The sequence below is a fragment of the Staurois parvus genome, unplaced genomic scaffold (assembly GCF_062004578.1).
Source record: "Staurois parvus isolate SC_StPar_1 unplaced genomic scaffold, SC_StPar_1.0 ptg001017l, whole genome shotgun sequence".
Lineage (NCBI taxonomy): Eukaryota > Metazoa > Chordata > Amphibia > Anura > Ranidae > Staurois > Staurois parvus.
In genome coordinates, this window is record NW_028318813.1 from 79,894 (window position 1) to 151,982 (window position 72,089).

Sequence of the window (72,089 nt, forward strand, 5' to 3'; positions counted from 1 at the left end):
ATTCTAGGGACTGGTAAACTGCAATGTTTTAATTTTTTTAATTTTGGGTTTAGTCATGCTTCAACTGTAAGACATACAAACACATTAAGTGCCTTTGTAAAATGTGCTCTGAATTAACCAGTGGTCTCCAAACTGCAGCCCAGTGGCTAGATATGGCCCTTTGCTTGCTTTTATCCAGCCCTTGGGTCATTATTCCCCCACTGTCAGCAACAGTGAGGCATAGTTTCTGACACCAACGATGGGGCACTATACATCCCACTGACACCAATGATGGGGCACTATTCCTCCCACTGACACCAATGATGGGGCATTATTATTCCCACTAACACCAACAATGGGACATTATTTCTCCCACTGATACCAATGGTGGGGAACCATTCCTCCTATTGATATCAACGATGGGGACTATTACTCCCCCTAATACCAATGATGGGGCATTGTTTACTCCCACTGATTGCAGGACATTTTCTACTCCCACTGGCCATGTTTAAAGGACAGCTAACTGCCCTTTGTTTAGAAAGTTTGGAGACCCCTGGCGTAAACTGAGATCAAGCTTACCTTAAAGTAGCTGCATCTTCCAGAGAGATACAATAGTGCACTAAAGGTCCAGACTCACCTATAGCAAGTGAAGCTGCCATTGTGCATCTGCACTATAAACTAAATGGAAGGGCCATCTTCCATGGACATCAATGGTGAATCCTAGGCAAAAAAAAAAAAAAATCAATGATGTTAATTTAAAATGGTACATCATTTTAAGTCACCAAAAATCTGGTACTCAACATTTGGACATGAGTGGGGTTTTTATTGCTCAGGGAAAACCTAAATTTCGCTCTCCGCAGCAATGGCCTCAACCAGTCTATAACATTTATCTTTCACCTCCCCTAACCTTAACAATTACAGGGATTATACAAAATTATGGAAACACTACATGATTTGCAGGTGTGAAAGTGACGAAATGTTTCGCATTGAAAGCTGGAATGATGTAACATTCTTTTACTTCCACTGTGTGATGAGACACCTAGGTGGGAAGCCTTACTTTCATCAATCACTGGGTGCTCTGCCAGTAATATGGAGTCATGTCAGAGCTTACTAAGCTTCAAAGAGGGCAAATTGTTGGTGCCGCTTAGCTGGTGCCTCTGTGACTGAAGTTGCCAACTTATTTGCCGTGTCGTAAGGTGCAGTATCAAAGGTTATGGCGGCATATACAGTTTCTGGGGAAACGTCATCTAATGAGCATAAGCACGGCTGACATGGTCAACTGACCGAAAGAGACAAAAGGACATTGCGCAGGATTGTGACCCGGAATAAGAAAACAACTGCTGCAAAAGTGACTGCAGAGCTCAATCTCAGTCTTCACGTGCCCTGGTCCACAAACACTGTGTGGAGAGGGAACTCCATAAGCAAAACATATACAGTCGAGCTGCAATTGCCAAACCACTAGAAACCAATATTAATGCTTAGAAGAGGAGAGGGGCAACACCCATACTTCGTAGACTATCGATCAATGAAAGACTGTAATATGGTCCGGTGAAACGAGCTGCACACTGTTCCCAACCACCAGACATGTTTGTGTGGCGAACACCAACCCAAGCTACAACCAGGACTTGGCTTATGCCAACGGTAAAGCATTGTGGTGGCACAATCATGGTTTTGGAGGCCATATCTTAGCAAGTACCATCATCACCTTGAAAGGTAGAGTCACCGCTAGCGACTATGTCAAAGTTTGGCTGACCATGTGCACCTCATGGTGCAGACATTGTAAGACCCTGAGCCATGAGCGTCTCCATGAATATCACTGGAATAAACTATAGTATACTCGTTTCTACATTGGCTGTTATAATGTATAGGAGGTTCAGCAATCACAGACCTGAGCCCAAATTCCTGGTGCACATGGTCAGCCAAAATTTGACATAGTCGCTAGCGGTGACTCTACCTTTCAAGGTGATGCTGGCGCTTGCAGAATACTAAGATATGGCCTCCCAAACTATGATTGTGCCACCACAATGCTTTACCATTGGCATAAGACAAGTCCTGGTTGTAAGCTTGGGTTACAACTGCTGGGACCACCTCATTCCTTTAAACCGGAACACATATGAATGACCCGGGTTCTGAGGATAATTTAATGTAGATAAGGCACTAAGGGAGTTTAATTACCACCTTAACCAACCACAGAACCCGTGTCATTAATATGTGTTCGGTTTTAAAGGGATGAGGTGGCGACCCTATCTGGGAGTGCAGTCGTTGCTGAAGCTGGTGGCACCCCAGTCCTCCTAAATTTTAATTATCAGAACCTTGTTATAAAAATACATATGTATATTTGTGCCTTCCTTCTTGGTCCCTTCTGCCCTGCTGAGTGTTGAAACCCCCTCAATAAGTACCCACACATTGGGTCCTGTGCGCCTAATCCCCCTCAATAAGCACCCTACACGTTGGTTCCTGTGAACTTAATACCCCTCAATAAGCACCCCACGCATTGGGTCCTGTGTGCTTAATACCCCTCAATAGGCACCCCACACGTTGGGTCCTGTGCCCTTAATACCCTTCAGTAAGCACCCCACATGTTGGGTCCTGTGTGCTGAATCCTCCTTAATAAGCACCCCACACGTTGGGTTCTGTGAGCTGAATCCCCCTCAATAAGCTCCCCACACGTTGGGTCCTGTGCGCCTAATCTCCCTCAATAAGCACCCCACATGTTGGTTCCTGTACGTTTAATAACCCTCAATAAACACCCCACACGTTGGGTCGTTTGCGCTTATTACCCCACAATAAGCACCCTACATGTTGGGTCCTGTGTGCTTAATACCCCTCAGTAAGCACCCCACATGTTGGGTCCTGTGCGCTTAATACCCCTCAATAAACACCCCACATGTTGGGTCCTGTGTGCTGAATACCCCTCAATAAGCATCCTACATGCTGGGTCATATATGCTTAATACCCCTGAGTAAGCACCCCACACATTGGGTCCTGTATGGTTAATACCCCTCAGTAAGCAACCCACATGTTGGGTACTGTGCGCCTAATACCCTTCAGTAAGCACCCCACGCATTGGGTCCTGTGCGCTGAATCCCCCTCAATAAACACCGCACACATTGGGTCCTGTCTGCTTAATACCTCTCAGTAACCACTCCACACATTGGGTCCTGTGAGCGTAATACCACTCAGTAAGCACCCCACATGTGCACTTAATAATCCTCAATAAGCACCCCACACGTTGGGTCCTGTGTGCTTAATACCCCTCAATGAGCACCCCACACATTGGGTCCTGTGTGCTTAATACCCCTCAGTAAGCACCCCACATGTTGGGTCCTGTGTGCTTAATACCCCTCAATAAGTACTCCACACGTTGGGTCCTGTGCGCTTAATATCCCTCAGTACGCACCCCACATGTTGGATCCTGTGTGCTTAATACCCCTCAATAAGCACCCCACACATTGGGTCCTGTGTTCTCTTAGTTCATCACAATAAACTTGGCCTTAGATATATTTTGTGGATTTTTGTACATTTGGGGGTCATGGAGGAATAGAGGGATTCATAGAATAGAATTGTATTTTGAGGAACAACAGGACTTGTTTGCTCTCGTGTTTTGCTCTCTTACCTCTCTGAGATTTGACTGTCAGGATCTACAGAGTTTCCCAATGCTGTATATGAAGAGATGTTTTATGTGATTTATCCAGAAAAATAATTACCATCAGTCCCAGGTGCCGCAATTATTATAAATCGCAATGAAGCCAATTAGTGAGTGGTTTCCTTTCATCGGTGGAACACTAGCTAAATTAAATGAAAATGAATAAAAATATGCATTTGGAACCACTCTAGAGGCATCCAATAAGAATTGGTCCATTATTTAACACTGGGGTCTCCAAACTTTTTAAACAAGGGGCCAGTTTACTGTCCTTCAGACTTTAGGGGGCCGGACTGTGGCCAGTGTGAGGAGAAAATGTCCCAGCATCAGTGGGAGTAAACATTGCCCCACCATTGGTTTTAACAGGAGGAATAGTGGACCATTGTTGGTTTTAACAGGAGGAATAGTGGACCATTGTTGGTTTTAGCAGGAGGAATAGTGCCCCATCGATGGTGTCAGTGGGAAGAAGAGTGCCCCGTTAATGGTGCCAGTTGGAGGATGGTTCCTCATCATTGGTGTCAGTTGGAAAAATAGTGTCCCAAGGGCTGGATAGAGGCAAGTAAAGGGCCGCATCTGGCCCCAGGGCCACAGTTTGGAGACCACTGATTTAAACCATCAATTAGAAAAATTTAGATAAAATGAACACAAGTAATTCCCACTAAAGATGATTTTATATTATACAGACCATCAAATAAGCCTCCTATACAAGAATGTTTTCACCAAATGTTTTTAGACAGGAAACAAATTAGATCCGAATCAAAATTACTGTAAGTCCTTTTGGTATCAGGTTTATATTGTCCACTTATTTTTATTCCTTCAAATTTCCTTTGTCATAGTGGATCCTCCCCAATGTCCTGGGACCTCATCAAGGCCACACTTCATTTGGCCCAGATGCCTAGCAGTGCACTATTGAACCCTGTGGAGGACCCTAGGCAGTTGAAACCTTGGGGCCCACCTAGATGTTTCTGGACATTTCTTGTGTGTGAAATATAGTGGGATAATAATAAACTAAGTAGTGTGCACGTCGGCTGCTTCTCAGGATCTGGATCTGAACCTACAACCTCTGCTATATCCAACAGTGGTCCCTTCTGCTGAGCCACCTGAGATGCTATACAGCACACTGTTTGATCCTTTGGACCTTCTTGCTTTGGCCTTTGTTTTGGGTGAACCTTGAGCTTTTTGCTCCTGCCATCAACTTCCCATGAACTTGATTTAAGCCATGCCTTTGCACTTCCTGTTTGCCAGATTATTGTGCTCTTTTGTGTACCTGCAGCTGTCCTTATCTCCACTGTTATTTGTTACCAACTTTGACTTGACTTCAAGATCAAATCAATATTATTTTAATCAATTGTCATGGGGCTCTTAAACAGTGTGGGGCCTATTTGCCAATACCTACTCTGCTTATTTGGTAATCTGGCACTGATCCCTTGCTCGGAATACTCAAAAGAATCTGGATAAACTATGGTTCCTAAATCCCTTGTTTATGCTACTGATATGTTCTTCTAATCTTATATGAAGTTTTATACTTGTGCATCCCACATACTGGGGTCCGCATGGGTATTCTAACAGGTATGTTGCGTATTCTCTGCCTTTTGGCTAAGATCAAGTGCAAAATCTGTTCTTATCAGTGTCCAGTATGGGTGCTCCACCATCGTTCTGGCCTTTTGGCTGGTCTGTATAGTATCCCTGTGGGTATGATAGGGGTCCTGAGGGCCCTTCTCATGGGAAAGAAACAAAATTAAGCACCCAGTTGGTATGACTGGCTCTGAGGAAGAGGTACAACATCGAAAAGCATCAGTCACCAGCTATCTAGAGGTCTACAGTCCCCCAACAGACCACTTCCAGGGGTTTTGGACCACATTGCATCCTTTGTGACATGCTTTCCATTTGATTTGATTTTTCTTGTGAGTATTTTACTATTTATAATAAATGTAATTTTTAAAGGTAATGCACTAGGCCCGTGTGCCCTCTCTTTGTTTCTTATATACAGTTCTCTTTGTATTTCCCTGGTCCGTTGAGGGCAGCAAGGCTTGCATTCCTTTCATACTCGTGGGGATTTTGACATTGTGGAGTCCACTGTCCAGTGCAGGAGTACATGCATTCGGTTGCTTTATTCTTCTTTCCACACCCACTTGGTATGGTAGGGTCGGGAGTATTCCCCTGGTGTAGAGGGCTCTGAGTGGCCCAGCGCCTCCTGATTTGAGCACTGCTACCTTGCCTTACCCTGAGGTCAAAGGGAGGATGTGTGCCCCTTAAGTTTTCAGCCTTTTTTTACTAAGATCAAGTGTAATATCTGTGCTTGTCAGCTTTCAAGAAAGCTTTCTCCATTAAAACTAGGGTGTGGCATTCCAGGGGTGCCCATTGGGGTGCATCACGCCATTGGTGTTTCTTATGAACAAGGACACGTTGCTTCATGCTATACTTGCCCTTCACCTTTAGATGTGGCCTTCTGACCCACTAGGTAGTGCACATGGAAGCTTTATTTGTTGTCATGTGTTTGTCATTAGCACTTGCAATGCCTTTGTGTCTTTTTGTGTGTTTTTGCACAGAGATGGAGGGTGCAGGTCACTAGGGGGGGGGGACTGCGGCTGCCCTGATGTTGGGAGAAGGTTCTTTGGCCTTCAGGTGCCTCATCTTACCCCATCCGGAGGCATCTCTCTTCGGTAGGCTCGTCATCAAGTATTTGGTGGAGTAGGGTCCACCTGGCTTCGGCTTAGGTAGACCATGGTGTACCTTGCCTATGTCAGGAGTCTTGCACCTCGGGAGGTTCAGGATTAGAGGTCCTTTCTCTTCAGAGGATTGGTCATACTGTATCCTCTGTGCACTTTTTTTGTGTGCTGCAATTTCACGGTTCACTTTTTGTTCACAGGGGTTTTGACTAAGCACTGCACCGTGTGGCCGTAAGATTCCTTCCCTGGCTTAGAGGTCTCTTTTCAGGAGAGTCCCTAACCTAGTGCTCAGTGATCAGCTTTGGGCCTTTTAGCTGGTCGGACCTGTGTGTGCCTTGCCCCCCGTCAGGAGCACCGCAGGCTCAAAAAATATTTTGTTTATTTTATATTTTCTACCCATTATGTTTGGTTTAAAATTTGTAATTTTCCTATATGTGCTGGTGCCTTTCTATAAACAATTTGAGGTTTATAAACAGTAAGGGACCCAAAAATCCTCTCTTTGTAGGTAATATACTGCTGGAATAGCTTTCCTGATTTTTTTGTCCATGACCAAAGGACCATTAACAAAGATGGAGCTGGCTTCAGGAGCAAATCGGAAAGAAGATGTCTTGACGTCATACCATTTTTACATTTTAATATCACATCTCTTCTATCTGTAGTATCACCCGGCTTCTGTTTTTGTTACACTTTCAGGAGAATTTAAAGGTTGGGAGGGAATTTTTCACATATGAGCTGTCTAGACTGTTATGATATACACTATATTGCCAAAAGTATTGGGCCGCCTGCCCTTACACGCACATGAACTTTAATTGCATCCCAGTCTTAATCTGTAAGGTTCAGTATTGAGTTGGCCCCGCCCTTTGCAGCTATAACAACTTCATCTCTTCAGGGAAGGCCGTCCACAAGGTTTAGGAGGGTGTCTATGGGAAGGTCTGACCATTCTTCCAGAAGCACATTTGTGAGGTCAGACACTGATGTCGGATAAGAACGCTTGGATGCAGCTGCTCGGCCATGTAAACCCATTCCATGAAGCTCTCTACGCACTGTTGTTGGGCTCATCTGAAGGCCACACCAAGTTTGGAGGTCTTTAGCTATTGACTCTGCAGACAGTTGGCGACTTCTGCGCACTGTGCGCTTCAGCATGCGCTGACCCCGCTCTGTCATTTTACGTGGCCTACCACTTGGTGACTGAGTTGCTGTTGTTCCCAGTTGCTTCCACTTTGTTATAATCCCACTAACAGTTGAGCGTGGAATATTTAGTAGCCAAGAAATGTCACGGATGGACCTATTACACAGGTGGCCACCTATCACGGGCCCACGCTTGGAGTCACTGAGCTCCTGAGAGCGACCCATTCTTTCACCAATGTTTGTAGAAGCAGTCTGCATGCCTAGGGGCTTGACTGTATTCACCTATGGCCATGGAGGTGATGGGAACATCTGAATCAAATGATTTGGAGGGGTATCCCAATACATTTGCCAATATAGTGTATGTCAGGGCTTGACTCCTGCTACTTAAGGAGCAGCTCTTTTCTTTCAGTGCTCAGAAGCTGCTCTGCTGTCAGTTAATTACCAGCCACTCGTTGTCTCTACAGTGACTCACCTGGATACCATTACCTGCCTCAATAGTCCAGCCAGCACTTTTTGCTATTTTAGCAGCTTAGCTCATTTCCTCCTTGTCCTTCTGTGGTCTGAGATCTCCAGTGTGTTTCTGCCCGTGTTCCTGTATACAAGTCGGACTGGCTAACTTCTCTTCTGACTCCTGTTCCTGGTTTTTGCTCCTGGCTATGTTGACTTCTGTTTTCCTGACCCCGGCTCATCTGATTACCCGCTCTGGCATCCAAATCCTGACTATGTTTTTTACTACGTTCCTGAACTGTGTTATTTTAGCTATTTCATTAAAGGTGTGACTTTAACTGTACTTTCTGTTTCTGCCTGGTTTATGGTTCCTGACAACATATTACAAAGGCTTCTGTGATTGGGCAGGAGGAGGGGAGGGGCGGGCATTGCAGCTGTATCAACTCTACATTTGAAGGAGCTGAGACCGCAGTGGCTAGCATCAGAGCTCCAGAAGTTATCTTCCTGTAGCACAATAAACCTGTCAGAAGTAAATTTAAGAGAGAGAAGCCCATGAAGTGGCAGAAACTTTTTGGACTTAACTCATAGTATGACTGCACTTTTCACAAAGTTGCTAAATTCCTGTAGTTAAGCTTTAAAGTATATCTAAACCCAAGCAAAAAAAGTTATAATTGCAAGTTGCAACTTTGCGGTCGCTTGATGCGGTGGCTGCATTAGTTTTCTTCTTTTCATTATTTTTACCTAGTGATCATGCCAGGAACACACTTCTTGTCCGAAGGTGACAATGTTCATGCACTGCTTTGTGCTTGTATGAAACCAGCGTTGTCACTCTAGGAGGCTATCTTGATTTTTACATCGCCCCCTCTTTCAATTACCATTATATACAGTCATGGCCGAAATTGTTGGCACCCTTGATATTTTTCCTGAAAATCAAGTATTTCACACAAAAAAGGTATTGCATTAACACATGTTTTGCTATACACATGTTTATTCCCTTTGTATGTATTGGAACAAATATAAAACAGAGGCAGAAAAGCAAATATGACATAATGTCACACAAAACCCCAAAAATGGGCTGGACAAAAGTATTGGCACCCTTAACTTAATATTTGGTTGCACACCCTTTGGAAAACATAACTGAAATCAGTCGCTTCCTATAACCATCAATAAGCTTCTGACACCTCTCACCCGGAATTTTGGACCACTCTTCCTTTGCAAACAGCTCCAGGTCTCTCTTATTGGAAGGACACCTTTTCCCAACAGCAATTTTAAGATCTCTCCACAGGTGTTCAATGGGATTTAGATCTGGGCTCATTGCTGGCCACTTCAGAACTCTCCAGCGCTTCTTTGCCATCCATTTCTGAGTGCTTTTTGACGTATGTTTGGGGTCATTGTCCTGCTGGAAGACCCAGGATCTTGGACGCAAACCCAGCTTTCTGACACTGGGCCCTACAGTGCGACCCAAAATCCTTTGGTAATCCTCAGATTTCATGATGCCTTGCACACAGTCAAGGCACCCAGTGCCAGAGGCAGCAAAACAACCCCAAAACATCATTGAACCTCCACCATATTTTACCGTAGGTACTGTGTTTTGTTCTTTGTAGGCCTCATTCCGTTTTCGGTAAACAGTAGAATGATGTGCTTTACCGAAAAGCTCTATCTTGGTCTCATCTGTCCACAAGACGTTTTCCCAGAAGGCTTTTGGCTTACTCAAGTACATTTTGGCAAACTGTAGTCTTGCTTTTTTATGTCTCTGTGTCAGCAGTGGGGTCCTCCTGGGTCTCCTGCCATAGCGTTTCATTTCATTTAAATGTCGACGGATAGTTCGCGCTGACACTGATGCTCCCTGAGCCTGCAGGACAGCTTGAATGTCTTTGGAACATGTTTGGGGCTGCTTATCCACCATCCGGACTATTCTGCGTTGCAATCTTTCATCAATTTTCCTCATCCGTCCACGACCAGGGAGATTAGCTACAGTGCCATGGGTTGCAAACTTCTTGATAATGTTGCGCACTGTGGACAAAGGCAAATCTAGTTCTCTGGAGATGGACTTGTAACCTTGAGATTGTTGATATTTTGCCACAATTTTGGTTCTCAGGTCCTCAGACAGTTCTCGTCTCCTCTTTCTGTTGTCCATGCTTAGTGTGGCACAGACAGACACACAATGCAAAGGTTAAGTGAACGTCTCTCCTTTTTATCTGCTTTCAGGTGTGATTTCTATATTGCCCACACCTGTTACTTGCCCCAGGTGAGTTTACAGGAGCATCACATGCTTGTAACATTCTTATTTATCCGCAGTTGTGAAAGGGTGCCAATACTTTTGTCCAGCCCATTTTTGGAGGTTTGTGTGACATTATGTCGAATTTGCTTTCTTTCCTCCCTTTTTTTGTTTTGTCCCAATACACACAAAGGGAATAAACATGTGTATAGCAAAACATGTGTTAATGCAATACGTTTCGTGAGAAATACATGATTTCCTGGAGAAATATCAAGGGTGCCAACAATTTCGGCCATGACTGTAAGAGGGTGTTGTTTTGTGGATCACAGAAAAAAGCTGAAAAAGCTAACAAATTTTTCTGAGATTTTGGATAAACTCACAGGAAGTTATTATTATTATACAGTATTTATAAAGCGCCAACAGTTCGCTAAGCACTGTACATTACAATGGGAGACAGAACATGTGACAGTACAGTAACAATACAATGCGATACACGAGGGGTTTAAGGGTCCTGGTCCTTGGAGCTTACAATCTAGGAGGGAGGCGATAGTGGTACAGGAGGAGATAGCTGTGGGGCATGGAGTGGTAGGAAGAGTGGAGGAGGTCGGGAATTAGCAGGCGGTGGGGTAGGCTTCCCTGAAGAGGTGGGTTTTCAGGATGCGCCTAAAGGAGAGGAGAGTAGGTGATAGTCTGATGGATTGGGGTAGGGAGTTCCAGAGTATGGGTGACGCCCTGGAGAAGTCCTGGAGGCGGGCATGGGAGGAGGCGACTAGGGAACTAGAGAGAAGGAGGTCTTGTGAGGATCGGAGTGTGCGTGTTGGGTGGTACTTGGATATTAGGTCGGTGATGTAGTTTGGGGTAGTATGATGGACAGCTTTGTACGTCAGTGTTAGGATTTTGAATTTGATCCGTTGGGCAATCGGGAGCCAGTGGAGGGATTGGCAGAGGGGGGTGGCGGAAACGGAGCGGTTGGTAAGGTGGATGAGTCTGGCTGCCGTATTCAGGATGGACTGAAGCGGGGATAGCCAGCGGCGAGGCAGGCCAGTGAGGAGGGAGTTGCAGTAGTCGAGTCGTGATATGATGAGGGAGTGGATGAGCTGTTTAGTGGTTTCTGGGGTTAAGAACGTGCAGATTTTGGCGATGTTGTGGAGGTGGAGTCTGCATGAGTTTGTTAGTGATTGGACTTGGGGATGTTACAAGTGTGTTGGAATTCTGGCAGCGCACTCTGGGGGAACGAACACATGGCAAGCCCAGATGCAAATGTTAGTTGTTTTCTTACTCAGGCCTTTTGGCTAAGTTCAAATGTAGTATCAGTTCTTAACGGTTTTCATGAGGAAGAAGGCTGGCTCCCTTCGAAACATTAGTATTCCTCCTGATGTAATAAGGTGGGAATGGTGGGAGGGCCTGTTTCCTCCCGAGTTGATTCTGCCCTGGTGCACCAGGCTTGTCCCTGGTTGAAGGCAAGGCTGTCCCTAAGCACTTGGTATATGTGCCCCTGGAGTGGCAGTCCAGGGGTGCCAGAAATTCTCACAATGGGGGAGCTCACTTTGAGTTTATTATGGCACCAAGGCCACTGCACTAATGCATGCTTTCTTTACACCTGCCCTGGGCAGGGCCTTTTTGCTAGGATAGAGGAATATTTATACTGGCTGAAGAGCTCACCATTCTATTATACAGTGGCATGAAGCACTGACCCCTTTCCCTTTTTTTGTGTCCTTGTTTTTTTTTTTACTTTTGCACAACACTTTTGCTCTTTACTCACCTCAACTACAGTAGTAGGGTGTATGTCCTCGGACTTGTCCCGAAAATCTTGGTGGGGAATGGCCTTTTGGTCAGGTTCTCCCCCTCCTATGGAGTCTCCTTTTGGGGACGGGCCCACCTACTACTTGGTTAGGCTTGCTTTGGCAGGCCGCCCAATGAAAGGAGTACCCCAGTCCCTGTCAGGAGCCTTGCGCCCCAGGGAATCAGAGCCAGGGACAAATTGTGGCCATGTCTTTCCTTCAGAGGCATTAGAGTAAACCGTTTATTACAGTTACTGAAGTCACCTTTGATATACAGTATTTGTACATTGTAATCATATCCTTTTTAGGCACCTTTTCTCCAGAGTGAATAATTATAATCTATGAAATGGATCCTCATAGCTGAGGTCGTCTATCCCCCTTATTAATATTGTTGCCCTTCGCTGAACTCTTTTAAATTCAACACAGTAGATTTATCTCTGGAATGCATGAAAGTCATTTGCTAGCTTGGTTAGCTTGGCATTTCATGCCATTGCTAAGTCTGTGATCTATAAGCACCCCTAGATCCTTTTCCATCACTGACTCTCCCACGGGAGCCCCTCCTAATGTGAATTTTTGGCATCCAAGTGTATAAGTGCATCTCTGGAATGCATGAGAGTCATTTGCTAGCTTGGTTAGCTTGGCATTTCATGCCATTGCTAAGTCTGTGATCTATAAGCACCCCTAGATCCTTTTCCCTCACTGACTCTCCCAGGGGAGCCCCTCCTAATGTGTATTTTTGGCACCCAAGTGCATAACTGTACATTTCTCAATGTTGGACCTCATCTGCCAGGTAGCAGCCCAACCCTCTATTTTATCAAGGTCTTCCTGTAAACATGCTACATCCTGTGATGAAATTGTTTCCTGGCATAATTTGGTATCATCAGCAAACACCGAAATTGAGCTTCCTAATTCCAACCTCTGTATCATTCATAAACAAATTGAACAGCAATGGCCCCAACATAGAACCCTGGGGAACACCACTCACAACTTTAGATCATTCAGAGAATGAGTAATTTCTCACTTCTCTCTGGACCTGTTCATGTAATCTGATTCCTATTCATGTACATATGATTTCATCACCTCCAATAGATTTTTTTTTATAGATTAAATGTTCATGAGGTACAGTATCAACTGCCTTAGAAAAATCATGATGAACTACTTCCACTGGACTTCCACCATCCAATTTCTCACTTACTTCCTCATAGAATGGTAACAGGTGTGACAAGAACAATTTTTCATAAATCCATGCTGGTTGTCACTTTTGATCCCTTTATTTCTGATTCTATTACCAGTCTCTCAAATATCTTTCACACTATTGGTGTTAGGCTGACTGGTCTGTACATTCCTGATATACATCTCAAAACAGCTGTAGAATTAGAAATGACCGTCTCCAAGTTTTTCTCTGAAGAATCTTCTAACTTAGATGCTAAAAGCTGACTAAATCAGGGTTTTATATGTATTGCTTTCTTGATGACCTGTTTCACATCTTGGTTCCTCAGACTGTATATAAGAGGGTTGAGCATAGGTATCAGTACTGTATACAATATGGAAACCACTCTGTCTTGTTCCTCAAAGCTGTGATCTGTAGGACGCAAATAGATAAAGAAAACTGTCCCGTAGAAGATAGAGAGGCACATAATATGTGAGGAGCATGTATTAAAGGCTTTCTGTTGGCCTTTCCTGGACTTCATACAAAGAATAGACAAAACAATGAGTGTATAGGAGACCAAGATAGTCATCAATGACCCTGCACCACAAATACTTACAAAGAAGAAGGCTATCAAATCACACCAAAAAGTATCGGAGCAGGACAATTTGAACAGGGGTGGGCCATCACAGTAAAAGTGGTTTATAAAGTTTGGTCCACAATATTCTAAAGTGAAGATGCAGCTGGTTTGTACTACAGACTGCAAGCAACCAACTTTGAAGACGAGTAGAATCAGGTTCAAGCATCTCTTCTTGGTCATTATTGAGACATAACATAGAGGTTGGCAGATAGCTACATATCGGTCATACGACATAGTTGAAAGTAGGAGAGATTCCGTGACTGCCATTATAGCAAAGAAGAAAAATTGTATTGCACAGCCATTAAATGATATGGTCTTGCTCTGGGATAGAAGGTCCGCCAGCATTTTAGGTGTTATAACAGAGGAGTATAGGAGGTCCACCAAAGAGAGGAAGCTCAGGAAGTAGTACATCGGAGTCTGGAGACAAGAAGATTTAAGGATCAAGACCATCATGCCAGCATTCGCCAAAATTGAGATTAAGTAAACAATTAAGAAGATGGAGAAGAGGAATGGGGCAAGCTGTCTGTCATTGGTTAGTCCTGCCAACTCAAAGATCTTCACAGCTGTCTTGTTTTTGAGGTTCATAAGTCTCTGTGGTAGCAGAATAGATTATTAACCTACAGACTAAAGACTAGGTATGGCCAATGCCACATCCATAAGACAACCGGTTATTGTTTTTTGTATAAGTGATTACATGGTAGTTTGTTGATCCAGATAAGATATAATTGCCTTATGGGGTCAAGAAGGAATTTTTTCTTCCTTTATGTTCTTTCCTAGCCAATGCAACATTCACAAAACATCCTGTAACTGAAATGATAGAAATATTTGCATTAATATTTCACTGGTATAAATTCAAAATGGTCCATATACTGTATCATTATCATTTTATTATTATTCTAGTAAAGGATTTATACTGTATAGCGCCAACAGTTTGCACAGAGCTTGATAAAATAAATGGCGATGGTACACTTACAAAACCATACAAGACAAGGAAGTTAGGAGGGCCCTGTTCATGAGAGCACACAACCTAAAAGGGAGGAGCAAGTGATACAAAAGATAATAATTGTGAGGGAGGAGCCTTTATCCTACCTGACTAACTATGTAACTGACATTGTACATTGCGTTTTTTATATTCCCAGACCTATGGTTGCCTCATTGATAAAGGGACAATACAGTGATTTTGTATATCATTTCTTTATTGTCCAGAAGTATAATATAATTTTAAAAAATATTAGGTTATAATTCCATTTCTATCCAGCAGATGGCGTCCTGGGCTCTTTTTAAGGTTTACCAGATCAGTCTTACTTTCTTTGCTGAGAAAAAACTTTTTGTTTACTGCGTTCAATAGCACCCACCTACTGAATGCAGTGATCCCTCCCCCCCCCCCTCTTTTTTCTGCCTGTTTGGAAAAGATTTTCCATCTAAGGTGCCATTATACAGTAGCTTGAGATGGGGTTCTTTTTTTGTCCAAAGCCATAATGTCTGCACACAACTGACTGACGTTTCAGAACAGACCAGGATTGGTGTTAGAAACAAGGCTCAACCAAACAAAATTGCGTTCCTAGTTTTGGAGGTTGTCTTTGATAAAAGATGGTTTGATTTGTTTATGTTGCAAAGATAAAGATTCACCAAAATGTTCTGTCAATACCTGAGCAATGCATGGGACAGTATGTAAGCTTTGATACTAGGGTAAACTAGTCCTGACCCTGACACCTAACCCTCTTACACCTAGCCTAACCTTTAAGTTGCACCTGAGCCCAGAGTATCTATTCTTAACAATCAGTAAGATATCTTCACAGCAAACCATCACCTCTGTAGCTACAGGTACTGTGGAGCTAATTATTATTATTATTATACAGTATTTATATAGCGCCAAAGGGTTTGCTCAGCGCTGTACAGTAGCAAGGGGGACATAACATGAGACAAGACAGTAATACAATACACGAGGGGTTCGAGGGCCCTGCTCTTTCGAGCTTACAATCTAGGAGGGAGGGGAGGGTGGTACAGGAGGAGATGGCTGTGGGGGATGGAGTGGTGGGAGGAGTGGAGGAGGTTAGTTGTTAGGTGAGGTCGGGTGTCAGGTGAGGTTGGGGTAGGCTTCCCTGAAGAGGAGGGTTTTCAGGATGCGCCTGAAGGTGAGGAGGGTAGGTGACAGTCTGATGGATTGGGGTAGGGAGTTCCAGAGGATGGGGGAAGTCCTGGAGAAGTCCTGCAATTGGGCGTGGGAGGAGGAGTACGGGAGCTAGAGAGCAGGAGGTCCTGTGAGGAGCGGAGGGCACGGGTAGGGTAGTATCTGGGTATCAGGTCAGTTATGTAGGCGACATTGTGAATGGCCTTGTATCATCCTGAAAGATTACAACAAAGGCTCTAAAGTTCGGTTTTTAGCAGCTTAGAAGCACCTGAATTGTAAATACATGAGAGGACTGCCCACCTGCCAAGATTCTGCTCTTCATAGAAGATCAGGGTGAGAGAGCTGAGATTTTAAGGCCTCTGTTGTGAACTTTAAAGATTAATTTCTCCACAATGCCTAATGTTAGAGAGGTGAATAAGGACTTGCATTGGGCACGTGAGCATCAGAACTGGACTACAGATCAATGGAAAAAGGAGGCCTGGTCTGATGAATTCAAGAATGGTTTGAGGAAAACAACAATGAGGTGTTGACTTGGCCTCCAAATTCTCCAGATCTCCAGGGCTGTGTAGCCGCAGACTGGTCAGAATGCCCATGCTAACCCATATCCACAGCCAGAAGTGCCTACGATGGACACATGAGCATCAGAACTAGACCTCGGAGCTATGAAAGAAGGTGGCCTGGTCACATTTTCTTTTCATGTGGATGGTCAAGTGCGTGTGTTTTGCTTACCTTGGGAAGAGATGGCACCAGGATGCACTATGGGAAGAAGGCAAGCTGGCATAGTCATAAAAGAGAGAGAAGCAGCACCATCTAAGTGCAGCAATACAGGCAAATAATTTATTCCACAAAATTGGCAACTCACAATAGTAGTAGTCAAATGAGCGCTTGTCAACTGGTGTCAATCACTGTGCCAGAAGAGTCTAAGAGTGCTTAGTCTAATTAGTTTAAGACATGGAGGCTTGATATGTGTTTTGTACTAACCTATGATGACACTTGCGTCTCTCCATGAGTTGGCTGGGCCCTATAGTCTACCACTATCATTTGCCAATATATGCCCCCTCTATGGTCTGATGAAAGAGCATGCATGTTCCGAACGTGTGCCATACCTAGAGCTGACATCACTCCCGCCTGCCCTGAGGATCCACACCGACCAGGAAGTACTGGGAACCACCAGCACAGACAAGGAAAGTGCTTTTTCTTCTTAGTGCGCCAAATATTTTTCTTGTTCTTAAGCTGGCAGTGTCAGATACCACTGAATACCTTCAGAGGTCTAATGACATCCATGCCTTGATGGGTCTGGGCTATTTCTGGGGCAAAAGGAGGACCTATTCAATATTAGACGGTTGGTCATAATTTTACGATTCGTCGTTGTATATAGCACCAACAGTTACCCACTGCTTTACATATATTGTAAAATTACATTTGTCCCTGTCACCAGGGAGCTTGCAATCCAAGGTCCCTTTCATACATACGTACTAGGGGCCAATTTAGAGAGGAGCCAATTAATTTACCAGATATGTTTTGGAGAGTGGGAGGAAACCAGAGTATTGATGGATGAAACCCATGCAAGCACAGGTAGAACATTCAATCTCTACACAGGTAGTGTTGTGTTTGGGATTTGAACTGTTGACCCTGTAAGGCAGGGGCAGGGGTGGACTGACCATTTGGAAACTCGGGCACTGCCCAAGGGCCCCAGGGTCAGTAGAGGGCCCCATGAGATGCGCCTGGTACCTTTTTCATAGGCTTTTTTGAGTTTGGACAAGGACACAGGGGCCCCAAGATCCCCTATTGCCCGGGGGCCCCATGAGTTGTCAGTCCGCCCCTGGGCAGAGGTGTCAAACTGGCTGCCCTCCAGCTGTTGTGAAACTACAAACCTTCATGCCTCTGCCTTTGGGAGTCATGCTTGTAACTGTCAATCTTGCAATGCCTCATGGGACTTGTAGTTTGGCAACAGCTGGAGGGCCACCAGTTTGACACCTGACTAACCACTAATCCACTGTGCTGCCCAACTTGTGGTGTGGAGCTTCACTTTCCATTTACTTACAAATTGGGGCGGACTGACAACTCATGGGGCTCCCCGGCAATAGGGGATCATGGGGCCCCTGTGTCCTTGCCCAAACTCAAAAAAGCCTATGAAAAAGGTACCAGGGGCATCTCATGGGGCCCCCTACTGACCCCAGGCCCTCGGGCAGTGCCTGAATTTCCAAATGGTCAGTCCGCCCCTGCTTACAAACCAATAAAACTGAACCTCCTTGGTGCGGAGAAGCTCCCAGACCAGAATCCAGAAACCCTGTCTTGACACCATTACAACACTATTACATAGTAACACCAGTATGATCATCTCAGGCATCTGAAACATTGGCAGTTTCACAAATGTGGAAAATGTTCCAAAGACCTGCATTTCCGCTCCAAGTATGGGACATCTCTACATGGGTGAAGAAGAACGAATGTGGCTCTATAGATTGAATAATTATAAATAGTGCAGCGCTCAAAACAATACTATGTGCAATACAAAAAATTGTGCTCACATGCAATTGTGTCAATAATTATTCAAAAATAAATAATATATTAAATCATTAAATGAAATATCTTAATTATAAAGTGCCACTCAAAATTAATCTCTTCAAATTAGTGCCCACATAATAAAAAAATAATAACTGCCGTCTTCACAGGGGATCATTTTCACAGTGCTCTAAGTGTAATACAGTGACCACACTTCACATGCCACTCAAATCATCAAAATGAAATGTCCATAAAAAACAAGTGATATCAAATTCATGCAATGTGCAAAAAAACGGTGTTTGTATTCCGTGAACGTGTCACTCTTCACCTCCTAAGGCTAAATTGCCTCCTCACCTCCTCCAAGCGACCCCTAAGGGCCAGACAGCTTTCAGGATCACTCTGGATCCCTATCTCCTGATGATAAGTACCTCTCCTCACGTTGTGGATCTCTTAGGGGACTTCCATTACCCCCGGTCAGAAGCCTTTGGAGAATAATCGCTCACCAGCCCAGTGAGCCAAAAAAAGAATCCTCTAAGTGTAGTATTATAGCCAAAATACTTTAATGGTAACAGGCAGAAAAGAAGAAGCCACTCACATGTTCCCGCAGTCCTCCTTTTTCCCCAATATGTGGGTGTACTGCGTGTAAAGGAACTTCCTGGGTATACCAAGATGGCGGCTGTGTCACCGCGTACAGGAAAATGCGTGCTAACGTGCCTACGCGTTACGTCACTATCACTCGTGACTTCCTCTGGGCACTGTGAAAATTATCCCCTGTGAAGACGGCAGTTATTATTTTTTGATTATGTGGGCACTAATTTGAAGAGATTAATTTTGATTGGCACTTTATAATTAAGATATTTCATTTAATGATTTAATATATTATTTATTTTTGAAAAATTATTGACACAATTGCATGTGAGCACAATTTTTTGTATTGCACATAGTATTGTTTTGAGCGCTGCACTATTTATAATTATTGTACACACTGTTTAGGTATCAGTTTTAAGTGCTGGCAGCTTTCATTAGGTGAACTTCCTTTTAGCGCAGGAGGATTTCTTTCTGTATTTCTATAGATTGAATGCTGTGTGTGAATGTGCCTAAGAAATGCATCGGAGAACAAGAGATGAGTGCTTAGCAAGCCACCTTAGATATGAGCAAGCCACCTTAGATAAGAGCAAGCCACCTTAGATAGGAGCAAGCCACCTTAGATATGAGCAAGCCACCTTAGATATGAGCAAGCCACCTTAGATATGAGCAAGCCACCTTAGATATGAGCAAGCCACCTTAGATATGCTCTGTGGATTTTCTCTATTCTGGAGTGTATTGAGGAACAGAGGGATGTAGGTTTTGGAATTGCATGTTGAGGAATAATAGGGCTTGTTTGGCTCTCTTGTATCAATTTCTACTTGTGAGCCACCACAATTGTGAATTATTGAATATTGTGGTTCGCTGACATTAATCGCATTATTATTATTATTATTATTATTACATCGAGTTTATATAGCGCCAAAGGGTTTGCTCAGTGCTGTACAATAGGGGGACAATACATGGCACAGTACAACAAAGACAGACAGCGTACGAGGGGTAAGAGGGGCTACTCTTTCAAGCTTACAATCTAGGAGGGAGGGGGTGATGGTACAGGAGGAAGTGGCTGAGGGGGATGAAGTGGCTGAGGGGGATGAAGTGGTGGGAGGAATGAGGGAGAAAGGCCGTTAGGTGAGGGTGGGCTTCCCTGAAAAGATGGGTTTTGAGGGAGCGCCTGAATGTGGGGAGGGAAGGCGACAGTCGGATGGATTGGGGCAGTGAGTTCCAGAGGATAGGGGAGGACCTGGAGAAGTCCTGCAGTCGTGCATGGGAGGAGGAGACCAGGGAGCAGGATAGAAGGAGGTCCTGTGAGGAGCGAAGGGTACGGGTAGGGCGGTACTTGGGGATCAGGTTGGTGAGGTAGTCAGGGGCAGTGTTATGAACGGCTTTGTAGGTCAGGATTAGAAGTTTAAATTTGATGCGTTGGACAATCGGGAGCCAGTGGAGGGAGAGGTGGTGAGGTGGATGAGTCTGGCCGCTGAGTTCAGGATGGTCTGGAGCGGGGAGAGCCTGCACTGGGGTAGGCCAGTGAGAAGAGAGTTGCAGTAGTCAAGGCGTGAGATGATGAGGGAGTGTACAAGAAGTTTGGTCACATCCTCATAATCATGTGTAATTGTACCATATCATTAAAAAAAAACAAAAATGTTTCGCTCCAAAATTAAAAATAAATTACTATATCACAAAATATATTCCCAGTGATTTAAATCCTCTACTAAATATATATAATCAACTGTTGTTCCATACTTACCATAAATTCATTAAGCTAATTAATGTGATAAATTATTCAATTAATTTGAAAAAATGTAATAATAATAATAAACTGTGACATATAATAAATTATTTAAACTCAAATGTGACAAAACTCAAATGAATAAATAAGTCTATAATTAAATAAATATATTGTGACAGTCCCACAAATCCTTTATGTGATCCAAAACGATATTTTCAAAATCTTGTGTGCTCCTATTTGTGACTTTAATATGCGCTCACCTCCATGGAAGCCTAATTTTAAATTCAGGCAAACATCACTTTATGTCCATAATTGGAACCTGATGTATTCACTTGTTGTGCCCTTGGGATTTCTTTGGTAATGGATATCCCCTGGGAGCTCCTTAGTATTCCTCTCCTTGTCTGTAGATATAGGTGCTGGAATCTCTCCCTCCTTGTGCTCTCTTACCTCTCTGAAATTTATTTTCTTTTTCTAATATCCTAATAATTCTGTATATGGAGAGAAGTTTTTATAAGATTTCCCCAGAACACCAATTCCCATTAGTCTCAGAGACTGCCATTATCAGAAATCACGCAGAAGCCAATTAGCGAGTGATTTCGATTTGTCTATGGAACAATTTGACCGTATACAAAAAAAAAAGATTAAATATTCGTCTTTTTCTGGACTTATGACACAATAATGTTATAAAAACGTTTTGGGTGATCGTGGAATGGCTACGCACGCTTATTCTGATACGTATCTCCATAACACCCAGTGGTGCTCAATTACCACCAAAAGAAAGCTCTATTTGAGTGAAAAAAATGATATCAATTTCATTTAGGTAAAGTGTTGCATGACCGCACAATTACCATTTAAAGTAGCGCAGTGCCGAACAGCAATAAATGCCTTAGTCATGAAGGGGGTAAAACCTTCCAGGGGGAAAGTGGTTAAAGTGATATTAAACCTTCATTGTTTTTTTTTTTAAAATAACAAATGGCTTGAACAGAGCAGCCTCGATCCTCCTCTACTGGGGTCCCGCGCTGGCGTTCCAGGCCACTCCTTTTTGGCGGGTACCCCCATGAAAAGCCGATTTCCATGGGGGCACCCATGCGGGCTAGCTCTCGCGCCGCCCTGTCTGTGTCCATTTTCACAGCGTGGGCAGCTCAGCCCCGCCCCCGCTCCCGTGTCACAGCATTTGATTGACAGCAATGGGAGCCAAATATAGTGCAATGCATGAGCGTTGTCACCCTAAGACAGGAAGTGTGTTACTGACAAGAAGAAAATAAAGGAAGGAAACGAATGCTGCCCAACATTTATGGAATGGAAAGCTGCAATTAAAACATTTTTGTTTTTTGGGTTGGGCTGGTTTTGATACATTTAAATTTCATGAAGACGACCAACTCTCTCCCTGTCTTAGGGTGACAACGTTCATGCATTGCACTATGTGTATGAAGGACCAGTGTAAGAGGAGCTTTGTGGTTGGCTGGTTTTGGCACCAAAACAAAAGTCTCTACCCAACTCCAGGCCTGCTAGAACACTGCCCCTTCTGCTGAGGCTGAAACCTCCGCCATCTTGTGCCCTGCTCCTTGCCATAGGCCTCCACATGACATTCCCGGCTCAGCAGAGAGCACAGGATTCGTCATATTCTATAGCAGGATATAGCCTGACACCCCGGCACCAGGAATTTGGGCTCAGGTCTGTGATTGCTGAACCTCCTATACAATATAACAGACAGCATAGAAAAGAGTATACTATAGTTTATTGCAGTGATGTTCATGGAGAAGCTCATGGCTCAGGGTCTTACAACAAGGAGGTTACAACTGCTGGGACCACCTCATTCCTTTAAACCCGAACATATATGAATGACCTGGTTCTGAGGATAATTTAATGCAGATATGGCACTAAGTGGGTTTAATTACCACCTTAATCAGCCACAGAACCCGTGTCATTAATATGTGTTCAGGTTTAATGGGATGAGGGGGCAACCCTAGCTGGGAGTGCAGTTGTTGCTGAAGCTGGTGGCACCCCAGTCCTCCTAATTTGTAATTATTGGAACTTTGTTATAAAAATATGAATGTAACATTTGTTATATTTGTGCCTTCCTTCTTGGTCCCTTCTGCCCTGCTGTGTACTGAAACCCCCTCAATAAGCACCCCAAACATTGGGTCTCGTGCGCTGAATCCCCCTCAATAAGCACCCTACACATTTGGTCCTGTGCACCTAATCCCCCTCAATAAGCACCCCACACATTGGATCCTGTGCGCCTAATCCCCCTCAATAAGCACCCCACACATTGGGTCCTTTGTGCCTAATCCCCCTCAATAACCACCCTACACATTGGGTCCTGTGCGCTTAATACTCCTCAAAAAGCACCGCACATGTTGGGCCCTGTGCGTCTAATCCCCCTCAATAAGCACCCTACACATTAGGTCCAGTGTGCCTAATCCTCCTCAATAAGCACCCCACACATTGGGTCCTGTGCACTTAATACCCCTCAGTAAGCACCCCATACGTTGGGTCCTGTGCGCTTAATACCCCTCAGTAAGCACCCCACACATTGTGTCCTGTGCACTGAATCCCCCTCAATAAGCTCCCCACACATTGGGTCCTGTGCGCTTAATACCCCTCTGTAAGCACCCCACACATTGGGTCCTGTGCGCTTAATACCCCTCAGTAAGCACCCCACACGTTGGGTCCTGTGCGCTTAATACCACTCAGTAAGCACCCCACATGTTGAGTCTTATGTGCTTAATACCCCTCAATAAGCACCCCACACATTGTGTCCTGTGCCCTTAATACCCCTCAGTAAGTACCCCACACATTGGGTCCTGTGCGCTTAATACCCCTCAATAAGCACCCCACACACCAGGTCCTGTGCTCTCTTAGTTCACCACAATAAACTTGGCCTTAGATATATTTTGTGGATTTTTGTACATTTGGGGGTCATGGAGGAATAGAGGGATTTATAGAACAGAATTGTATTTTGAGGAACAACAGGACTTGTTTGCTTTCGTGTTTTGTTCTCTTACCTCTCTGAGATATGACTGTCAGGATCTACAGAGTTTCCCAATGCTGTATATGAAGAGATGTTTCATGTGATTTATCCAGAAAAATAATTACCATCAGTCCCAGGTGCTGCAATTATTATAAATCACAATGAAGCCAATTAGTGAGTGGTTTCCCTTCATCGGTGGAACACTAGCTAAATTAAGTGAAAATGAATAAAAATATGCATTTGGAACTACCCTAGAGGCATCCAATAAGAATTGGTCCAATTTTTGAACCTGGGGTCTCCAAACTTTTTAAACAAGGGGCCAGTTTACTGTCCTTCAGACTTTAGGGGGGCCGGACTGTGGCCAGTGTGAGGAGGAAATGTCCCAGCATCAGTGGGAGTAAACATTGCCCCACCATTGGTTTTAACAGGAGGAAGTTTCCCATTTTTGGTTTCAGCAGGAGGAATAGTGAACCATGGTTGTTCTCCAAGGGAAACATAGTGCCTCATCGATGGTGTCAGTGGGAGAAAAAGTGCCCCATCATTTGTCTTAGCAAGAGGAATAGTGCCCCATTGATGGTGTCAGTGGGAAGAAGAGTTCCCCGTTAATGGTGCCAGTTGGAGGAATGGTTCCTCATCATTGGTGTCAGTTGGAAAAATAGTGTCCCAAGGGCCGGATAGAGGCAAGTAAAGGGCCGCATCTGGCCCCTGGGCCACAGTTTTGAGACCACTGGTTTAAACCATCAAAATTATATCAAATAAATACAAGTAATTCCCACTAAAAATGATTTTATATTATACAGACCATCAAATAAGCCTCCTTTACAAGAATGTTTTCATCAAATGTTTTTAGACAGGAAACAAATTAGATCCAAATCAAAATTAAGTCCTTTTGGAATCAGGTTTATATTGTCCACTTACTTTCATTCCTTCAAATTTCCCTTGTCATAATGGATCCTCTCCAGCGTCCTGGGACCTCATCAATGCCACATTTCATTTGGCCCAGATGCCTAGCAGTGCCCTATTGAACCCTGTGGAGGACCCTAGGCAGTTGAAAGCTTGGGGCCCACCTGGAAGTTTCTGGACGTTTCTTGTGTGTGAAATCTAGTGGGATAATAATAAACTAAGTAGTGTGCATGTCGGCTGCTTGTCAGGATCTGGATCTGAACCCACAACCTCTGCTGTATCCAGCAGTGGCTCCTTCTGCTGAGCTACCTGAGATGTTGGACAGCACATTGTCTGATTCTTTGGACCTTCTTGCTTTGTCCTTTTTTTGGGTGAACCTTGAGCTTTTCGCTCCTCCCATGAATTTCCCATGAGCTTGATTTAAGCCATGCCTTTGCACTTCCTGTTTGCCAGATTATTGTGCTCTTTTGTGTACCTGCAGCTGTCCTTATCTCCACTACTATTTCTTACTGACTTGACTTCAAGATGATATCAATATTACTTTAATCAATTGTCGTGGGGCTCTTAAACAGTGTGGAGCCTATTGGCCAATACCTACTCTGCCTATTTGGTAATCTGGCACTGATCCCTTGCTTGGAATACTCAAAACGATCTGGACTAACTATGGTTCCTAGAACCCTTGTTTATGCTACTGATATGTTCTTCTAATCTTATATGAAGTTTTATACTTGTGCATCCCACATACTGGGGTCCGCATGGGTATTCTAACAGGTATGTTCTGTGCTTTTTGGCTAAGATCAAGTGCAAAATCTGTTCTTATCAGTGTCCAGTATGGGTGCTCCACCATCATTCTGGTCTTTTGGCTTGTCTGTATAGTATCCCTGTGGGTATGATAGGGGTCCTGAGGGCCCTCCTCATGGGAAAGAAACAAAATGAAGCACCCATGTGGTATGGTAGGGCAGGGAGTATTCCCCTGGTGTAGAGGGCTCTGAGTGGCCCAGCGCCTCCTGATTTGAGCACGGCTACCTTGCCTCACCCTGAGGTCTAAGGGAGGATGTGTGCCCCTTACGTTTTCAGCCTTTTTTTACTAAGATCAAGTGTAATATCTTTTCTTGTCAGTTTTCAAGAAAGCTTGCTCCCTTAGAACTGGGGGGGGGGACTTAGTATTCCTCCTGATGTAATATGGTGGGAAGGACCCTTTTCTTCTTGGGTTGAATCTGGCTTGGTTTACCAAGCTTGCCCCAGTTGATGGCAGGGCTCTCCATATGTTTTAATGCATTCTTGATTTGATAGGGGCTTCATTTGTCTGGCCTGGGGCTGGGAGGTGCAAGGAGCTCTCAGTGATGTCCCCGCTGGAGGGTGGCATCCCAGGGGTGCCAGAAAAGTGCCATTGGACTGCACCGTGCCATTGGTGTTTCATATGAACAAGGACAATTCGCTTCATGCTATACCTGCACTTCACCTTTAGATGTGGCCTTCTGACCCGCTATGTACTACACATGGCAGCTTTTTTTTGCTGTTGTCATTTGGTTGTCATTTGGTTGTCATTAGCACTTGCAATGCAATTGTGTCTTTTTGTGTGTCTTTGCACAGAGATGGAGGGTGCAGGTCACTGGGGGGGAGGCTGCAGCTGCCATGATGTTGGGGGAAGGTTCTTTGGCCCTCAGGTGCCTCGTTTTTCCCCATCCGGAGGCGTCTCTCTTCGGTAGGCCCGTCATCAAGTATTTGGTGGAGTGGGGTCCACCTGGCTTTGGCTTAGGTAGACCATGGTATACCTTGCCTATATCTTGCACCTCGGAAGGTTCAGGGTTAGAGGTCCTTTCTCTTCAGAGGATTGGTCATACTGTGCACTTTTTTTGTGTGCTGCAATTTCACGGTTCACTTTTTTGTTCACAGGGGTCTTGACTAAGCACTGCACCGTGTGGCCATAAGATTCCTTCCCTGGCTTAGAGGTCTCTTTTCAGGAGAATCCCTAACCTAGTGCTCAGTGATAAGCTTTGGGCCTATTAGCTGGGTGGACCTGTGTGTGCCTTGCCCCCCGTTAGGAACCCCGCAGGCTCAAAAAATATTTTTTTTATTTTATATTCTCTACCCATGATGTTTGGTTTAAAATGTTTAATTTTCCTCTATGTGCTGGTGCCTTTCTATAAACAATTTGAGGCTTATAAACAGTAAGGGACCCAAAAATCCTCTCTTTGTAGGTAATATACTGCTGGAATAGCTTTCCTGATTTTTTGTCCATGACCAAAGGACCATTAACAAAGATGGAGCTGGCTTCAGGAGCAAATCGGAAAGAAGACGTCTTGACGTCATACCATTTTTACATTTTAATATCACAACTCAACTATCTTTAGTATCTGTTTTTGTTACACTTTAAGGGGATGTAAAGGTTGGGAGGGCATTTTTCACATATGAGCTGTCTAGACTGTTATGATATACACTATATTGCCAAAAGTATTGGTCGGCCTGCCTTTACACGCACTTTAAATGCATCCCAGTCTTATTCTGTAGGGTTCAATATTGAGTTGGCCCCGCCCTTTGCAGCTATAACAGCTTCATCTCTTCAGGGAAGGCCGTCCACAAGGTTTAGGAGGGTGTCTATGGGAAGGTTGGACCATTCTTCCAGAAGCACATTTGTGAGGTCAGACACTGATGTCAGATGAGAAGACCTGAATGCAGCTGCTTGGCCATGTGAACCCATTCCATGAAGCTCTCTACACACTGTTATGCTTGGTACATTGAGAGAGTCTAGTTTTAGGCTCCATGCACACGGGGCGTTTTAATAACGCTGGTAGCGTTAGCGGTGTAAAGTCACGTTAAAAATGTGAGTTTTCAGCTTTTTCTAGCATTTTTGCATTAGCGTTTAGCCGCTTTTTTTCTCCGTTTTTCCACATTTAAGAAAATTTCTTGCTCAAAAAAAGTCAAAATAATGCTGGTTTGCCACATCTGCCATGTTTTACAGTGTTTTTCAGCATTAAAGCATTTTTACAGCTAAAAAACTCTTCTAGAAACCCACTAGTTTTGGGTTTTTTTCCAGCAAAAAAACACCCCTCCCAAAAACGCTGATTATTTATTTATTATTATTTATTTCAGATACTTATATAGCGCCGTCAATTTACGTAGCGCTAAATGGGCAGCACTAAATGGGCAGCACAGTGGCTAAATTAGCACTTCCGCCTGGCAGTACTCGGGTCGTTGGTTCAAATCCCAATGATGGCACCATCTGCCTGGAGTTTTCATGTTCTCCCTGTGCCTGTGTGGGTTTCCTCCAGTACTCCAGTTTCCTCCCACTCTCCAAAGACATGATGGTAGGTGAATTGGCTCCTGTCTAAATTGGCCCTAGTATGTATGTGTGTAGGTTAGGGACCTTAGACTGTACGCCCCTTGAGGGTCAGGGACTGATGTGAATGTACAATATCTATGTAAAGTGCTGTGTAAATTGACAGCGCTATATAAGTACCTGAAATAAATAAAAAATAATTGTCGGTTTAGAGTAAAGGTACCATATGTGTATGGCGGTGACCCAGTACAAAGTGCCTAGCGTAGCCCAGAAACAACTCTAGGGTAGGCCTTTCATGTGATCCTTGTTTGGTGGCCAATGAAGAGGAGAACATGGAGGATGTGATGACCAACTACACCCCACCTACTCCCCTTTCATGTAATTGAAGACAGCTGGGGACCAGCACTTCCCTGGATGGAGACTCTGTTAGGACCTTAGGCTTGTGAAGCTACTACAAAGCAATAAATAAAAGGATTAAGTAGTACAATGTAGCATATTGTTCCTGCACCCAACTGATATCTGATAGCATCTCTAGTGTCACTGAGGTTTCCTACAGAGCTGTGAAATGAAGTATTTGCCCCCTTCCTGATTTTTTTTTTTTTGCATATTTGTCACACTAATACAGGCCATAGACGGGTCAAAAATCGGCCGATTTTTGGGGCAAAAAAAAAAACGTCTGATTTTCGCACGATTAGTGGGTTAATTGGTCGGCCGTTTTTTTTATCGGTCAGTTGGAAAATTCGCAAACGATTTTCCCTGCAACTATGGGCAAATCGGCCGATCGTTTTACCGATAAAAAATCTGGAAGAAGAAGTCCAGTCCGCTATTATATTTTATATGAAAAGTCTTGCGGTTGCAACAATGTATCTATTTGTATCCAAATAAAAACATCTGTATCCAAAATGGATACAAATGGATACATTGTTGCAACCACAAGACTTTTCATATAAAATATTATAGCAGAGCTCTCTGCAAGGGACAGAAGTAATTATGGGGTTAAATGGCGGCCATAGATGGGACGAAAATCGGCCAATTTTTTTACCGTTGGTGGTAACGTCGGCTGATTGAATGACCGATTTTTCGTTTTTTTTAATAAAGAAAACGGACGGTTTTTGACCCGTCTATGGCATGCATTAAATGATTCAGATCATCTGACAAATGTTAATACTACACAAAGATAACCTAAGTAAATACAAAATGCAGTTTTTAAATAATGATTTCAATTATTAACCCCTTTACACCAAAGTCACACAAATATGTGGCCTCACAGAACCGGGCTTTTTTCCATGGGGCCGCATATTTGCGCACCTTTTTTTTTTGCACAGCGCACTCCCAGCACAAAGACCGGGTTGTCACTGAGAGCCCCGGGTCCCGTTCTAACGATCGGGACCTGGGACTCCCAATTCCATGTCACATGATCGTTGTGATAGCCTCTGATTGGCTATCACTGTGATCAGTCGCTGTGAAGCTCGTCCTCCTTATTTTTTTTTCTCTCTGAATGGAGGAGAGAGATACACTGTATATCTCTCTCTCTTTGCTGAGAGGGGAAAAAAAGTTAAATAAATACATATTAAAAAAGAAAAGAAAAAATACTTGAATCAAGGTTTGATCTAGTTCAGTGCCAGGGTTAGTGTTTGGGTCAGGGTCAAAGGTCAGGATTTTTTTTTTCCTTTTAATTGGTATCAGTGTCAATTAGTGTCAGTAAGTAAAAATGCGCACTATTGTTTCTGGGCTGTAGTACAGGTACAAACAACAAATAACACACACATATGGTATCGCTGCGATCATCAAGAGCTGGATAATTTATTTTGGGTTGTTCTTTGGTGGTAGGTTATGGTAGTAACAAGAAACACACAGCTACATTAAAAAAATTATTTTTTTTTTACTATTTTGGGCCAGTTTTCCTTTGATAATAAAATAAAATCCGGAGCTATCCATTACCATTTACCACCAAATGAAAGCCCAATTTGTCCTGAAAGAAACGCGGTATAATTCGCTTGGATGTACAAAGTAGTTGTGATTATATGTACGGTTTTACTAACACAGGTCAACGTTGTAAAATTTTACTTAGGCTTTAAGATTTGCTTTACCCTTAGCCATGAAGGGCTTAAGGGGAAAAAAATTGTCCAAACCTGCCTGACCCTATGTGAAAAAGTAATTGCCCCCTAAACCTAATAACTGATTGTGCCACCCTTGGCGGCAACAACTATAATCGGGCATTTGTGATAACTGGCAATAAGTCCTTCTCATCACTATGGAGGAATTTTGGCCCACTCTTCATTGCAGAATTGTTTTAATTCGGCCACATTGGAGGGTTTTTCAGCATGAATGGCCTGTTTAAGGTCATACCACAACATCTCAATCTGATTTAAGTCCGGACTTTGACTAGGCCACTCCAAAACCTTAATTTAGTTTTTTTTTTTAGCCATTCAGAGGTGGTGTGTTTCAGATCATTGTCCTGCTGCATAACGCGAACGCACTTGAGCTTGAGGTCAGGAACTGATGGCTGGACATTCTCCTTCAGGATTTTCTGGTAGAGTGCAGAATTTTTGGCTCCATCCTATTGTTGAATCATGAACACTGACCTTAACTGAGGCAAGTGAGGCCTGCAGTTCTTTAGATGTTGTTTTGGGATCTTTCATGATCTCCTGGATGAGTCGTTGTTGTGCTCTTGGAGTAATTTTGGTAGGCCGGCCACTCCTAGAAGGGCCCACTACTGTTCCAAGTTTTCTCCATTTGTGGATAATGGTTCTCACCTTGGTTCCCTGGAGCCCCAAAGCCTTAGGAATGGCTTTGTAACCCTTTCCAGACTGATAAATGTCAATTACTTTGTTTCTCTTCTGTTCTTGAATTTCTTTGGATTGCAGCATAATGTGTTGCTTTTTGAGATCTTTTAGCGTGCTTCACTTTGTCACATAGTTTCTAATTAAGTGAATGTTTGATTCAACAGGTCTGGCAGTAATCAGGCCTGGGTGTGGTAAGTGAAATTTACCTCAGATTTTCAAAAAATGTGGTTAATCATCGATAATATAAGATTTAGCAATGAGGGGGGGAAATACTTTTTTTTTTACATAGGGCCAGGTAGGTTTGGGCAGCTTTTTTTCCTTAATAAATAAAATCATCATTTTAAAACTGCATTTTGTATTTACTCGGGTTATATTAAAATTTGTTTGATCTGAAACATTTAAGTGTGACAAATATGCAAAAAAAAAATCAGGAAGGGGGCAAATAATTTTTCATAGCACTGTATGTGCTTTGTAGGCCTTCCTGTAGCAGTTCTGATCTGCCTGCAATAACAGACAACTGTAAATGAGATCTACTGCTTGTTGATAACGAAGAGCAATGCCAAATGCATTGGGCTTTGCCTCAGGTCTCCCTGCCCCAATCTAGCCTCTACATTATGAAAAAAAGAGTTAAAAAAGAAAAAATTATATATACCTTGCTTGTTATTTACCCCCTTGGTTTCAAAAAACACGGTAGACATTCTGTTTGACTATTGCACAGATTACCTTGAGCATCAAACACTCGTAGAAGCATGTGGAATGTCCTTTATATGCTTCTGCAGATGTCTCTGCCTCCAAAGATTTCACATTCTAATGTCCCCACCAGGGGTGGACTGACAACTCATGGGGCACTCGGGTAGTTGGGGATTATGGGCCCCTGTGTCCTTGCCCACACTCAAAACAAACCCAAAAAAAGCCTATAAAAGGTACCAGAGGCATTTTATGGGGCCCCCTACTGACCCCAGGCCTTCGGGCAGTGCCCGAGTGCTCGAATGGTCAGTCCGCCCCTGGTCCCCACATTTATATAGAAACACAAGGTAGGGCCAGTTTGATGGAAGCTAATTATCATACCATCAGGAATTCGGATTGTGGAATGTAACTCACAAAAAACACATCAAACAACATACAGATAGTATCCCTGCTGGAATCTGTACCCAGCAGGGGCGGACTGACCATTTGGAAACTTGGGCAGTGCCCGAGGGCCCTGGGTCAGTAGGGGGCCCCATGAGATGCCCCTGGTACCTTTTTCATAGGCTTTTGAGTTTGGGCAAGGACACAGGGGCCCCATGATCCCCTATTGCCCGGGGGCCCCATGAGTTGTCAGTCCGCCCCTGGTACCCAGAAACAAGGGATGGCATTTAGCAACTACACTGTGAGTTGTATTTTGCCTAGAGTTCTTTTCTACAACTTTGACTTTCTGGAAGGCCAAGTACGGAAAGATGTCTTCCTGAGAATGATGTCTGGATAGACCTCTGTCCTTCCTCCCCTCTGCATGATGAGAAGAAGTAACAATTGGGCCTGTCACACATTTGAAGAACCCCTGCTTGTGATAATAAGCATTGAATGAACTAGCCCCATCCTTCGGCATTGTATTGTCATTGTTGAATAAGGGTTGGAATTTTGTTGGTTCTGGCCAATTTTACAGGTTCTGAAAACTTACAACCACAAACTCATGCAAGTATCTCTATGTCAGAGATAGATGCAAAGTGATTTCTTGATAACCCTTTTCACCTCTTGATTTCTCATGCTATATATAAGAGGGTTCAGCATTGGTATCATGACTGTGTAAAACACAGAAGCTGACTTGTCTTGATTTTCAAGGTCACTGTTAGGAGGACGTAGGTAAATGAAGAAAACAGTCCCGTAGAAAACAGAGATGCACATGAGATGTGAGGAACAAGTGCCAAATGCCTTCTGTCTCCCCTTACTGGACTTTAGCTTTAGAATGGAAGAAACTATAAAAGTGTATGACACCAAGATAGGCGTCAATGAGCCTACACCACAAGAAACCACAAAGAAGAAAGTTATTGAATCACACCACAGAGTGCTGGAGCAGGCCAGGTTAAGCAGTGGTGGTGCATCACAGTAGAAATGGTCTATGAGATTTGGGCCACAGAACTCAAGACTAAACACACAGCTGGTTTGTGCTACAGATTGCAAGAAACCAATAGAAAAACTAAGGAGGACAAGGCTCAAGCACTTTTCGATGGTCATAATGGAAACATAACGTAGAGGGTGGCAGATAGCTACATATCGATCATAGGACATGGATGAGAGTAAAACTGCTTCTGTGACCGCCAGAGCATCGAAGAAAAAGAACTGGACTGCACAGCCACAAAATGAAATTAATTTTATCTTGGACAAAAGGTCAGCCAACATTTTAGGAGCTATAACTGAGGAGTAGATAAGGTCCACCAAAGAGAGGTAGCTAAGAAAGTAGTACATTGGAGTGTGGAGGTTGGAGGCTTTGAGTATTATGAACATCATGCCAAAGTTAAACACAACACAAACGAGGTAAACGCTGGAGAAAAAAGTAAAGAGGAATGGAGCAAGCTGCTCATTATCCGTTAGTCCAGAGAACACAAACATAACCACTTTCGTTTTGTTTAGGTGGCTCATTGGTTCCTTCTGTCCTCCTTTTACTTAAAAGTTGTCTTCCATGTTTGGCTTAGGTGACAAACGTTGGTGTTTCCAGATGCAAGGAATTCCAGGGACAGTTTATCAAGGTGCAAAACTTTCCATTGTGGATAAGACCAACTGGTATCTACTCTTCCATAGGCACCAAATGCAGAGCCAGTCTGTGACAAGGGGAATGGGACCTATGCGGAGACAAGTTTGGGTAGGCTGAAGTTGTTTGTAGATGCTTGGGCCATTGGGATTTCACACAATCTTTTGCCAAACACGGATGATGGATAGATGGTGGGAAGTCATTATCTTTTCTCTACAGGAAGGGAAATATTGATTACTGTTTACGAAGGTTTTCCAGTATATTGGTTAGTTTAATACAGAATCAATTACTTTCGATGACGTAAAAAGTTCAATACCATACTTTTGTACAGTCACACAAACTGATTTGATCAGGTTCTGTAGGTCCAATCTAGGATCTACTTAGAACCATGTCCAAAATTTAATGACAGACCAAAAAAAAAGACTCACTGGTTTTCTGCAGATTTTGGCAGCTACTTCCATATCTAAAGCCATGTTTGCCTTACAGTGAGCTCATACCACCCATATGAAATGGTCATTAAGGAGCAGATGCAGATGAGAGAATGTGGACAAGCAGAATATGTCTAGTTACCAGGGGCGGACTGACCATTTGGAAACTTGGGCACTGCCCGAGGGCCCGGGGTCAGTAGGGGGCCCCATGAGATGCCCCTGGTACCTTTTTTCATAGGCTTTTTTGAGTTTGGGCAAGGACACAGGGGCCCCATGATCCCCTATTGAGGGCCCGGGGTCAGTAGGGGGCCCCATGAGATGCCCCTGGTACCTTTTTCATAGGCTTTTTTGAGTTTGGGCAAGGACACAGGGGCCCCATGATCCCCTATTGAGGGCCCGGGGTCAGTAGGGGGCCCCATGAGATGCCCCTGGTACCTTTTTTCATAGGCTTTTTTGAGTTTGGGCAAGGACAGAGGGGCCCCATGATCCCCTATTGAGGGCCTGGGGTCATTAGGGGGCCCCATGAGATGCCCCTGGTACCTTTTTTCATAGGCTTTTTTGAGTTTGGGCAAGGACACAGGGGCCCCATGATCCCCTATTGAGGGCCCGGGGTCAGTAGGGGGCCCCATGAGATGCCCCTGGTACCTTTTTTCATAGGCTTTTTTGAGTTTGGGCAAGGACACAGGGGCCCCATGATCCCCTATTGAGGTCCCGGGGTCAGTAGGGGGCACCATGAGATGCCCCGGTACCTTTTTTCATAGGCTTTTTTGAGTTTGGGCAAGGACACAGGGGCCCCATGATCCCCTATTGCCCGGGGGCCCCATGAGTTGTCAGTCCGCCCCTGCTAGTTAACCATTTCTTGTTTAGCAACTTTTACTAATTTTGAACTTTTTGGTTTATTTTATAATTCTTTGAGACATATAGGTAAGGTTTTTATAGGAAGGGTTTACAGCAGGCCTTGGTCTCTTGGCTCAGACTTTACAGTTGGCCATGTTTTGTTAAATGATGTAACTGTAAAGAAGGATGAAAATGGTTAGCATTTCCGCCTGGCAGTACTAAGGTCGTTGGTTTGAATCCCAGCCACAGCACCTCCTGCCTGGAGTTTGCATGTTCTCCCTGTGCCTGTGTGGGTTTCCTTCAGGTACTCCAGTTTCCTCCCACACTCCAAAGACATGCTGGTAGGTTAATTGGATCCTGTCTAAATTGGCCCTAGTATGTGTATGTATGAATGTGAGTTTGGGACCTTAGATTGTACCCCCCTTGAGGGTTAGGGACTGATGTGAATGTACAATATATATGTAAAGTGCTGTGTACATTGATGGCGCTATATAAGTACCTGAAATAAATAAATAATAATTTGCTTCAGTGTAAGAAAACCAGTGCAGGCTTGTGCATGGTGGTGCCCATAGCTCTCAGCGCGGGACAGTGCCAGACATACATTACTGACTAGGTGGTTGTGTTAGTGTGCGGAAAAAATAGAATGCCTATTTAGCACCATGTTTGGCTCCCAGTGGTCACACAATTAAAAACTAAAAAAACAGCTGCAAAAAAAAAAGTGAACAACAAAAAAGTGCACAGGATTTACACATGGTCCTCCTCCGAAGAGAAAAGAGCCTGGCCCTATTCCCACGAGAGGCCCAAGACTCCTGATGAGGACTTGGATACTAGCGGTCCACCCGGATTTCTGGCTGATATTCTGTCTCTAGCATTTTATTTTATTTTAATGTATCTTTTATTAATTTATTATTCCTTACAAAAATCATCATTATAATAAACCTTTCACAAAAACCAAAAACAACAATAAAAACAACACATCCCCCCCCCTTACCTATTACCAGGGGCGGACTGTCCATTTGGAAACTCGGGCACTGTCCGAGGGCCCGGGGTCAGTAGGGGGCCCCATGAGATGCCCCTGGTACCTTTTTAATAGGCTTTTTTGAGTTTGGGCAAGGACACAGGGGCCCCATGATTCCCTGGGGTCAGTAGGGGGCCCCATGAGATGCCCCTGGTACCTTTTTCATAGGCTTTTTTGAGTTTGGGTAAGGACACAGGGGCTCCATGATCGCCTATTGCCCGGGGGCCCCATGAATTGTCAGTCCGCCCCTGCCTATTACCCTCCTTTCCCGCCCCCCCCCTCCATAATTCTCTTCACTTTTCTCCTTACCAGGGGCGGACTGACAACTCATGGGGCCCCTGGGCAATAGGAGATCATGGGGCCCCTGTGTCCTTGCCCAAACTCAAAAAAGCCTATGAAAAAGGTACCAGGGGCATCTCACAGGGCCCCCTACTGACCCAGGGCCCTCGGGCAGTGCCCAAGTTTCCAAATGGTCAGTCCACCCCTGCAATAGGGGATCATGGGGCCCCTGTGTCCTTGCCCAAACTCAAAAAGGCCTATGAAAAAGGTACCAGGGGCATCTCATGGGGCCCCCTACTGACCCCGGGCCCTCGGGCAGTGCCCGAGTTTCCAAATGGTCAGTCCACCCCTGCAATAGGGGATCATGGGGCCCCTGTGTCCTTGCCCAAACTCAAAAAAGCCTATGAAAAAGGTACCAGGGGCATCTCATGGGGCCCCCTACTTACCCCGGGCCCTCAGGCAGTGCCCGAGTTTCCAAATGGTCAGTCCGCCCCTGCTCTTTACTATCTTCTTTTGCTGTAAGTTCCTTTCCTATTTTTGCTCTCTGGTTCCTGCCCTCCATCCCCCATTTCTATACCTTCTCACGAGATCTTACTTCTTACAAAAGCTTACCCATCTCTGTAAGCTCCTTCTGCATCTAAATGGCACTTTCATATGTTTTACTTTAAGGCATTACTGGGTTAAAAAGAATCTGCAGTGCACTTTAATAGATTTTCATGTATTCATTTATTATGGCAGGGACTAATATATTTGGTTTTTGTAATTATAGAGATAGCAGGTTATGGATAAGACCCCCATTAGGTTTTTTTTTCTGTCTTTGTCTTGTTGGGGAGATTTTCCTTCATTTGCTGTCCCAGATACACAGCAGGAAGTGAAAGGAATACCTTCTTTTAGGGCCGGTTCACACTATAGAAATGTAGTCCAGATGCATTTCCGGCCGCGTTTTTGCATGCTCGTTTTTTATGCTTTCCAGTGCATTTTTTCCCCTCTCTTCTTCTTTAATTTAACCCCTTCACGCCAACATCACACAAATACACGGCCTCACAGAACTGGGCTTTTTTCTTCGGAGCTGCACATTTGCGTACTTGTCTTTGTGCTGGGAGCGCGCCGCACAGTGTACTCCCAGCACAAAGACCGAGGTGTCACTGAGAGCCCCGGGTCCCGTTCTAACGATCGGGATCCAGGACTCCCGATTATGCGTCACGTGATCGCTGTGAAAGCCTCTGATTGGCTATCACAGTGATCAGTCACTGTACAGCTCACCCCCCTTGTTTTTTTTTTTTTCTCTGAATGGAGGAGAGAGATACATTGTATCTTTCTCTCCTTACATAGAGAAAAAAAACAACAGTTTGTTAAAAAAAAGATAAATATTAAAAATTAAAAGATAAAATACCTAGATCAAGGTTTGATCTAGCTCAGTGCCAGGGTTAGTGCTTGGGTCAATGTCAGGGCCAAAGGTCAGTGTCAAAGGTCAGGATTTTTTTTTTTTAGTTTTTAAATTGGCATCAGTGTCAGTTAGTGTCAGTCTCAGTGTGTTTTAGGTAAAAAATAAACACCAAAAAATAAATAAATTTTTTTAAATAAATAAATATTAAAAAAGAAAAGAAAAAATACTTAGATCAAGGTTTGATCTAGTTTAGTGCCAGAGTTAGTGCTTGGGTCAAGGTCAGGGTCAAAGGTCATGATTTTTTTTTTTTTTAAATTGGCATCAGTGTCAGTTAGTGTCAGTCTCAGTGTGTTTTAGGTAAAAAAAAAAAAAACAAAAAATAAATAAAATTTTTAAATAAATAAATATTAAAAAAGAAAAGAAAAAATACTTAGATCAAAGTTTGATCCAGTTTAGTGCCAGAGTTAGTGCTTGGGTCAAGGTTAGGGTCAAAGGTCATGATTTTTTTTTTAATTGGCATCAGTGTCAGTTAGTGTCAGTCTCAGTGTGTTTTAGGTAAAAAATAAACCCCAAAAAATAAATAAAATTTTTAAATAAATAAATATTAAAAAAGAAAAGAAAAAATACTTAGATCAAGGTTTGATCTAGTTTAGTGCCAGAGTTAGTGCATGGGTCAAGGTCAGGGTCAAAGGTCATGATTTTTTTTTAATTGGCATCAGTGTCAGTTAGTGTCAGTCTCAGTGTGTTTTAGGTAAAAAAAAAAAAAACCAAAAAATAAATAAAATTTTTAAATAAATAAATATTAAAAAAGAAAAGAAAAAATAAAGAAAAAATACTTAGATCAAGGTTTGATCTAGTTTAGTGCCAGAGTTAGTGTTTGGGTCAAGGTCAGGGTCAAAGGTCATGATTTTTTTTTTCTTTTAATTGGTATCAGTGTCAATTAGCGTCAGTGTGTTTTAGGTAAAAAAACGAAAAAAAACAAAAAAACGCACTATTGTTTCTGGGCTGTGCTACGAGTACAAACAACAAATAACATACACATATATGGTATCGCTGCGACCGTCAAGAGCTGGAGAATTTATTTTGAGTTGTTCTTTGGTGGTAGGTTATGGTAGTAACAAAAAACACACATCTAAATAAAAAAAAAAAGATTTTTTTTTTTTTTTTACTATTTTGGGCCAGTTTTCCTTTGATAATAAAAAAAATCAGGTGATATCCATTACCGATTACCACCAAAGCCCAATTTGTCCTGAAAAAAACGCATCAAGAGCTGGAGAATTTATTTTGGGTTGTTCTTTGGTGGTAGGTTATGGTAGTAACAAGAAACACATAGCTACATTAAAAAAATGGGTTTGTTTTACTATTTTGGGCCAGTTTTCCTTTGATAATAAAATAAAATCAGGAGATATCCATTACCGATTACCACCAAATGAAAGCCCAATTTGTCCTGAAAGAAATGCAATATAATTCACCTGGATGTACAAAGTAGTTGTGATGACATGTACAGTTTTACTATCACATGTCAACGTTGCAAAATTCGCTTAGGCATTTAGATTTGTTTTACCCTTGGGTGTGAAGGGGTTAAGTATGGACATGTGCGTTCTGGTGCGTTTTTGATGCATTTTACCGCATTCCAGTACAGTTCTGTGCAGGCAAAATGCAGCCTGTTCTGCTTTTTTTTCTGCAACCGGAATGCACTGGAACTGCAAGCACTGATGTGAACTATGACATTGACCACCATATTACCTACTTTCTGTGCATTTTGGATGCAGAAACAAAATCAACTGAAACGCATGTCCTGTGAACTGGCCCTTAGACTTTATTCCACAGTACAGATTTCCCCATTGGGATATTTCCCTTCACCTCCTGTCCCAGTGATAACTTCCCATCACTTTGTAAACCAGAGACAATGGTCAACGGAAGTGAGAGCGAAAGTAAATCTCCCCGAAGGACCGCAATAGAACCCGACGGAGGTTCTAACCCTTCCTTATTACAAAACTAGAAAAAAAAAATAAAGGTTTTGGCTTTAGAAACAGTTTTAGCGTTTCCCTTCAATCTAAAATAAATGTGTATACAGGGGCGGACTGACAACTCATGGGGCCCCGGGGCGATAGGGGATCATGGGGCCCCTGTGTCCTTGCCCAAACTCAAAAAAGCCTATGAAAATGGTACCAGGGGCATCTCATGGGGCCCCCTACTGACCCCAGGGGATCATGGGGCCCCTGTGTCCTTGGCCAAACTCAAAAAAGCCTATGAAAAAGGTACCAGGGGCATCTCATGGGGCCCCCTACTGACCCCGGGCCCTCGGGCAGTGCCAGAGTTTCCAAATGGTCAGTCCGCCCCTGTGTGTATATCATCCCAGTTTCCAGTTATAATTATCTAGTACTATGAAAAAAAAATACTCCGTATTAGGAAAGGAACACAGGCACCGAGGAATTCAACTTATAACATTCACCAGTCAATTCCTGGTGAATAATTGAATGTGTTTTTAAAGCGCGTGAACCAATAAATGATTTCATTGTAATTCTCAACCTTTTGATTCCAGTGATAGACAATATGGTACAGAAAAAAAAAAAACAATAAAAAAAGTAGAGCTATTTTATAATATAAAAGTTTGCCTTACATTTTATCTCTATCTTTGGAGTCATACGTTGACTTTGTTTCATCAAAATATTTTGTGACGAGTAATTTATGTTCCAAGGATATAATTATTTTGTATGTTCTTTAGCACATTCTGCTGGCAGCTGAGCTGATAAAGTGATGCCGCTTGCCATCTCTTACCTCAGTGGTTCTCAACCTGTGGGTCGCGAATCCTTTGGGGGTTGAACGACCCTTTCACAGGGGTCGCCTAAGACCATTGGAAAACACATATTTCTGATGTGTAAAGAGCAGCTACTGTGTTGAAAGCAGCTGCTGTGTTGAAAGCAGCTACTGTGCTGAAAGCAGCTACTCTGTTAAATGCAGCTACTGTGTTGAAAGCAGCAGTATTGGAGGTAAAACGACACTCATGAATTATAATTACTGGGTAAATAATTATATGGTTGGGGGTCACCACAACATGAGGAACTGTATTAAAGGGTCACGGCATTAGGAAGGTTGAGAACCACTGTCTTACCTGTATATAAAATGATCTTTAAGCTTTGTTTTCTCTGCACGGCCCCACCTTTATACTAAACTCAATTACCTGGGGGAACAATTTTCACTGATACCGGAGAGGATTAATAAATAATTCCTATGAAATAAAAATGAGCCTATTCTTCAAAATGTAATTAAGCAATACAATTACCGGTATATCCTTTAAAGTAGAAATTTAAAAAAAATAACAAATTTGGTTTAATCGCAATGTATAATGTTTTAAAATATACAGTATGTACATACATTTATTAAGTTCAGGTCAAAAATGTGTTTATTTTTGTAATTTTTTTTTTAAGTTTTATATTTTTTTTTTCTTTACAAACATTTTATTAATTTAAAAAAATGTATTTACAAAAACAAACAAGTGAATTACACATTAAAATAAAGAGCTAGTCTAATATCTATCCTTCCATTGTACTTGCAGTATCAAATATCAGTCATGGGAACTTATATTTTGCACACACATAGATATATATATATATATATATATATATATATATATATAATACACAATATATATAAAGAAACAAAGTTCTTGCATATGAAATATTGCATTAATATTTACAATTTTCAGCCAGCATGGAGAGAGAAAGAGCTCTACATTTTTACTACAGCCCTGTGCAGTGGTTTATTTAGGTTTCGTGCAACCCAAGGCAACACAAAAATTGGTTCCCCCCAATGAAGAGACCTTGACACTGACAAACACCCCCCTCCCCCACGATAAGAGCCTGACATTGACCAACAACACACCCCCCCCCCCACACTCGAGAGAGAGCCTTCCACTACCACCGCCCCATACACACTGGCAACCCCTGCCCCCCACCTGCGAAAGAGAAGACACTCAACTTCACAGCTCCGGACACCCCCGGGAACAAGAGTCAGGCTCTGCATACACCATCAAGCAGCCCCTCTTAGATCCCACCTGGTCTTCATGCTGAGTGTGTCCTTTCTTCCATCCCTTCTTTTGGGGGGCGGCGCTGCCCTCCTGAAAAATTCCGCTGCCCCCCCTGAAAAATGCTGCTGCCCCCCTGAAAAAATGCCACCCTAGGCAAATGCCTTGTTTACCTTGTAAATATGCCCCTGGCCTTGTGGGAGTGGCGGAGATACAGACTGGGTCTTCTAAGGGATATAAGAAGCCAGGAAGCCATTCCTTCAACCACAACTGACCCAAAAAAAGCACTTTTAGGGGACCTGGATTGGACAGCTGTTGGCGCCAAGCTGTCCAAAGTCCTGTTCCGCCTCTTCCTAGGATAGGGCAACCACATACTTGGCTTTTATGGGCACCTCCGCCATCTTGTATCACACTTTCCTCTGCCCCGAGACCTGTTATAAAATAAAGGAATGTCCATTCCAAGCACATTTTAACACTTTACGGCAACTCTTCTCAAATACATCTGCATTACCAGCAGTACAAAATAAACCAACTTACAGTGAATTGAAATCAGTGCAGATCACAATTCAATAGGGTTAGCCACCTTCACACATTTCTACAATAGGCCCCTCATATCACTCAGCTCACCATAGAGTCCCTCATTCCTAGGCCACAAGGCCTTTCTGCACCAAGCCACAGACCCACAGATGAAGGTCAGGGGTGGCAAGGTGACCCCATTTGCTCCTGGAATGATATAAAGTTGCAAGAAAAAGTATGTGAACCCCTTGGGATTACGTGGAGTTTTGCATGAATTGGGCATAAAATGTGCTCTGAGCATCATCTAAGTCACAACAATAGAAGAACACAGTCTGCTGAACATAATACTACACAAACATTAGATGTTGCCATGGTTTAATTGTACATAACATGTAAACATTCACAGTGCAGGGAGGAAAAAGTATGTGAACCTTTGAACTTAATAACTGGTTGACCCTCCTTTGGCAGCAATAACCTCAACCAAACGTTTCCTGTAGTTGCAGATCAGACCTGCACAACGATCTGGAGTCATTTTGGACCACTCCTCTTCACAAAACTGTTTCAGTGTAGCAATATTCTTGGGATGTCTGGTGTGAATCGCTCTCTTAAGGTCATGCCACAGCATTTCAATCGGGTTGAGGTCAGGACTCTGACTGGGCCACTCCAGAAGGCATATTCTGTGCTGTTGCAGCCATTGTTTTGTTGAATGACTTGTATGCTTTGGGTCATTGTCCTGTTGCACCCATCCTCTGCGGAGCTTCAGTTGGCGGACAAATGGTTGTACATTTTCCTGCAAAATGTCTTGATAAACTCTGGAATTCATTTTCCCATCAATGACAACAATCCGTCCAGGCCCTGAGGCAGCAAAGCAGCCCCAAACCATGATGCTCCCTCCGCCATGTTTTACAGTGGGGATGAGGTTTTGATGTTGGTGTGCTGTGCCTTTTTTTCTCCACACATAGTGTTGTGTGTTCTTCCCAAACAACTCAATCTTGGTTTCATCTGTCCACAGTATATTTTGCCAGTAGTGCTGTGGAACATCCAGGTGCTCTTTTGCAAACTTCAAACGTGCTGCAATCTTCTTTTTGGACAGCAATGGCTTCCTCCGTGGTGTCCTCCCATGTACTCCATTCTTGTTTAATGTTTTCCTTATTGTAGATGTGTCAACAAAAATGTTAGCATGTGCCAGAGATTTCTGTAGGTCTTTAGCTGACACTCTGGGATTCTTCTTTACCTCATGCAGCATTCTGCGCTGTGCTCTTGCAGTCATTTTTACAGGACGACCACGCCTAGGGAGAGTAGCAACAGTGCTAAACTTTCTCCATTTGTAGACAGTCTGTCTTACCGTGGACACATGAACATCAAAGCTTTTGGAGATACTTTTGTAACCCTTTCCAGCTTCATGCAAGTCAACAATTCTTGATCGTAGGTCTTCTGAGAGCTCTTTTCTGCGAGGCATGGTTCACATCAGACAGTGCTTCTTGAAACCAGTAAACCCAAAACAGGTGTGTGTTTTTTAAGGGCAGGACAGCTGTCAGCAACACATCCAATATCATCACACTGATTGGAGTCAAGGTTGGCTCACTCCTGGCTCCAATTAGCTCTGGGAGAAGTCATTAAGCTAGGGCCTCACATACTTTTTCCTCCCTGCACTGTGAATGTTTACATGTTATGTGCAATTAAACCATGGCAACATCTAATGTTTGTGTAGTATTATGTTCAGCAGACTGTGTTCTTCTATTGTTGTGACTTAGATGACGTTCAGAGCACATTTTATGCCCAATTCATGCAAAACTCCACGTAATCCCAAGGGGTTCACATACTTTTTCTTGCAACTGTACATCTGTCCCCTTTGTTGTTGCTGCCCAGCCAGGCATTCTCACTCTCTTCTTCACGTCATATTACATGGTCCTGTACAGGGGTTAAGTGCTCCTATACCCCACTATTCCTGGACCCCATCCACAGCTGGCAATATATGGGCACTAGCTGTACCTATGACATCCCTACAGGAGGGGAATACCTTAGATGGGGCAATAACAACTGCCAACACACTTATTTATGGAGCTGCTGCCTAATCGATATAAGCCTTTAATAGACATTTACCTGTAAGCCAAATATTAAACTACACAAGACATAATTGCCCTTAAAGTGAATTTAAACCCAAGGACAGAATCATAATATACAGCTGTCGGTGGTTTCTTTTACTTTCATTTATGGTGATAATGATAAACAGGACAAATAGAAGGGGAATCTCCCTAAAGGGTGTAGGCAGGTGAAGTCTGTATTCCCCACTGCAGGTGGCACTGGACTACAGCAGCAATGCAGAGGGGAGAGGAGTTTGAGGAAAACTAAATTTATCTATGACTTCTTTAGTCACATGGAACAGTGATCCGGTTGGATGTTCTTGTCCCATGTGACCCTGGTGGCCATCTTGGATCAAGCAGAGTCTATTTAAGACTCTAATCGAGCTTTATATGAGTGGCTAGCTTAGGGACAGTTTCCCCGTCTGTCAGGGACAGCACTAGCGATAGGGAATGGTTCCAGTAGAGGAAGGAGAGGCCGGGACTATGTCTACCTTCCCAGGAAGCTTCCCATTTGGGTTGGACCAGCCAAGCTGCCTTCTGCTTCTCGTGACAGTTTTGGCAACACTGATTCTACAGACTGCTGTCTCTACACTGCTCTGTTAAGTGGTCCCAGTTCGGTGAGCCACCCCACCAGGCCTGGTTGTACTGCTGAACTACTTTTAACCACTTGCCTACCGGGCACTTTTACCCCCTTCCTGCCCAGGCCAATTTTCAGCTTTCAGTGCTGTTGCAGTTTGAATGACAATTGCGTGGTCATGCAACACTGTACCCAGATGAAATTTCTTTGGTGGTATTTACTCGACACTGGGGGTTTTTATTTTTTTGCACTATAAACAAAAAAAGAGCAAAAAATTATTTTAAAAAAAGGTTTTCTTTGTTTCTATTATAAAATTTTGCACACAGGTAATTTTTCTCCTTCATTGATGAGGCTGCACTGATAGGCAGCACTGATGGGCACTGTTAGGCAACACTGATGGGCACTGATGAGGCGGCACTGATGAGGCGGCACTGGTGGGCATTGATGAGGAGGTACTGATGATGCACTGATATGCAGCAATGATGGGCACTAAAAGGTGGCATTGATGGGCACTGATAGGTGGTACTGATGGGCACTGATAGGTAGCATTGATGGGCACTGATAGGTGGCATTGATGGGCACTGATAGGCGGTACTGATGGGCACTGATAGGTGGCACTGATGGGCTCTGACAGGCAGCACTGACTGATTATCAGTGCAGATCCCCCTGTCACATTTTCTGGTTATCCGCAGTACTTTCCTAATGCTGTGCCAGTGTGAGGAAAGTGTTGCCGATAATCGGTAACCGTATTACTTTGTGATCTGCTGTGTCACTGAACACAGCTGATCACGTGGTAAAAGGCCGCTGTGATTAGCCTTTTACCTCATCACATGATCAGCTGTGTCCATAGAACACAGCAATCACTGACAGTGCCGGGTACGCGCCGCTGGGGACGCTTTCTGGGAGGATGTCCATGGACGCCCTGCCAGAACTGGACAGTGGTGCTGTGCAGTGCAGCTATAGCGCGGTTGGGAAGCGGTTAAAATACATAGTTTTTGGCAAATTGGGACTCTGGGTGCATACTGGCCACCACACCACGCTGCACCTACCCAACATGGGGACACGTGAAAATCTGACAGGTGTTCTGATACATCTCCACCCTATCCAAAACTAAAGAAAAAGCTTTGCCTTTAGTTATATTTTAATGGTGATCGCTGTACAAATGCGTGGGGCTCTGCATCAGATCTCTCTGCCTTAACAAACAAATAAAAAAAGACTTTAAAAGTCATAAATAACATGAGAGATGCTCTGTATGTCATTACACAGACTTCCTTGAGCATCCTTCAGAGATTAGGGCAGATTTAAAGGCTCCATTTACATAAGTCTCTGCTCACCAAGACCTTACATTGTAATGTTCCTGCATTTATGTAGATATACAAAGTAGGGCCAATTTGATGCAGGCTAATTGACATACTGTACCATTAGGAATTTGGATTGTGGGATGTAACCCACAAAAACACATAGAACATAAAACCAACATACAGAGAGTATCCCTGGTGGAAACTCCACCCATAAACAAGGAATTGCACTTAGCCAATACACTTTCTTGAAGACAAAGGCTAGCCATGAATAGAAAGATGTCTCCCTATGAATGATGGCAGGATAGACATCTGTCCCTTTTGACCAACAATGTCCTTCCCTATTCTCAAGGAGAAGAAGTAAGTATTGGGCCTGCCATACATTTGCAGAACCCCTGCTTGGGAAAATGAGCATAGAATAAACTGGCTCCATTCTTTATTGAGCAATATATTGTCTTGTCGAATAATGGTTGGTATTTGGTTGGTTTTGACCACCTTAGGAGACTCTAGAAACTTACAACCACAAGCTCTCTATATCAGTGATTTATGTGAAGTGCGTTCTTGATACCCTTTTCACATCTTGGCTTCTTAGGCTATATCTAGGAAGGTTCAGCATTGGTATCATGACAAGCTAGCTTGTCTTGATTCTCAAGGGCACTGTTAGGAGGATTCAGGTAAATTAAAAAATCAGCCCCATAGAATATAGAGATGCACACAAGTTGTGAGGACCAAGTACCGAATGTCTTCTGTCTCCTTTTGCTGGATTTAATCTGTAGAATGGAAGAAACTATAAAAGAGTATGACACCAAGATAGGCATCAATGAGCCTACACCACAAGCAACCACAAAGAAGAAAGTTATTGAATGACACCACAGAGTGCTGGAGCAGGCCAGGTTAAGCAGTGGTGGTATTTCACAGTAGAGATGGTCTATGAGGTTTGGGCCACAGAACTCAAGACTAAACACACAGCTGGTTTGTGCTACAGATTGCAAGAAACCAAAAGAAAAACTAAGGAAAATGAGACTCAAGCACTTTTTGTTGGTCATAACTGAAACATAATGTAGAGGGCAGCAGATAGCAACATATCAGTCATAGTCCACGCACGAGAGTAAAAGTGCTTCTGTAACGATCAGAGCATCAAAGCAAAAGAACTGGACCACACAGCCAAAAAACTATATTAACTTTGTCTTGGACGTAAGGAGCTATAACTGAGGAGTAGAAAAGGTCCACCAAACAGAGGTAACTAATGCAGGCCATAGAAAGGTCGAAAATCGGCCGATTTTTCGGCCGAAAATAAAATCGGCCGATTTTCGGATCGTTAGTGGGCTAATTGTTCAGCCGTTTTTCGGTATTTTGGCAGATTATTTTTATCGGTAAAGTTGGAAAAAAATCGGCCGATTTTGCCGATTGGCCGATTTTCGCAGCAATTATGGGCAAATCGGCCGATCTTTTTACCGATAAAAAAATCTGAGCATGAGCAGTGACCTGCAAGAGGAAGACAAAAAGAAGAAAAAGAAGAAGAGGATGAAGAAGAAGAGGAAGAAGAAGAGGATGAAGAAGAAGAGGAAGAAGAGGATGAAGAAGAAGAAGAGGATGAAGAAGGAGAAGAGGATGAAGAAGAAGAGGATAAAGAAGGATGAAGAAGAAGAGGAAGATAAAGAAGAGGATGAAGAAGCTGAAGAAGAGGATGAAGAAGAAGAAGAGGAAGAAGAAGAAGAGGATGAAGAAGAAGAGGAATTCCAGTCTGGCAAAAAGTGTCCCTGCAGAGAGCTCCGCTATTTCTTTGACAGTTTTTTGACATATATAGCGGTTGCAACAATGTATCTATTTGTTTCCGAATAAAAACATCTGTATCCTAAATGGATACAAATAGATACATTGTTGCAACCACTATAAATGTCAAAAAACTGTCAAAGAAATAGCGGAGCTCTCTGCAGGGACACTTTTTGCCGGCTGTAGACGGGATGAAAATCGGCCGATTTTTTTTTTACCGTTCCTGGTAACGTCGGCCGCTTGAACGACCGATTTTTTTGTTTTTTTAAAGAAAAATCGGCTGGTTTTCTCCCCATCTATAGCCTGCATAAGAAAGAAGTAGATTGGAGTGTGGAGGTTGGATGCTTTAAGTTCTATAAACATCATGTCAAAGTTAAACACAACACAAACAAGGTAAACATTCAACAGAAATGTAAAGAGAACTGGGGCAAGCTGTTCATTGTCTGTTAGTCCAGAGAACACAAACACAATCATTTCTCATTTTGTTTAGGTGGCTCATTGGTTCCTTCTGTCCTCCTTTCACTTAAAAGTTATCTAATGTGGTTAGTTAAGGTGAGAAATGTTGGTGTTTCCAGATACAAAGGATTCCAGGGACAGTTTATTAACATGTGAAACCTTCCTTTATGGATAAGACCAACTAGTAGAATCTATTCATCCATTTCATCTATTGGTACCAAACGCAGAGCTACATAGGCTACAGTTGGTTGTAGATGCATGGACCACTGGAAGGTAACACAAACATGGATGGTGAATACAGGGTGAAGTCTTTATTATTATTATTATACAGTATTTATAAAGCGCCAATAGTTGGCTCAGCGCTGTACATTACAAAGGGGGACAGAACATGTGACAGAACAATACCAATACAATGCAAAACATGAGGGGATCGAGGGCCCTGCTCTTTCGAGCTTACAATCTAGGAGGGAGGGGATGGTGGCACAGGAGGAGATAGCTGTGGGGGATGGAGTGGTAGGAAGAGTGGAGGAGGTTGGCAAGTTAGCAGGGGGTGGGGTAGGCTTCCCTGAAGAGATGGGTTTTCAGGGTGCGCCTAAAGGAGAGGAGAGTAGGTGATAATCTGATGGGTTGGGGCAGGGAGTTCTAGAGGATGGGTGACACCCTGGAGAAGTCCTGGAGGCGGGCCTGGGAGGAGAAGACCAGGGAACTAGAGAGAAGGAGGTCTTGTGAGGAGCGGAGTGTGCGTGCTGGGCGGTACTTGGATATTAGGTCAGTGATGTAGTTCGGGGCAGTATGGTGGACGGCTTTGTACGTCAGTGTTAGGATTTTGAATTTGATCCGTTGCGCAATCGGAAGCCAGTGGAGGGATTGGCAGAGGGGGGTGGCGGAGATGGAGCGGTTGGAAAGGTGAATGAGTCTGGCAGCCGTATTCAGGATGGACTGAAGCGGGGATAGCCAGCGGCGAGGCAGGCCAGTGAGGAGGGAGTTGCAGTAGTCGAGTCGTGATATGATGAGGGAGTGGATGAGCTGTTTAGTGGTTTCTGGGGTTAGGAACGTGCAGATTTTGGCGATGTTGCGGAGGTGGAGTCTGCACGAGTTTGTTAAAGATTGGACCTGGGGCTGGAAGGATAGGTTGGAGTCCAGAATGACACCAAGTACTCTGGCCTGCGGGGTGGGTTTGATGGTGGTGTTGCTGGACATGATGGAGAAGTCAATGGGGGGTGGTGTCCGGGCTGGGGGGAAGACAAGAAACTCGGTCTTTTCTTTACAGCAGTGGCCTCCAAACTACAGCCCGGGGTCGGATGCGGCCTTTTGCTTGCCCTTATCTGCCTTTTCAGCTTTTGCAGGTGCTCAAAAATCTGCGTATGCGTGAAGAAACGTTCACAGAACTGTGCACAGAATCAGGGCCTTCAACATGCACATTTGAATAGACTTTGGCTTCCAGTGGCCTATTTAAAGCAAGCAGGGCTCCACATCATTGCTGAGCGACTGTCAGCTCCTGTGACCAGACCCTGCCTGTTCTTGTGCTACACCCGGTTTTGCCTTCTGACTACTCTTGATCTCGATCCCTCCCGTACCTGACCTCTGGCTTGCTTCTTGAGTCCGCTCCTTGCTTTGTCCTTCAGCTCATCTTCTACCCATCTACTGACCTTGGAATGGCTCCTGTTTAGTCTCATTTTCTGAATTTCTACCTCCTCTGCTGCCCATTTGTTGCCATCTTCTGCCTGTCTGACCATGTTCTGGCCTCCTGCTTGTGTGAGCCCTGTGATAACATCCAACATGAGTTCCTGTTCCTCAGCTTCTACCCGTTCTTCTGCTGGCCAGGAGCTCCTGCAGGCGCCCGTGCCACTCTGTATCCTGTTCTACCCCGTCATCAATCTTGGGGGAAGAATGGGGCAGGAGGTGTAAGGGAGAACCCTCTTGTCAGTTCAGCCTCTACCAAGTATGTGACAACATCTCAGGATTGGTGTCAGTGAGATCTGAAAAGCCTCACCTAGGTATCGGTATCAATGAGAAAAGTAAAGGTCCCCCAGTTTTGTTGTCAGTTACAGTAGAAAAAATACCCCTGAGCTGTTCAACTACCTTGGTGTATGTCCTGCACCAGTTATGGTGCTATGACTGGGACTCTGCAAGCACCACGGGGCAGGAGATTACTCCTCCTCAGGGCCTTACTTCAGCTGGAACTTGGTGGTTCCACCACCTCTTACTTAGGCCTCCTGCTCCCGGATCACCAATATCACTTGTCCGGCTTTTGTGTTTACAAGTGACAGCTTGTCTCCCAACAGCTTCCACGGATCTGATCTCCTGAATGGCTCCCACTGAGTGCAGGATGGGGACAAGGGAGATGTAGGGGCCCGAGTGCAGTGCAGATGCCGACACCCCCACTGGATGACCTCCCTGCAAGTGAGAGAGGCGGAGCCACCTGTAGTGTGCGGGGAGCTACTAGAAAAGAAGAGGGGTGAAAGAGAGATGTGGATGAGGGGTGCAGAGGTAAGCAGCTGTGGAAGAAGGATGAACTCTGCACTCTCTGTGTAGCGTACCCCTGAACTTGGCTCTATGTACATGGTGCACCCCCAAACTCTGCATGTAGCACAACCCTGAACTCTGTGCTATGTACTTAACGCACCTCCGAACTCTGCATGTAGCACACCACTGAAGTATGCACTAACTATGTAGCACACCCCTGAACTCTGCATGTAGAGCACCCCTTAGCTATGCACTATGTACGTAGTGCACCCCCAAACTCTGCATGAAGTGCACCCTGAACTCTGCAATATGTACATAGCGCACCCCCGAAATCTGCATGCAGTACACCCCTGAACTCTGCATGAAGCACACCTCTGAATGCTGAACTATGTACATAGCGCACCCCAAACTTTGCATGCAGTGGACCACCTGAACTCTATGCTATGTACGTAGCACCCACGTACTCTGCATGTAGCGCTCCCCTGAACTCTGCGCTATGTACGTAGCACACCCTTGAACTCTGCATGTAGCGCACCACTGAACTCTGCGCTATGTACGTAGCACAACCTCGAACTCTGCATGTAGCGTACCCCTGAACTCTGCATGAAGCACACCTCTGAACTCTGCGCTATGTACGTAGCGCACCCCCAAACTTCGCATGCAGTGGACCCTTGAACTCTGCATTATATATGTAGCGCACCCCCGAACTCTGCATGTAGTGCACTCCTGAAATCTGTGCTATGTACGTAGCGCACCCTTAAACTCTGCATGTAGCTTACCCTGAACTCTGCGCTATGTATGTAGCACACCCCCAAACTCTGCATGTCGCGCACCCCTGAACTCTGCACTATGTACGTAACAGGCCTCCGAACTCAGCATATAGCACACCACTGAACTCTGCACTATGTACGTAGCACCCACAAACTCTGCATGTATCACACCCCTGAACTCTGCACTATGTACGTAGCACAACCTCGAACTTTGCATGTAGCACACCCCTGAACTCTGCGCTATGTACGTAGCACCCACAAACTCTGCATGTAGCGCTCCCCTGAACTCTGCGCTATGTACGTAGCGTACCTTCGAACTCTGCATGTAGCACACCCCTGAACTCTGCGCTATGTACGTAGCGCACCCCCAAACTTCGCATGCAGTGGACCCTTGAACTCTGCATTATGTATGTAGCGCACCCCCGAACTCTGCATGTAGTGCACTCCTGAAATCTGTGCTATGTACGTAGCGCACCCTTAAACTCTGCATGTAGCTTACCCTGAACTCTGCGCTATGTATGTAGCACACCCCCAAAATCTGCATGTCGCGCACCCCTGAACTCTGCGCTATGTACGTAACAGGCCTCCGAACTCAGCATATAGCACACCACTGAACTCTGCGCTATGTACGTAGCACCCACAAACTCTGCATGTAGCGCACCCCTGAACTCTGCACCATGTACGTAGCACAACCTCGAACTCTGCATGTAGCGCACCCCTGAACTCTGCGCTATGTACGTAGCACACGCCTGAACTCTGCATGTAACACACCCCTGAACTCTGCGCTATGTACGTAGCACCCACAAACTCTGCATGTATCACACCTCTGAACGCTGCACTATGTACGTAGCGCACCCCCAAACTTCGCATGCAGTGGACCCTTGAACTCTGCATTATGTATGTAGCGCACCCCCGAACTCTGCTTGTAGTGCACTCCTGAAATCTGCGCTATGTACGTAGCACACCCTTAAACTCTGCATGTAGCTTACCCTGAACTCTGCGCTATGTACGTAGCACACCCCCAAACTCTGCATGTCGCGCACCCCTGAACTCTGCGCTATGTACGTAACAGGCCTCCGAACTCTGCATGTAGCACACCACTGAACTCTGCGCTATGTACGTAGCACACCCTCGAACTCTGCATGTAGCACACCCTGAACTCTGCGCTATGTACGTAGCACACCCTCGAACTCTGCATGTAGCGCTCCCCTGAACTCTGCGCTATGTACGTAGCACACCCTCGAACTCTGCATGTAGCACACCCTGAACTCTGCGCTATGTACGTAGCACACCCTCGAACTCTGCATGTAGCACACCCTGAACTCTGCACTATGTACGTAGCACCCACGAACTCTGCATGTAGCGCTCCCCTGAACTCTGCGCTATGTACGTAGCACCCATGAACTCTGCATGTAGCGTACCCCTGAACTCTGCGCTATGTACGTAGCACAAGCCCGAACTCTGCATGTAGCGCACCCCTGAACTCTGCGCTATGTACGTAGCACCCCCCCCAACTCTGCATGTAGCGCACCCCTGAACTCTGCGCTATGTATGTAGCACCCACGAACTCTGCATGTAGCACACCCCTGAACTCTGCGCTATGTACGTAGCACCCCCCCCAACTCTGCATGTAGCGCACCCCTGAACTCTGCGCTATGTACGTAGCACCCCCCCCCAACTCTGCATGTAGCGCACCCCTGAACTCTGCGCTATGTATGTAGCACCCACGAACTCTGCATGTAGCACACCCCTGAACTCTGCACTCTCTGTGTAACCCCATCAAACTCTGCACTCTGTATGTAATGCACTCCTGGTATTTAATGCCTCTTTAAGAACTCTGCACTATGACCATACTCCCTATTTGATGCGGTTTGGAGAGTTTGCGGGGGGGGGAGTTGGGGGGGGTACTCATGGTTGAGTCCCTGCACCTATTTTCTGAGGAAAAAAAGCCCTGCTCTGCTGTAAGGGGTGCTCTGTGAACTTTGATGTAAGGGGTGATCTGTGAACTCTTATGTAAAGTTTGCTCTGTGGACTCTGATGTAAAGGGGCCTGTGTAGACTCTAATGTAAGGGGGCCTGTGCAGACTCTAATGTAAGGGGTGCTCTGTGGACTCTGATGTAAGGGGTACTCTGTGAACTCGCATGTAAGGGGTGCTCTGTGAACTCTGATGTAAGGGGTGCTCTGTGAACTCTGATGTAAGGGGTGCTCTGTGGACTCTGATGTAAGGGGCACTCTGTGGACTCTGATGTAAGGGGGGATGTGCAGACTCTGACATTACATAGTCTGGTTGAAAAAAGACACAAGTCCATCTATTTTGACCAATAAAAAGTAAAAAAGAAGGAAAGAAAAAATGATATAATACTATACACACAATCTTATACCCACGGTTGATCCAGAGGAAGGGAAAAAAAAGAACCCAGCGAAGCATGATCCAATTTGTACGAAACGAAAAAACACTATTTGATTCATTTTTAATATTCAAAGCAAACTCCCCCATCCATCCGTGTCTCCATGCTTTATTTTGCTGAAAAAAATCACTTTGAAAAACACCCCTCTAGCATTTCTGGCTGTGGTCATCTTAAATAAGAGCAGATTAATTTACCTCCTGGAATCAATCTATCCCTAGCTCAGGTATATAGGCAGGAGCGTTTCTGCCCGTGGCCATCTTAAGTAAGGGAAGATAAATTTACCTCCTGGAATCTGGAATCAATCTGCCCCTAGCTCAGGCATATAGGCAGGAGCGTTTCTGCCCGTGGCCATCTTAAGTAAGGGAAGATAAATATACCTCCTGGAATCTGGAATCAGTCTGCCCCTAGCTCAGGTATATAGGCAGGAGCGTTTCTGGCTGTGGCCATCTTAAGTAAGGGAAGATGAATTTACCTCCTGGAATCTGGAATCAATCTGCCTTTAGCTCAAGCATACAGGCAGGAGCGTTTCTGGCCATGGCCATCTTCAGTAAGGGCAGATGAATTTAGCTCCTTGAATCTGGAATTAATCTGTCCCTAGCTCAGGTATATAGGCAGAAGCGTTTCTGGCCGTGGCCATCTTCAGTAAGGGAAGATAAATTTACCTCCTGGAATCTGGAATCAATCTGCCCCTAGCTCAGGCATACAGGCAGGATTGTTTCTAGCCATGGCCATCTTCAGAAAGGGCAGATGAATTTACCTTCTGGAATCTGGAATCAATCTGCCTTTAGCTCAGGCATACAGGCAGGAGCGTTTCTGGCTGTGGCCATCTTAAGTAAGGGCAGATGAATTTACCTCCTGGAATCAATCTGCCATTAGCTCAGACACACGCATGAGCGTTTCTGCTTGTGGCCATCTTAAGTAAGGGCAAATTATTTACCTACAGGAATCTGAAATAAATCTGCCCTTAGCTCAGGCATACAGGCAGGAGGGTGTGCTTAGCTGAGAAGGTTCCCCCCCCCCCCTCCTAAAGACTCCTGGGATGTATGACATCATTTGCAAAGGCATGGAAACCAAGAACTGAAGAAATGTAAAGTAAATATAATATACCTTCCTATCTATTTACTAATATTAGCAGCATAAGGATTAAAGACAGTTGAGAGTGTGAAGTTCCACTTTAAGCTTTTTGGCTTTGCTTGCTGATGCACTTTACCGCACACTCACAGGATTGCATACAGTAAGCTGATTCCATTCATATGAACACCTATACAATTTTATATTCCGTTCTACAAGAAACCTATGTTGAGAAAAATACATTGTCTGTCTAACTCATTCTAGTCCTCTTGTTCTCTCTTTTGATGAAAGTCACTGACCAATTTTTGAGTCACTGACCAACAAGCATGCAGTGGGCGAAGTCAGGACTTTCTCACAGCACACGTTCCTATTGACCACATCTTGAACTACGCACATTTAAGCTTCAATAGTCATACATGTTTATTGGGATGTTTCCGCGTCAATCTTATGATGACTTTTTTCACATCTTGGTTCCTCAAGCTGTAGATAAGAGGATTCAGCATGGGGGTGACCACTGCGTAGAAGACAGAAGCCACTTTGTCTTGCTTCTCCTGGCCAGTGGAGGATGGATGAAGGTAAGTACAGAAAACTGTAACATAGAAGATGGAAGCGCACATGAGATGGGAGGAGCAGGTGCTAAACGCTTTCTTCCTGCCCGCCGCAGACTTTATTCGTAAAATGGAAGATATAATGAGGGCGTAGGAGACCAGGATGGTTGTCAGAGAACTTAAGGTAAAAAAACACACGAAGAATAGAGTGATGGAGGTGCAGGTGCGGGTTTCGGAACAGGACAACCTGACCAGAGGAGAGATGTCACAGTAGAAATGGTCTACAATATTGGATTGACAGTATTTGAGACTGAAGAGGCAACCAGTCTGTGCTGATGAGTGCCCAAAGCCAACAGAAAAAGTAAGAAAGACAAGACCAAGACATTTCTTTGTGGTCATTATTAGGATATAGTGTAGAGGGCGGCAGATAGCGACATATCGGTCGTACGCCATGATGGACAGGACAAAGACTTCTATACTGGCCAGAGCGACATAGAAGTAGAACTGAAGAGCGCAACCAATGAATGAGATGAGTTTCTTGTCAGACAGGAGATCGAAGAACATTTTGGGAGTTACAACTGAAGAGTAGAAGAGGTCCACCATAGAGAGATAGCTCAAGAAGTAGTACATCGGGGTGCGAAGGCTGGGCGAGATATGAACAACTGCAACCATTCCAATGTTTCCGCCAATGGTTATCATGTATATAAGCAAAAATAAGATGAAGAGGTACGGGGCAATTTCTCTGTCATCCGTTAGACCAGAAAGTTCAAACACCATCACTTGCGTCTTGTTGGCGTTGTTCATGGACTTTGTGCTCTGAGACGACTGAAATAAACATATTTGTTATGTTCTAATGACAGGTTGCACAAGCTGGATGTGTTTGTCCTACAGAACATCTAGTCAAGGGCATAGCTACAGTTAATGGGATTCCATAGCAACATTTTGATGGGGCCCCCCCAGCAGGTTGAGCGGAAAAAAAATTATTCAACTCTCCCATCAACACAGTCGGTGTTGATGGGGGAATCCTTCCCACTGAGCTATTGTTTTCTGAAAGCAGGGAGAGTTCCCATTATCAGAATACAATGAGCAGTGTTACCAGCTATAGCTGGCAGCACTGATTGTAGAGAAAAAAACCCAATTTCTGTAAAACCAGCCTGCCCACAGATGGATCGAAATTCGTCCGGTTCCTGCTGAACTGGTTGACTTTTGTTCCATCTATGGCTGGTTTTAGTAGAGGAAAGGTAGTAGGAGAGCTGTCAGAATAGTCAGTACGTTACTAGAGACCACTGGGATTTTTACAGCCTGAGGACTGTTTTGGGTATACAGGGTTAATTTCAGTGCTGGCCAGGATGACTAGAAGCTCTGAGGGCAAGACACAGATGGATCGAAATTCGGCCGGTTCCTGCTGAACTGGTTGACCTTTGTTCCATCTATGGCTGGCTTTAGTGGAGGAAAGGTAGTAGGAGAGCTGTCAGAATAGTCAGTACGTTACTAGAGACCACTGGGATTTTTACAGCCTGAAGACTGTTTTGGGTATACAGGGTTAATTTCAGTGCTGGCCAGGATGACTAGAAGCTCTGAGGGCAAGACACAGATGGATCGAAATTCAACTTTCCCATCAACACAGTCGGTGTTGATGGGGGAATCCTTCCCACTGAGCTATTGTTTTCTGAAAGCAGGGAGAGTTCCCATTATCAGAATTCAATGAGCAGTGTTACCGGCTATAGCTGGCAGCACTGATTGTAAAGAAAAAACCCAACTTCTGTACAACCAGCCTGCCCACAGATGGATCGAAATTCAGCCGGTTCCTGCTGAACTGGTTGACTTTTGTTCCATCTATGGCTGGCTTTAGTGGAGGAAAGGTAGTAGGAGAGCTGTCAGAATAGTCAGTACGTTACTAGAGACCACTGGGATTTTTACAGCCTGAGGACTGTTTTGGGTATATAGGGTTAATTTCAGTGCTGGCCAGGATGACCAGAAGCTCTGAGAGCAAGACATAGATGGATCGAAATTCGTCCGGTTCCTGCTGAACTGGTTGACTTTTGTTCCATCTAGTGGAGGAAAGGTAGTAGGAAAGCTGTCAGAATAGTCAGTACGTTACTAGAGACCACTGGGATTTTTACAGCCTGAGGACTGTTTTGGGTATACAGGGTTAATTTCAGTGCCGGCCAGGATGACCAGAAGCTCTGAGGGCAAGATTTCTACAATAATAAGGCAACCAAACAAATTTCTTTTACTACATGGCCTGCAAAAGGTATGTGACTAGCTAGCAACAACTGTTCCAAAGCCTCCTTCTCTAAATCTGATGTCAGCTTTTTTTACGGGAGAACATGGTCAATGTCAAGAGAAGGGATGAGCTTAGCATTCAGTCCGAACGTCAGTTAGGACCAGCCACTGGCTGTTAGGATGTTCATTTAGAAGATTTGGACTGGATGGACGTGACAGCTTCTAGCTGTCAATGGTTTCTATAGAAGCAGCAGCCACTGCGTCCTTACCATCCAATGATGTCACCCAGCCAATTCACCTACACGGCCGGGGATCCCTGGCCAGATTAGCAAATGGATGGGGAATGAAGCCTTACAAGGCCACATGGCTATATTTGGGCAATAATCTCACCACTATTCTAGCTGTCAATGGTTGCTATAGAAGCAGAAGTCACTGCGTCCTTACCGTCCAATGATGTCACCCAGCCAATTCACCTATATGGCTGGGAATCCCTGGCCACATAAGCAAATGGATGGGGAATGAAGCCTTACGTGGCCACATGGCTTTATTTGGGCAATAATCTCACCAATATTCCAGTGATTGACCCTGTGCTGATCACATGCACTCTCCCAAAAAAAAAAAAACCCTCTCTAGCAATAAACACCAAACTGAGCATGTGCAGACAATATGTCATATCAGGAGATAAGATGAGGACAATGTCCAGACAGAGGTCAGGGTTCGCTATCTGATACCTGCTCCTGGACTGATAAGTATTAACTATCCTCTTCATTGGCCCCAATACTACCCTCTCATTGTATGAATGCATATAGGCTCAGCAGTAAGTGTTCCACGGTGGACTTGTTAGTTGATATTTATTGACCCTTTCTGTGAGGAGTCTTCCTATCCATAAGTCCTCTTTGCTATGTGGAGTAGAATAGCACCTATTGCTGGAGTGGGAGGGAGGTTTGGATGAAAGGCTGCCTTCCAACAACTAGATGGGGGTGATCTTTCGGATCTCGATCCATTGTGGCAGTGTATCCTCCTGAACAACATGTTCATCCTCCTCCTCTACACCACATTCCCCGGTTGTATATCATGGCACACAGGGCTGCTGTTAAAAACCACAGGGCCCCATATAGCCAACCTGACAGGGCCCCCCGCTCTAAACCCCCCCACTCAGTTTTCTATGCTTTATGCATAGAATTGCAATTATGAATGAACACAGTAATCAGTACAGATCACTCATTGTGTCAATTCCGAAAAAAAAGGGGCTGGAAAATGTGACCCTTTCCTCTCTCCTGAAGGATTCTATTGTGTGCTTGCAACTGCTCGTGGGGAGGAGAGAAGATGGCACCACTGCGGGAGTGGGGGCACACGGGGTGGGGGCTGTGCAGCAGGGAGGAACATATGGTGTACAGGGAGGGTGATCAATGTGGTGGGGTGGCAATTACTGGAACCGATCCCCAGTATGGCTCTCTTTGCAGCAGCTGAAAGCCAGTGAGAAGGAGAGGAGAGAAAGCCAACTTTCAGCTGCTGCAGAGAGAGCCATACAGGGGTTCGGTTCCAGTAATTGCCACCCCGCCACATCGATCAACCTCCAGTAATTACTCCCCCACCATGCTGATCACCCTCCCTGTCCACATCCAATTCACCCAGCTGCCTGGGCCCCCATGCTGGCCTGGAATCCCATACAGGAGGGCTGGTGGTACCCCCTTATCCACGGCCCTGATGGCACACCACCAGCTTTGGTAGGAGTAAAACGGTTGGAGGACAATTCTGTGCTGATGGGAATGAATGTTCGATTCCTTAACCAATGATATGGACTTGGGTATCAAAATCTGTTTTGCCATGAACAGTGGTGTGTTTAGGTTTTGTGCTGCCCTAGGCAACACAAAAATCATCGCCCCCCCCCCCCCCACAGAGAGAGCCTGACTTTGACCAACAACACCCCTGCCTCCCACCCGAGAGAACCTTCCACTACCACTGCCCCCCATACACCATCCCCCATGGCGAGAGAGAGAAAGACACTCACCTTCACAGCTCTGGACATCCCCAGGAACGAGAGTCGGGCTCTGCATACATCGTCATAAAACCCGCAGCCTCTCTTGGATCCCACCAGGTCCCCATGCCGCGTGTGTCCTTTCTTCTGTCCCTTCTTCCAAGGGGCAGTGCTGCCCCCCCTGAAAAATGCCGCCCTAGGCAAATTCCTTGTGGTAAATACACCCCTAGCCATGAACATATTGCTATATATTTGGGCAAAATGTTGAGCCCTTTACGCTAAGTGGATGCTCTTTGGATGGGGAGTTTATAATGGATGGATGCTGAGAGTTTTTTAGTCCCTTCGTAGAGGTCACCATGAATGTACAGTATATTTATTATTATTATTATTATACAGGATTTATATTATTATTATTATACAGGATTTATGGCGCCAACAGTTTGCTCAGCGCTTTTACAATATAACAGGAGACAATACAGCAACAATACAGTTCAATACAAGAGGGATAGGAGGGCCCTGATCCTGGGAGCTTACAATCTAAGAGATGCGATTATGGCAATGATATGACACATATAATACGATTGAAACGCGGGGGGGGGACACAGATATTTTTGATACAATTTGCGGTTTTATTAATGTATTGTGTGAAATTTTCACTATGTGAAATAAAGTCGTCTGTAAGGATCAAGTGGAGTATTGCTTTTTAAGAGACCACTGCTTATAGATAAGGTTCTTTAGAGATCCTGAGGAGTCCAAACTTCGTCTTTTACTCCAGTTTATCGGTTCATTTTTGTACCACTGACTCCCCCTTTGGTACATTAATGAGATATACATAAAATATTAGGACCTCGAGGTATCTTTTGTTAATTATTTTTCTTTAGATTTGCAGCCATATCCTGAGAAGGAAAGCCTGTCTATCAGAATGCTAACCAGAACAGAACTGAGAACTTCTGCCAGGAACCTGCGTGGGCGCACATGCTTGCATGGCAACATGTGTGCTTGTGTTGTGAGGACATCTGGCGCACATTTGTGCATATCCAATTCCAGAAATGGTGCCAAACGGCCTATTTAACCCCTCGCCTGCCGGGCACTTTCACCCCCTTCCTGCCCAGGCCAATTTCCAGCTTTCAGCATTGTCGCACTTTGAATGACAATTGCGCGGTCATGCAACACTGTACCCATATGACATTTTTATCATTTTTTTGAGACAGATAGAGCTTTCTTTTGGTGATATTTAATCCCCTCTGGGTTTTTTATTTTTTGCTAAACAAACCAAAAACAACTGAAATTTTTTTTTTTTTAAGTTTTTCTTACCTTCTGTTATAAAATTTTGTAATTAAGTGATTTTTCTCCTTCACTGATGTACGCTAATGAGGCTGCAGTGATGGGCACTGATAGGTGGCACTGATGGACATTGATGAGGAGGCACTGGTAGGTGGCACTGATGGGCATTGACAGGCATCACTGATGGGCACTGAAAGGCAGCACTCATATCTGGCACTGATGGGCACTGAAGGGTAGCACTGATGCACACCGATAGGTGACACTGACTGGCAGCACTGACAGGCGGCACTGATAATTGGCACTGAAAGGCAGCTCAGGTGGGCACTGATATGTGCACTGGTAGGTACTGATATGTGGCATTGATTGGCACTGACAGCTGGTATTGATGGACACTGACAGGTGGCACTGATGGGGCTACACTGATCATTAGTGCCCTGATGATCAGTGTACATGTCCCCTCTGAGGAATGCCGATTACCGGCTCTCCTCTCGTGAGGTAACCAGTATTTCCTTATATACATGCGGCCACTGTGATTGGACACAGCTGATCACATGACAGAGCCAACATCATCGGCTCTTTCCACTGGTCAGTGATCCGCTGTGTCCCAGGGACACCTCGCACCACCGACCCCCAGGGGCTCGCACACGCGGTTAGAGTGGGAGGAGAGTACCGCCTCCCTCCCGTCATTTTTTTTTATGGTGGGCTGGAGGCGGTTAAGGAAGGGAGTAGTGACTGGTTATTGCTGGATGATCATCAGCTAGTCCATGATCCTTGTTCCATTTTATCCAGATCCTGTTACTCTGATTACCTGTCACAGGCTTGGCTTGCCCCCAGACTTCTTTCTTCCTGATTTCTGATCGTGACCTCAATCCATTGAAAGACTTTGCTTCCACTTGATCTTTCATATATGACCCTGGTCTGGCTTCTGACTTGTCTACCAACAAACGGCAACTGCTCCAACCTATAACTGGCCTTTGCAGCAAGGAGCACATGAAAGGGTGACACGTGTCAAACAACAACAAAGAAAACTTCCCAGCTCAACTTACCAACCAGCCTACAACCAACCAAATTGTCCTGTCTAACAGTTCCGTTCACCCCAATAGTCTGCAATCCTAACTCAATACACTTTGAGAGCCTGCATAGTAGGAACACATGTACAATAATGGATAGATTGAGGGCAGGTTAGCCTGGAGGAAGCTCCTTAAAGGTACAGGGGTGCACTGGACACCTAGCATATAGCATAATGGCAGCCAAGGTGTCCAGTGCACCCCTCACCAATATACCAACAATACTAACAAATGACAACTGCCCCAACCTATACCTGGCCTTTGCAGCAAGGAGCACATGGAAGGGCTACGCATGTCCTGACCTCTCTACTGTCTCCAGCTATACTGCATGATCTCGGCTCGGCTCCTGACCATGTCTCCCTAATCTATTCCCAGTCATATTCCTGTGTGTGACCTCGGCTCGGCTTCAGACAATGTCTCTATTCTACTTATCTGTGCATGACCTCAGCTCAGCTCCAGACCATATATCTCCCAGATCTATTCCTTGTCACCCTCCTGTGTATGGCCTCAGCTTCAGACAATGTCTATGTTGTACTTACCTGTGTATGACCTTGGCTCGGCTCCAGACCATATCTCCCAGATCCATTCCTTGTCACCCTCCTGTGTATGGCCTCAGCTTCAGACAATGTCTATGTTGTACTTACCTGTGTATGATCTTGGCTCGGCTCCAGACCATATTTCCTTGATCCATTCCTTGTCACCCTCCTGTGTATGGCCTCAGCTTCAGACAACGTTTTTGTTCTACTTACCTGTGTATAACCTCGGCTCAGCTCCAGACTATACTTCTCCAATCAATTCCTTGCCACCTTCCCTGTTTGACCTTGGTTTTGGACAATGCCTTTCCTCTACTTACCTATGCATGACCTTGGCTAAGCCTTGACCTCGGCACTGCTGTCTTCCAGACCTTCCCTACAGGTCCTGCCCTGCATCATGCTTCCATGGGTGTAAAGACTGCCAACTGCAGATCCTCCTAGGGACTTCCCTGAGACTCCTGTCAGCTGCCTAGGCACAGTCCTTGCTGACCATCTCCACAGGCAACTATCAACAACCTGGATCTCTGGCACCTCATGGTACGTTGTGCCTTGCATGCCCAGTCACCAAATCCAGGGGTGTTCAGAGCAGAGCCGCAAGAGAAACCTCTTGTCACTTCTGTCTCCAACCAGGTCCATGACAATGTCAATGGCCAGCATGCTGTAAAGCAGGACTCTTGCTCTCTTTGCATGGAAGCAGTGGTCTTTCTGAAAAGGTCCGACAGTTAGAACTCTACCACCGGCAGGGAGCATGAGCTTTTCAATGTTAGATTTTTCAAAAGCAGCCATTTCTAGCTATGTAGACCTCCTGGGCTTCTGCCACAGGTTGTGGTTATTCCTGAAGACCCCTACATCACTACAGAAGACATAATGATTTAGGGGCTGGCAGTAGGAACCACAGCAGTCAGCGGGAAATATGCTGTCTGACACACCCAGAAATGATGGAAAGCAGTGGTGCTCAAAGTTCTGCAAAGCAGAAAAGTTTCAATACACCATGATGGGGTACTATTCCTACTACTGACACCAAAGATGAAGCACTATTCCTCCCACTGTACCAACAATGGGGCACTATTCCTCCCACTAATACAAATGATTGGACACTATTCCTTCCATTGCCACCAATGATGGGACACTATTCCTCCCACTGTACCAACAATGGGGCACTATTCCTCCCACTAATACAAATGATTGGACACTATTCCTTCCATTGCCACCAATGATGGGACACTATTCCTCCCACTGATACCAATGATGGGGCACTATTCTTCCCACTGATACCAATGATGGGGCACTATTCCTCCCACTGATACCAATGATGGGGCACTATTCCTCCCACTGATACCAATGATGGGGCACTATTCCTCCCACTGACTCCAATGATGGGGCACTATTCCTCTCACTGATACCAATGATGGGACACTATTCCTCCCACTGACACCAATGATGGGGCACTATTCCTCTCACTGATACAAATGATGGGACACTATTCCTTCCATTGCCACCAATGATGGGACACTATTCCACCCACTGACACCAAATGATGGGGCACTAATTCTCCCACTAATACAAATGATTGTACACTATTCCTTCCATTGCCACCAATGATGGGATACTATTCCACCCACTGATACCAAATGATGGGGCACTATTCCTCCCACTGATACAACTGATGGGACACTATTCCTTCCATTGCCACCAATGATGGGACACTATTCCACCCACTGATACCAAATGATGGGGCACTATTCCTCCCACCAATACCAATAATGGGACACTATTCCACCCACTGTACTAACAATGGGGCACTATTCCTCCCAATGCACCAATGATGGGACACTATTCTTTCCACTACCACAAATGATGGGGCACTCTTCCTTCCACTGCCACCAATGATGGGGCACTATTCCTCCCACTGCCACCAATCATGGGGCACTATTCCTCCCAATGTTTCAACAATGGGGCACTATTCCCCCCACTGTTACCAACAATGGGGCATTATTTTTACCAATGTACCAACAATGGGACACTATTTCCCCAATGCCACCATTGATGGGACACTATTCCTCCCACTGCCACCAATCATGGGGCACTGTTCCTCCCACTATTACCAAAGATGGGGTACTATTCCTCCTCCTACTGACCACTGATTCTGGGTCATTTTCTAACCCCACTAGCCACAGTCCAGCCTTCTTAATGTCAGAAGGACAGTAAACTGGTCCTTTGTTTAGAAAGTTTGCAGACCCTTGAATTAGAGAAATGCTCCTTACATTTGTGGGCATTGGGAAGATTCCCTCCTTACAGACAGCTAAAAAGATCACTGTTGATAGTTTACCCTCTTGAGAGGGTGACCCTTGCCGGTTTGGGTCTCACTTGGGATGTTTGTAACAAAATTGAGATTAAAAATATTTGAGCATATTCCTCTGAAGAAGTAGATGGTGACCCAGGAAACACGTTAGAAATTCATAAAGTGACATAATTTCGATATCAACATATCATTCACAACAAATGTTTTGATGTTTACTAGTAAAGCACATATTTTTGTTTTTGAATATATAATATCTCAGCTGTAAAATGAGTATATATGGATGCCCTCCATTCTATTAATCTATAATGAGGAATCGGGGTGGGGGTTCTGTTTTGGTCACTTACCTTTCAGAGATATAATTGACACGTAGGATCTATGTATCTTAATATTTCTGTATGTATGGAGGTGTTTATATAATAAACCCAATTATCCAAGAAAACAATTTCCTTCTTCTCCAGGGACCATCATTACATTAATCACAAAGAAACCAATTACTACATACGTCCCTTGGTATCACTATGTCATGGGCAATGTTAAAGTGTATGCACACCCAACAATGAACTTGCTCCCTTTGGGTCTGGTAAATACAGTATACCACAGAAAGGTGTTTGTTATATCTGTTCCATAAATGTAAAAAAGAGCCATTGATCCTGCCAGAAATCTTGCCAGTTGATGACTTCCTAAGCTCTCTGCCTATGCTGGCTTTTATCAGTTACATTGTTTTCAGCTGTCCCTGTGGACTACAGTACACTCTCACCATGTTATGGAAAAAAGAAAAGGGAGAGTGTTCTGTAGTTCTGTCCTGGGGTGACAATGCTGTTTCTCCATAGATACAATACAGCTGTCTGTGTGGACTACAGAACACCCTAACCATATTATGGAGATAAGAAAAGGGATGATGTTCTGTAGCTCTGTCCTGGGGTGACAATGCTGCTCCTCCATAGATACAGTACAGTGATTGAGTGTTGTCACCCTAGGACAGGAAGTGTGTTACTGGCAGGATCATAAAAGGAAAAAAAGCCAAAATAAAACTATTGCTGCCACCAAACCCATGAACTGCCAATCTGCAATATATTTTTTCCCTTGGGTTTAGATACACAAATTGGAAAAAGGCCCCTGTCCATCAGCTGATCTGATATATTTATTGGATTCTCTTGTGGATTCAGTCTACGGCAGGGGTCTCCAAGCTTTCTGAACAAAGGGTCAGTTTACTGGCCTTGAGGCTTTAGAGGGGCCAGACTGTGGCCAGTGGAATTAGAAAATGCTGTGGTGTCGGTGAGAGCAAACAGTGCTCCGTCATTGGCTTTAATGGAAGGAATATTGCCCTATTGTTGGTATCTGTGGAAGGAATGGTGCCCCATTGTTGGCATTCAAGGTAGGAATAGTTCACCATCATTTGTGTCTATGGGAGAAATGGTGCCCCATCATTGGTATCTGTGGGAAGAATGGTGCCCCATTATTGGTGTCTGTGGGAGGAATGGTGCCCCATCATTGGTATCTGTGGGAAGAATGGTGCCTCATTATTGGTGTCTGTGGGGAGAATGGTGCCCCGTTATTGGTGTCTGTGGGAGGAATGGTGCCCCACTATTGGTTTCTGTGGGAGAAATGGTGCCCCATCATAGGTGTTTGTGGGGGAAATGGTGCCCCATTATTGGTGTCTGTGGGAGGAATGGTGTCCCATTATTGGTGTCTGTGGGGGGAATGGTGCCCCATTATTGGTGTCTATGGGAGGAATGGTGCCCCATCATTGGTATCTGTAGGGGGAATGGTGTCCCATTATTGGTGTCTGTGGGGGGAATGGTGTCCCATTATTGGTGTCTGTGGGGGAAATGGTGTCCCATTACTGGTGTCTGTGGGGGGGAATGGTGTCCCATTATTGGTGTCTGTGGGGGGAATGGTGTCCCATTACTGGTATCTGTGGGGGGAATGGTGTCCCATTATTGGTGTCTATGGGAGGAATGGTGCCCCATTATTGGTATCTGTGGGAATAATGGTATCCCATTATTGGTGTCTATGGGAGGAATTGTGCCCCATCGTTTGTGTTTATTGGAGGAATGGTTCCCCATCATTGGCATCTGTGGGATGAATGGTGCCCCATCATTTGTGTCTATGGGATGAATGGTGCCCCATCGTTTGTGTCTATGGGATGAATGGTGCCTCATTATTGGCCTTGCAGCTTCACAGCTAGTTTCCCACTGAGCATGCGTGAAGCGCGGTGTGCTTTGTGAATGGGCCGCAGTCGTCTGGGACCTGTGAAGTGTCCCAGAGGGCTGTGGGGATGGGGGAACTTCAGCTACGTTCGCCACAGCGAGCTGAGCCGGAAGTGGGAGCCGGTACCTGTCAAAACCAGGTACCCGCTCCCCCCCTTCCCGCAAAAAATTACCAAATGTGGCAGCAGAGGGTGGGAGGACGCAGATAAGTGGAGCTTCCACTTTTGGGTGGAACTTCACTTTAAACATTAAATTATTTCTAATAATTTTCGCTCACCTTCTTCTTAGTCCCACCTTTTTCACTTTTTTGCAAAGTAAACAGTTTAAATTGATTTTATGATATTTTGTGAAATAAGCTGGGAAATCGTGGTCTGATTTCAAAGCCTTTGTCATGTGGGCATTCCAGCAAATAGATGACAAACCATTGTATCGGTATTGCATCCATGTCATTGCCTTGGTAATGTGGACACTTAGGGGTTTATTTGTAGGCTGTTGCAGTCTCCACGGCAGGTGGCACTGGACCACTATGGCAAGGCAGTTGGGAGAGGAAGTGATGGGAAACCGGGTTCCTCTATGACTTCCTCGCAGCCTCGACCCTGGCAGCCATCCTGGGTCAAGCGGAGTCTTTTTAAGACTCTGCCCCCAGGTTTTGGTGCACTTTATGTGCTAGTGTAGGGACAGGCCACCCGTCTGTCAGGGACAGCATTAGCAGCAGAGATAGGTTCCTGGTGGAGTAGGGAAAGAATGGGGTTTACATCCACCTTCTTAGGAAGCTCCCCATTGGGTTGGACTAGCCAGGCCACACTTCCCTCCTTGTGACAAATGCCATCTGCAGCATGGAACCTGCATCCCACTGTTTCCTCACTGAACTGTTGTAAGTGTCTGGGTCAGGGAAGCTTCCCCGCCAGTGTGCATAAAAGTGGCCACCCGCCCAAGTCTATAACTGGCTTATGAAGCAAGGACACATAAACAGGCATCACATAGTGAAAAAAAGGGGGAGAGAACAATGTTCTTGGACAACTTGCCAGCCAGCTTGCTAACAACCGAATTAACCTGTCTAACAGTATGCGTTTATAACAGGGGTTTAGTTAGCACACATTTGCAAATACATACGTAAGCCACAGAGCCACGACACGGCACCCTGATCATCTGTGGTCCTAACTCTAAAATTTATGAGTCCCCATAGTAGAGGCACATGCATTTAATGGATAGATCAAGGGCAGGTGGACCTGAGGGAGCCACCCCTCTTAAAGGCAAAGGAGTGCACTGGACCCCAGGCCTGGTTGTACTGTTTTTACTAATTCTGCAATACATCATTTTTGGTAAATCGGGACTTTCTGCACACCACACCACGCTCCACCAACCCAACATATTTGTGTTTTTTTTAACTCTTTATTTAAACATTTTGCAATATACAACGGTTGTTCTAGAACAATAGTACAAGTCGTGTAAAAGCACCACCTATACATGTTACTGATGTCTTAGGGGTCTATTTATATAAAAAAATTAAAAAGGGAATGCCACAACTGTCACAAATAATCACCATAATGTGTCTAATATGGGGTTTTTTTTTTGCATGATCATTAGTTTGATCTAGTGGCCATATTGTACTATTTCCCTGCAATGCCTCAATCAGGAAAATACAGTATTATGGCCACTGGATGGAGCTGATAAACACAATAGACACATTATGGTGATTATTCGTGATGTAGCCCAGTGCTGGTCAACCTACCTATGCCATTGCAAGACATTCATAATAAGAATTGTGGTGACCTAATGCCCCCCTCTGGTGTTTAGTTGTAATAGTGACTATGTGTTCAGGGGCACCAAGAAAGGGAGGAGGATCCAACAAGCAGGGGATTGTGGGACATGTAGTCCAGAAGGCTAAGACTTGCAAGGAGCTGATGCTGCTGTGGACTACAGGTTCCAATTAGCTGGAGGAGAAGTGAATGCTGGGAGAGGATACTGTATATCAGCTTCCGAAGAATGCTCTACCTCTTGGGGCTATGGGCTGAAGCCGGGACCCGGTGAGAGTTGAGTAGACCGTGCAGTCCGGAAAGTGTAGAGAGTTTTTGGCATGCGAGCTACAGATTGGCCAGCAGACCACTTGTTCACAGCCTCCTGTTGGCAGAAGTGACTGATCCAAGACGCGAGCCTCATCGCCGTCTCAGCTACAGCAGAATCCCAGTGTCACAAGGTGCTAGGCCGAGCATGCCACGCTGGTTGCAGATTCTGCAGGAGCTTTCCAGGACATCCAGGATCCCTTGAGCCTTGGTATCATCAGGATTGTTCAGCGGGTTAAAGCCCACACTGTGTACACTCTTCAATAAGGGACACTATGCAGACATCTTTTATACCCCACACCTGCTCACAAGTTTGTGATCCTTTCCTGGAATCATCTATGCCAAAATATCTACGATTGCTGGTTGCCATTGCACAGCAATCTTTTCTGGCCCCTACTGAGCTAGCTGAAGACCTAGGATATTCTTTCCACCAAGACTCTCTTTGACACTCCTCAAGCCGAGGATTCAGTGCCTATCCTGGTGCATATGTTAAAGGGGGACTTGGGACTAGAATTGTTCATAGTATAGCTCTTTAATTCAAGTTACATTGTGTGCTGTTTTTCCAGGACCTGTGACATCAGGACTCTAAGGGAGCAGGATGACACCATAAAGTCTTTCTTTTCCTTTTTATACCTGAAGTCAAAGGCTCCCTACTGAGCATATTTGAAACACTGTTTGTTTTATTGTGTTCATACGTGCCAAGTTCACCTGCGCTCACAGTTTGAGTTTAAAAACTCAATTACATTACTGCATTCAAGTGTCTGTGCAGTTGCTTCCTGTGTGTATTATGTCTGAACGCAGGGTGTCAGAGGTGTCAGGTGGCTTTCAAGGTCAGGGCAACCTTTGGGGGCCCATATCTTACAGCGGCCCTCACGAGGGTAGTGCTACAATAGCAACTGTGCAAATGCATCTCTTTTTTTTTATAAGTAGACCTTTTAGTGTTGGCTTTCCATCCGTGAGGTCCTCTGAAGACAAAGGGGAGAAGGATGGGTGCACTGCAGCATGGCATATCCACCAACTTCTACAAGCGGCGGTGGTAACTGATGTTGCTGGTGGATGTACAGTAGGAAAGTATCAAAGAAATTCAAAAGGTTTTACTTAAAAAAACTGGAGGGGTGAGTGAATGATGGGGTGGTTAAACAGAGGGGATTAAATTTTTAAACTTTGCTTGGAGCTGAGCTTTAATGTGTACTCACAAAATGACCTAATATAAGCTCATCCTATTTCTTTAAATATATATACAATTTCATATTTTATATTCCAGGAAACCTATCCTGAAAAAAATGTACTGGCTAAACACATTTACGGTCTAACTCATTCTAGACTCTTTCTCTGGCATCAGTCATTGACCCACAAGCATAAAGCCAGTGAAGTCAGAAGTCTCTCCACACAGGTTTCCATTGTTAACATCTTGAACTAGGTACATTTAAGCTGGATAGGAATCACACTGTCATGTAGGTTCTTTAGGACTCTTCTTCACCTGTCTTATGATGGCCTTTTTCACCTCCTGGTTCCTTAGGCTGTAGATAAGAGGATTCATCATTGGGGTCACCACTGCATAGAAGACAGAAGCCACCAAGTCTTGTTTCTTGAGGGCAGTGGAGGATGGATGAAGGTAAGTGCAGAAAACTGTAACATAGAAGATGGTAACACACATGAGATGTGAGGAGCACGTGTTGAACGCTTTCCTCCTGCCAGCTGTAGAGTTTATCCGTAAGACAGAAGAAATGATGAGGACGTAGGAGACCAGGATGGTTGTAATTGAACTTAAGGTACAAAAACACACAAAGAAAAGGCTGATGATGGTGCAAGTGCGGGTTTCCGAACAGGACAAGTTAACCACCGGAGAGAGGTCACAGAAGAAATGGTCTACAATGTTTGATCGACAGTATTTGAGACTGAAGATGCAACTGGTCTGTGCTGATGACTGCACAAACCCAATAAAAAAGGTGGGAAGGACAAGGCCAAGACATTTCTTCATGGTTATTATTAGGACATAGTGCAGAGGGTGGCAGATAGCAACATATCGGTCATATGCCATGATGGAAAGGACAAAGACCTCCACACTGGCCAGAGCAACATAGAAGTAGAACTGAAGGGCACAACCAACGAATGAGATGAATTTCTTGTCAGACAGGAGATCGGACAACATTTTGGGGGTAACAACTGAGGAGTATAATAGGTCTACCACAGAGAGGTAACTCAAGAAGTAGTACATTGGGGTGTGAAGGCTGGGCGAGATTTGAACAACTGCAATTATTCCAATATTTCCGCATACAGTTATCATGTAAACAAGTAAAAAGAAGATGAAGAGGAAAGGAGCAAATTCTCTGTCATCTGTTAGACCAGAAAGTTCAAACACATCTACTTGCGTCTTGTTGGCGTTGTTCATGGACTTTTTGCTCTCTAATGATTGAAAAAAAAACATATTTGTAGGCAGGTGCTAATACTGTCATATGCTTTTCATTCAAGTTACTCTGTGGCAATGTAAAGGTTAACTTGCTGTGGTGTATCTGCTATTTGGCCTGTTGAGGGTCTTGTATCGGGGGCAGGGGCGAACTGACAACTCATGGGACCCCCGGGCAATAGGGGATCATGGGACCCCTGTGTCCTTGCCCAAACTCAAAAAAGCCTATGAAAAAGGTACCAGGGGCATCTCATGGGGCCCCCTACTGACCCCGGGCCCTCGGGCAGTGCCCGAGTTTCCAAATGGTCAGTCCGCCCCTGATCGGGGGTATTTAGGCGTAAAGGGGGGGGGTCTCAGAACTCTTCTTCGGAGATTAGTCATGGGAAGGAAAGAGACTGTACACAGGGATACATTGATTACATAGATTACAGTGAAGCGGGTCACCCCTTGGTGGGACCCTGAGCTGGACTTTTATTATGTTGAACACTGAGAGATGGGGACTATTACAAGATAAAGGTATGAAACACCACAGCAGAGCCCTAAAGAATTCTTCCCAACCTAAATCCTTGTGCACACGGAACATTTTTACAGCCGCTGTTTTTGGTTTCTGGTGTTTTTTTCTACAACCAGTAAACTCCCCCCAGCATGTTATCCTATGTGTTCATGCACACATAGGCTTTAATCAGCGTTTTTTTGCAGGAGCGTTTTCTGGCTGGAAAAAAACCCCAGAAGCCCTCATGCACACGGGACGTTTTGATAATGCTGGTAACGTTAGCTGTGTAAAGTCATGTTAAAAACGTGAGGTTTTT

The 72,089-nt window shown here is 44.6% G+C and overlaps 4 protein-coding genes and 2 pseudogenes across 4 annotated transcripts; 1 reads left to right on the top strand and 5 right to left on the bottom strand.

Annotated features, from left to right (window-relative positions):
• Positions 1 to 5,198: 5,198 nt before the first annotated feature.
• LOC149441169 (U2 spliceosomal RNA) lies at positions 5,199 to 5,373 on the top strand (annotated as a pseudogene).
• Positions 5,374 to 13,135: 7,762 nt separating this feature from the next.
• Positions 13,136 to 14,237, bottom strand: LOC149441170 (olfactory receptor 5AP2-like). Its single transcript, XM_089657668.1, has one exon. It carries the CDS (start codon positions 14,235 to 14,237, stop codon positions 13,308 to 13,310), a length of 930 nt encoding a protein of 309 aa, XP_089513794.1. The 3' UTR covers positions 13,136 to 13,307.
• Positions 14,238 to 32,228: 17,991 nt separating this feature from the next.
• Positions 32,229 to 33,223, bottom strand: LOC149441171 (olfactory receptor 5A1-like). Its single transcript, XM_089657669.1, has one exon. It carries the CDS (start codon positions 33,156 to 33,158, stop codon positions 32,229 to 32,231), a length of 930 nt encoding a protein of 309 aa, XP_089513795.1. The 5' UTR covers positions 33,159 to 33,223.
• A 13,039-nt stretch (positions 33,224 to 46,262) lies between these two features.
• LOC149441172 (olfactory receptor 5AR1-like) lies at positions 46,263 to 47,965 on the bottom strand (annotated as a pseudogene).
• Positions 47,966 to 55,072: 7,107 nt separating this feature from the next.
• LOC149441173 (olfactory receptor 5AP2-like) lies at positions 55,073 to 56,014 on the bottom strand. Its single transcript, XM_089657670.1, has one exon. It carries the CDS (start codon positions 56,012 to 56,014, stop codon positions 55,073 to 55,075), a length of 942 nt encoding a protein of 313 aa, XP_089513796.1.
• A 14,309-nt stretch (positions 56,015 to 70,323) lies between these two features.
• On the bottom strand, positions 70,324 to 71,270 carry LOC149441174 (olfactory receptor 8H1-like). Its single transcript, XM_089657664.1, has one exon. The coding sequence runs from the start codon at positions 71,263 to 71,265 to the stop codon at positions 70,324 to 70,326; it is 942 nt and encodes a 313-aa protein (XP_089513790.1). The 5' UTR covers positions 71,266 to 71,270.
• Between the last annotated feature and the right edge of the window lie 819 nt (positions 71,271 to 72,089).

Coding starts and splice junctions, on each gene's coding strand:
- LOC149441170 (XM_089657668.1), bottom strand. CDS start 14,237: ATGAACCTCAAAAACAAGACAGCTGTGAAGATCTTTGAGTTGGCAGGA.
- LOC149441171 (XM_089657669.1), bottom strand. CDS start 33,158: ATGAGCCACCTAAACAAAACGAAAGTGGTTATGTTTGTGTTCTCTGGA.
- LOC149441173 (XM_089657670.1), bottom strand. CDS start 56,014: ATGAACAACGCCAACAAGACGCAAGTGATGGTGTTTGAACTTTCTGGT.
- LOC149441174 (XM_089657664.1), bottom strand. CDS start 71,265: ATGAACAACGCCAACAAGACGCAAGTAGATGTGTTTGAACTTTCTGGT.